The sequence below is a fragment of the Acanthochromis polyacanthus genome, chromosome 12 (genome assembly GCF_021347895.1).
Source record: "Acanthochromis polyacanthus isolate Apoly-LR-REF ecotype Palm Island chromosome 12, KAUST_Apoly_ChrSc, whole genome shotgun sequence".
NCBI lineage: Eukaryota > Metazoa > Chordata > Actinopteri > Pomacentridae > Acanthochromis > Acanthochromis polyacanthus.
Genome location: NC_067124.1, coordinates 4,147,248 through 4,219,336, shown reverse-complemented (window position 1 = coordinate 4,219,336; position 72,089 = coordinate 4,147,248). Strand labels below are relative to the sequence as shown.

Sequence of the window (72,089 nt, the reverse complement as noted above, 5' to 3'; positions counted from 1 at the left end):
AGTGCTCACACAGCTGTAAATGGAGATGTAAAAACCTATATGACTGTGTTCAGATCTGTATTTCTAACAGTGGCTGTCTACAGGAGAACAAACCACTCAAAGTTATATTAAGAGAATATACTGCTGAGAGACGTTTTATCCTAAGTACAAGCAGGAACAGCATCTGGCGCAATGTCCAATGAAAAGATGGCAAGAAAAGGTGGACAGAGCTGACATTTTGTGTAGATGCCAGTAAAGCTCTCCTCCAATGCCACTGCGGGCCCCGACTTTGTTTGCCTCTGGCTGATTCATTTTGCTGGGATCACCTCTCAATAGGATGTTTTTTTTCATCATCACAACTCTCTTGAGGAACTGCTATAATAGGAATCGTGATCAATTTCAAGGCTATAGCAGCAAAACAGACTTGCTCTTTTCCTCCCTGGTCCATTGATGACAACTATACAGCATTTACAACCATATTTCTCTTCAAAACACATCTATTAACAATCCATTTGTAGCGTCACAGGTCGCTCTGTAATACAGTTGCACAAATGCACACGGTCTCACCTTTTCAAGCTAATGACATTCAGTAATCTTCAAAGCCTGATACTAAGCAAAAGGACTAGAATTTAAGTGCCGTGGGTTTGTTTCCTACTCAATATGCACCGTGGGAGAGTAAATCATATGATCATGAGGGACATCCAACAGCGTAACACCATGTCGGACCCTGTAAACCAGCTGTTTGATCTTCAGCACATGAAATAAGACGCAAAGGAGAAACTGTGGGGTAATGAGGGAGAATAAATGCAGAAATGTGTAATAAGACGAGAGGAAAGCAGTAGATGTGCGTGGGCTGCAGGCACTAGGAAGGAGATCAGCAGAGAGAAAAGGCTGGAGAGGAAATACCATGCTTACACTGGCAGCTGATAAAGGATTGTCTGAGTGGATTTCACGTGTTTCATGTCCTGATCATGCCTGAAATTGCATGCTTGGTTACATAAAAAAGCAAGGAGACATACATTACATGGTCGAAAGTCTGTGGATATGTAAGTGGAAAGCTGAAATCAGTGCCCAACTTCACTACAGACCTCCATCTGCTTTATATTAAGTGCTTGTTGGATTATCTAATAGTGTTCGAAATGTCAGACAATCTTTATAAACTTTCAAAATAACTACTGTTACCTAACTCATAATAATAATAATAATAATAATAATCTTCATATTCTTTATTCATAGGTAAGTTTCAAAGTGCTTCACAAAGCAGCAAAATAAAATATACAGACATGAAATCATCAGGAGATATAAAAATCCAAAATGGCAAATAAAAACAGCAATGTTGAAAAGTAACTGGGTTTTAAAGCTGATCAGCAGTTTAAAATGAAAGCCTGGGATTGAGTTGATGGGAAGAGATTAATTCTGAGAAGTAGTTTAATCTTGCATCCTCAATCATTCTGGTATTTTGTATCAGCAGCTCTTTCATCATGTCATCATGTGGAAACCAGACTTTACATCTTTACAGTCCTTTTTATGGCTGCTCACATGGCTGTTTGTCCAAGGCTGTGGTTTTTCAGAGAAACTGGATTTTATTTTAAGAAGAGCAATAACATTTAATGAGGACAAGCAGGTCAAATTAAAATAATCAGGCAAATCACTGGTGTTATGATGTTCACACAGCTGTTTGTTAATCAAATAGTGGGCAGAACTTGGAGACCCGTTGCTCATTAGAAAAGCAAATGCACACAACCAGTCAAAAGTTTGGACACACCTTCTCATTCAATGCTTTTTATTTATTTGTATTATTTTCTACATTGTAGATTATTACTGAAGATTAACATTTTTTTGCTTCCAACATAATTCCAAATGTTTGCTTTTATAGTTTTGATGTCTTCAGTATTAATCTATAATGTAGAAAATAATGAAATGAAAAACACTGAATGAGAAGGTGTGTCCAAACTTTAGACTTGTAGTGAATGTGGAGCTTGCTACGTTGCTGTTGGTAAAGAGCACACAGTTAAAAAATTGTTCATTTTTAATCCGAACTTAAAAGAAGCTGTAATGTTTGAAAAATCATTAGAATGAGTTTTTATAAAGGTCATCATCATGGATACTAAAATCATCACACAGAACAATTCTGTCATACTTTAAAACCAGTGTCAAAAAACTCAGAGATTTCTGTTAAAAAGCTGCCAATTAGTTTTGAACTAATTGGCAGCTTTTTAACCACCAACTTACCAAAAGTAAGAGCTTCAGTTGAGAAAAACCTCCACACAGCAGCTGAATGATATTTAAAGCTTTACCTAAAGACTCTCACCAGGCCAACACCATGAACACTAATCCTGAGCTGGTCAAAACAGTCATACTGTGGAGGACATAGAACTGGTGAAGAGATGGGTTTAACAAATAATTTCACAACTATGTCTATCAGCTGTAGTGTGAAAAGAATGCAACACCGTAGATACCTTCAAAGATTTCCAAAGATACCGTCAAAGGTGTGCGCTGTAACCCCAATTTGAATGCTTACTACATCTCACCCCACACTTATGGAAAAAGTGCTTTGAGGTCAGGTGACATGTTTTACAAACTAGTTCATTTCTACATACTACAGGGTAGCTGTAGTGGTTATTTTCATTTCTGTAGTTCCTTCAAGTTCAGTAGTCTTGACTTTAAATTCATCTAAATTTTTCAGAGTCGTAACCACTTCATAATGGAGGGACAGGAAATTGTTTTACATGTTTATTGACTAGCATCATTACAACGGTAAAACTACCATATTGCTCCACCATCCGCTCATTTATTGCGACAGCATACACTGAAGCAACACTTATGACAACATCCTTCTTCATGTCTGCTTTGTGATTTTAAGACTCTCAGATCACTTAATAAGCTTTCCACTGATGGAATTGAAATACAACAATTTTTGTTGTAATTTTCTGAAATAGACACTTCGGTGGTTCTGCTGCCTTCATGCAAAGACCTGTCAGGAGTGATTAGTTACGACTGCAATGGTTTGATTTTCTCTCTGAAGTTCTTCACTCTTCTGCTTATGTCAGTTACACTGCCGCCTTTTTGTCCCAACCGTGGCTGTATGTCACAGCTATAATTGCCATCAGGTAGAGCACATGCTGTACGTACACAGTTGTAATTAGTGTACTCAGGGATTTAGCACCAGTAATTGGAAAGCCTGATCCTGCAGCACATAGTGATGTAGATAATAGCATACTTTTAACTTTGTGTGAGATGTTTTATGTCTCCTTACATGATGATGTCACTGTACACTGAATCAGGTCCATAAGGAAATTATTTTCCGTTTGTTGTGGAAGAACTTGACCAGCCTGGACAGAGTTCTTACCTTTACAGTACTGTACTGTACCTTCCAAAGATGTTCCTATTGCTGTCCAAACCACTGAAAAATCAGCTTATCCTAGGCCCCAAAGGGTTTTGGGAGGCTCCGTCATCACTGTTACGACATGGAATAGTTGTGAGAATGCTAGTTTGAAAAATGGCTTTTTTTTGTTGACCCATCCATCTAACCCATGCCTGAAATTGCTGAAAATGCTTGTTGCTGAAAGCGAGGAGACATGCATTACATGGTCAAAAGTCTGTGGATGGAAAGCCAAAATCAGTGCCCAACTTCACTAAAGACCTCCATCTGCTTCATATTAAGTGCTAACCCAGCCTCCTATCTACACTAATGACTTACCTTGACTCTTAATGAGTCACAAGAGTTTTATTGCTTCAGCATTTGCCGTTTTGGTGACTCACTGACAAGACTGAGGTTATATCACGTATCCCTTACTTTCAATTTGATAGGCATTTACCATGTAGTTTTCATGTCTGAATAAGTACCATGATCACTTCTCCATAGAAACCTTGTGAGCAGTTTTACTAGGACAAACCAGAATTTCCAGGGTCACTTTCAGCACACAGCTCCAAACAAGATGAATTATATTAATTGGAATGCACAAGATTTCAACGTACTGGAAATGAATGTTTTTATGCACAGTGAGTTTAAAAATCATGGCAGCCAAGGAATAAATGCTTAAAATGCAACAATGAAATCCTAGATATCATTTGGAAGCTGCAACTTTGAGTAGATTTTTTTTCCCTATAAACCATACCAGGGAGCTTGAAAGACGTCATTGGTGGTCTAGGTCTTATGTGTGCCAAATATCGCAGCAGCTCTGTCCCTCATGGCTTTACCATGTCTGAATAATGGAACCTTCATATAGAAGACACCATGTGTGAAAAACAAAGAGCTGTCACTCAGTATTTACAAAGCTGTCTCAGAAGGACATATTATGGCAGCTCTTTTCTTTTCTTTTTTTTTTTGCTCAACCTATGATTGCAGCTATTCTGAACAGCTTTAAAGGCATTAGTTTTCAATTGTGGGCAACACATTGTGCAAACTGATTCCAATACCTGTGAGAGATCAGTGAAACAATGCTGCTGCACACAATAAAACAAGACAATAATGAATCTGCAGCTTTGTGGCTACAGTTTGGGGATGATCTGTTATATTTTAGGATGGCATGGGGTCTCATTGCACAATACCAGCTCAAGAACAAAACTGATTAGTTTGTGGTTGAGCTTGACTGAACCGAACCCAGTGATGCTGAATACAGCATCATTCATCAACTTTTGGAAGAAAGTCAACTTTTATCACACAAAGCCACAATTTACAGCCCAGCATCAGTGGTGAAGTGCCGTATTGCTCTTTTGTCTGACTGGATTCAGCGATGGGCAGCACATTGATGCTCATGGTTTAAAAAAGACGATTGATTGATTGATGGATTGAGATATTTATTTCGATGTTTATCTTAGTAGGAAGGTCTGCGTATGGATCTCCAGTACTACGAAGATTTATTTGTAATGGGTTTGTTGAGAGACTTTCAAGGGAATTTTCTAAATTGTGCCGTCAAACTTTAATGATCCCTGAAGTGAAATTTTCAATCGTAGCTAAAATGGAAATGATGAGAGCATGCAGTGTGCGCTGTAATACAAAGATTCAAAGTGGTATTCTGCATGAAGAGAAATGTGAATAATAATCACCAGTGTTAAGTGTCTGGCATCACAGCAATCACAATGCCCAGCTGAATTTTTTTATGTTGTCACTTAATCAATACACTAACACAGGGGCGTCACCAGACCTAATACTGTACTGGGGCACACCTGGGGCACAAAGCATTCATGAGAGTGCGCAAAGTGTGCGAGAAAAAAAAACATATTCAGCACTTATTCACATAAAAAACCTAAATAGTTCTTTAAACCATTCAATAATATCAGACTATGTTGTTGTCTAGATCTTTGATTAACCATCTGAAATGTACTGCGGTAATGCATTTGGCCTACTTGTGCACTTTACTCTCGACTTCTAAACCATTACTGATAAATGCAAATAGGAATGTTTCTGGTGAAAAATACAGAAATTTTACTATTTTTTCTGGCAACAAAACCAGATGCTTTAGCTGAAGCCATTTTTCTGGTGACAAAACAAGATTCTTTTAGTCAAAGACAAACCAATTAACAAGACAAGTCTGTGCTGTTTTTCTGTGAAATAAACTTGAATGGTTTAAACATTTGGCTCATGACTTGATGATAGGGAAAATGTTTTTCTTCCTGAAGATAGACCATTTGAGAACCACTGCACCATCCATAGGCTGTATCTGTCAACTAACACAAGCTTACTCAAAATCATCATTGATGCAGAGGTCCTGAGCAGAACCAGCAGACCATAACCAACATTATGTTTCATGCTGATGAAACTCACTGGAAATTCCCCCGAAGCTTGTACAGCAAATTAATATGACTTGTCCTGATACAAGGATAAGATAAGTAATAAAGAAGAAAAATATGTACACACACACACACACACACACACACACACACACACACACACACACACATATATATATATATATATATATGCTTAGAAGAGTTATGCTTAGAAGAGTAAAGAGGAAAAGAAACCCAAATTAGGGGAAAAGGGGGGCATGCAGAGTTCACACGAATCAACAAAAATCTGAAAATTTCCAGTATTATTTACAGGTGATATATATATAGGAAAAGACCTTGAGCTGCTGCTGTTAAACAGTCTGACAGCAGCAGGTATGAATGACCTGTGGTAGTGCTACCTCCTTGATGGTGAGGGCAGTAGTTAGTTAGTTAGTTAAACCTCGCTAAACCGAAACGCCTGTCTTCACCACCTCACTGTTTAGCTCAGAGATGACTAATATAGTTTTTTTTTTTTAGTCAGTCTGCTACTGAAGGAGCTGCTCAAAGCTCCTTCATTGTGGTGGAGGGGTAGCCTAGCCACGCTATACCCATGTTTCTGACGGCACAAGGGTCTAGGGAAGCTCGACAGGGAGGGAGGCGGGCTAAAAGGTTGTCTATCAAATCCCTCTGCAGCAATTGGGTAGGTATACAACCAATCAGTGCAACGAATAGGCTGACGTCGTTCCGAGAGCACCGGCTGATTGTGACTAAGTCCCATTAGCTTCCCAACCAGCGGAGCCGCGGAGCCAACTGGTATATTAAGGATTTGCCGTATCCCGTCGGCATAAGTCCAAATACGTCTTTCTTCTCAATGAAACACTTCAGTGCCGTCCTTTGTTTATCTTTCAAGTTGAATTTTAGCTTCAAATCTTTAAGGGCTGTGGCCAAAGCCGAGTCCAAAGATAACTGTTTATTGTGTGCCGGTTGTTTCTGTCAGAATCGTCGCGCCTCTGTCGTCACTTCGTTACGCCCGCCTTCTGACTCTACACTTCATGGTGATTGGTCCGGCCAGTTTTAGGAGAATCCAGCCTCGAGCCTTATGGAGGGTAACTAGACCCACCCTGACAGAGAATTAAATTCGTTGCCGTGGGTTGTCTAGCGTGGCTAGGCGAGTGGAGGGGGTGAGAGGCGTTGTGAATAACGTTAGCTAACTTAGAATTAACTTAAGACAGACTTATGTTGCCTAGCTAGCTAGGACTTCACTTACCTCTCTCATTCCTCCCTGCTTTATTCCTGCTGTGGGCGAATAACTTTCTGATATCCATGGAGGAGTTACAGTTCGAGTCAAATCAAAATCAAAAAAATATATTTAACAAGTTGTCAGCTAACGTTACCTACCTCACGCAGTGATTCTCATCGCCTCTCTCTCTCTCTCTCTCTGGACTTCAGTTGATCAGCTGAAGTGGCTACATGTGAATAAATTACCATATTAATTAGCCATGTGCACATTGTTTGAGTGGAGTGAATACAGTAGCAATGAATGACCATTCTAAGTAGTATGTGCGCTGTAGTCTATGCTATGTAGACTTAAAACTCCAAAGCGATTTTTATTTTTTTTATTGGTGAAATTTTTACTGGGGCACTGCAGATCAATACTGGGGCCTGTGCCCCAGTGAAATCTGTCTGGCAACGCAGCTGCACTAACAGTTGCCTGAACACTTCCCCCAAAGGTTTATCTGACCTTTAGTTTAATGACGTCTGTATATTGACCAGGTGCTGCACACAACACACACAGATACGCCTAAATGAAATGATTTTCTAAATCATTTACACCCCTAGTGGAGATAATTTCCTGTCTGTCATTATGTTGTGATGTGTTGTCAATAAATTCCTGTGAATCTCTTCATTACACAGACGACAAAACCAACAATTTCACAGCTTAATCTAGCAGGGCTGCTAACAGGGACTGTTATTTTTCTTGTACAAATCAAAAGCAAAGCATCATGTTGGCTTCTCTCTCATGTATCACATGGCATTTTAAGCTGGAAAAATGACAGCAAAGCCACAGCTACCTGAAACAAATGCAAAACCAAGCTGTTTACACAGCAGGGAAAGCCACATTAGCACTTTGTAAAGAGGACTCTCGCTGCTTTCATGTTAGTAATCTCCTTAGAAATATGTTTCTGAAAGCTTGTTCTTGTCCAGATACCGTTCTCTTTGAAAAACCCAGGATGCACAAAAGTGCAAGCCATCGTTTCATTTAGATTTCCAGTTATTTTTACCTGTGGTTTGGTTTATAAAAGTATTTTCTAGCTTTCATCTGAAAAACACTTTCACATGTGTCCTTTGGAAGATGATATGTTCTGTTCATGGTGATGCTGTTGCTGAAGTACTTCTTGAAAGTTTGCTTTGGATATGTTTGACATGTAGTTTCCAACTAATTTGCTCGTCTATTATCACCTCAAGGAATTTATTTTCATGAACCCTTTCAATTTGCACCTCATCTATCTGTATTTGTACTTGTTCAATAACTCTGCAATTTCCAAATAACAATATTTTTGTTTTAGTTAAGTTTAATGATTTTTTTTGTCAAACCATATTTTCAATAAAATAATTATTTTAGTGACTTTCTTCAGTGTTTCTTTTAAATTCTCCCCTAATCAGAAAATGTTTGTGTCATCAGCAAACAATACGATTATCAAACTAATAATAATAATAATAATAATAATAATAATAATAATAATGTTATTCCCTGTTGCTTGGCTTTGGCATTTCTTTCATTAGGACAACCAAAAGCATTTTTTCTATAGTTTTAACTTGTCATTGAACAAACCAGTAAGCAGTATTTATGTGTTCACAGTACATGTATGGATGGAAAACATTTCCTGCTTAACATATTAGCATTGCATCTGTGCTTCAATACTTACAACAATACTACATGTTGTAGAGTTTAAAGTGTAATTCATTTGTACATTCTGTGTGTGAACTGCCAGCATTTTGGTTTCTATTGGTGACCGTATCCTTTTTACTAACAAAGAAGTGCTTCAGTGCTTAGGTTTTTGCTTCTTGTCACCTTCAAAAAGGAGACTACATTTGACTAAATATTCAAGACTTGTAAAATATAATTGGGGGACTGACAGAGTTGGAAGATGAGTGACAGCTCTAGACTCAGCTGTGTTTACTGACTAAAATGTGTTGGTGTTTGTTTTATTAGGGTGAGCATTGGTAAAATGGGACACACTGTAAACTGGGACAGTTAAGCATTGCAATGAATCTTTTTTCAAGAAACACATAAAATAACCTGAAACCAAACTTTAAGCATTGCTAAAAATAAATTTGATGAAATAAAAAATGTTTACATGGGTATGATGACACAAAAGTCTCACACAGAGAATCACAGCAGTAACTGAAATGACACAGTGTTGATAATGACATAAAAAATGTTAAATTATAAAATGAAAAATGAAACATAAATATAGTTTTGTCTTTGTCCCATTTTTATAGTTTCTTCTTGTTAAAATGGAACACAGATACAGTCATTTTGTCGATCACCAAGTCCATGCTGTTTAAGCATTTCTAAATTGGATTATCTTCTTAATATACTGTCATTAGGGGGTGAAAGTTCACAGAATTGTGACATGTTGAGAGCTGAGGCATTCCAGAATACAAATACAGGAGTGTCCCATTGTACCATGATTCACTATGTGTGGGCGCAATCATTTGTTTGCACTTGTTAATGGAGTAATACTTCAGTCGAAACATTTAATGCACTATTACAAAGAAGGTTTTACCTTTGCAAAGCAGTTTCAAAGAAGTTTCTTTAATTGGATTTAATGCAGCACTTTTGCGAGCTCTGAGGCTGATGTGGGACTGGAATGGCAAAGAGGGATGTGAAGGTTCTAGATAAAAGTGTACTATAATTATTATAATCATCTTCAGTCTCCATCCTGTCAGGAATTCTGACTCACAGTCCTGATCACAGAGCACTGATCACAAAAATGGGACTAACACATTCAGGTTGAAGCGGAGAATACTCAGGTGAGCTAATAGACTTTGAATAAAAGGTCACACTCCACAGGAAAGAGAAAATCCAGGTGGAATGGAAAGCTCTGCATGCTATATGAGTCCTTCTAGATGTGAAATAATAGATACAGAATTTATTAATTTATTAACCCTCATGTTGTCCTGCAGGTCATAATTGACCCACTTTAAAGTTTGAAAATGTGGGAAAAAATATATTTTCACAGTGAAACTTCTGATGTCCACATTTTCAACATTTTGGGAAATCTTTGAACATTTTTGGTGGAATAAAAGAAAAGTTAAAAATGTTTCTTAAGAACACTCACAAAAAAATCAACCAAAATCCAGCGAAATCCGCTGGATTTTGGTTGATTTTTTTTTTTGAATTTTTGTTTTTATTTCCTTCCAAAGCATAACAATAACCATACAAATATTACAATGATCCATGTAATACACATTTTTTCATTATGAAGATTTTTTTTTTTTTTTTTTTTTTTTGAACTCCTACCCCCCTCCCCGGCCAGTCCCCAAATTCTGTCCAAACAATAGCATAGAAAACAGTAATGTGTGCGCTTGTTTACTGTTCTGTTATGTAGGCATTACATTTGTGAAAGGAAAGGCTCCCATATTTCCTCATATGTGTCCATTTGTCCGTTTATTTTGTAGATCAGTCTTTCGTACGTAGCGGTTTCTGACAATGCAATAAACCATTCTGAGAAAGTAGGGTCCTTTTGGTCCTTCCAGTGTCTTAGTATAATTCTTTTGGCCGTGGTTAAGGCAATCTGCAGCCAACCGGAGCATTTCCCCTTCACAGCACCTTTTGGGTCCAAAACGTTTAACAAACATAATTGTGGAGTAAGAACCACTTGACTCTTCAGGATAGAACATAATTTTGCCATGACACCTCTCCAAAACACAGCTATATTAGGACAGGTTAAAAACATGTGAACCAAGTCTCCAGGGGCCAAATGGCATCTCCAGCATGTATTAGTTTGTGTGATTTTTGCTCTGTAAAGTCTTAGAGGTGTCCAATACAGTCGATTTAAAATTTTGAACTGAATAAGCTTGGAGCGTGCATCCCTCAATGGGTTTAACATGGTTTTAATCAATGCGTCCCATTCATCTATTGTAAATTCGATACCTATGTCTTTTTCCCATGTGGTTTTCAGACTTTTGTTGGTTTTATTTTCTTCCTCAGCTAAGAATTTATATATATTGCTTACTAATCGCGGGAGTTTGCTGAGTTTCTCCATTATTGCTTGCACCTGTGGTTTTGTAGATATAACTGGATGTTTCCGTTTTAATTCTAATAAACAGTTTCTCAGTTGTAGATAATGCCAGTGTTCCTTTTCAGGTAGGCCAAATGTTATTTTTGGATTTTGGTTGATTTTTATGTGAATGTTCTTAAGAGAATATTAGAAGTTTTACTGATATAAATGTGATCCCTTCAGATATTTTTTGATTATTTTTGGAAGATTATTTTTCAATTTTGAAAATCTTTACATGATTTTTTTTTTCTGCCAAATTGAGGGATTTTTTTAAAAATAAAATTTTTAAGGGAAACTTTTAAGGAATTCTATAATTTTCTTCCTGACGGTTTTGCAGATTTTCAGAAATTTGGGGATTTTTTTGCTGAATTTTTTGGATTTTTTCAGACAAGAAAACTATATTTTTTTGGTGCCCGTAAATGAGGACAACAGGAGGGTTAACAATGTCTACACTGGATTTATCATTCATTTAATGTTATCTTCATTGAAAAAAAATGCTTTTCTTTCAAAAATACTGCCATGGCCATAAGTTTGGACACAGCATGACTTACTATGTCTGTTTTGATGTCTATTACAGAACATAACTAATATTTTTTGACAGCACCAGTTTAATTGGTCAACAAATCAACAAGGGATATAATATTATCAATAAATTCCAACAATTGGAACAACTTTGTTCCCAAAACATAATATTAGAAGAAAATAACAAAAAAATGCAGTACTTTCACAACCGAATTTGGTAAGAATAACAAAATAACACCAAACTCTTTTGATGTTTTTTTAAATATGAAACTTAATATAGTTCTCAGGAGTTGTGTACTGTATTGTAAGTGACAATTTTGTGGTATTTTCTAAGATTCACAAGCGTCATGGTACTTGTGTCCAAACTTATGGCCATGGCTGTAAGGACATTTACAAGGGACCCCAAACTTTTGAGCGGTAGAGTATGTAACACCAATTACAGGTCAAATTGTCTCAAGATGTTTTCCAGAACCCATATTCCTGAATTCCCATAGTAAGCCTTTAGGTAACAGTGGCAAGAAAAAACTCTGTTTTAACAGGAAGAAACCTTGAGCAGAACATGGCTGTTATGGGTGGACCCATCTGCCACTGGTCAAAATCTATTTGAAGTAATACTTTTATTCTTTATTGCTTTCTGATTGTCGTTCTACAGGTGAAGCATCAAACAAACATTCCCACAAAGCTCAAAAAGAAAGAAGACAGAACTGGATAGACACAGCTCAAAAGACCAGCAATCTCATCTTAGCCACTTTAACGGACCGTCCGTGACTCCTTCAGCAAACACTCACAGAAAATTATTGATTCCGATGCCTCGTGTGTAAACAACAGAGATGCAGATTGCAGGCAATTCCTGTGTGTTTCCATAAGCATGACTTTTGCTCAACTGATTACCACAGCAATTAGTCACACTTTATCAGCTGAGAAAACCCAACTGCCTCCATATTAAAGCAGACTCAACTGCCTTATCACTGTGAGCCCTGTTAACTATGGCACCTCAGATTAGCTTTATGTGTTAGACTTTTATGAAACATATTTGTCAGCTTTAGTCCAGTTTCAATTTTAGTTTGATTTAATCAACAAAAACAAACAATAGTTTTTCATTGCTTTTGCCTGTAAATCAGTTTTGCGTTTGTGGGACATTTTTGTCTGTCTCACATTTTACAGCAAAAGAAATCCCAAATAATCCTTTTTAAACTCTGGCTGTCAGAAAGTGGAAACGTTTTCATATAGATGGTTGATGATCAGCATTAATCCTGAAACTTTATGTTACTCAATACTTTTAACAGCAGCACAAAACATCTGAGCGTAACATTAATGTTCCTTCCACATCCCAGCACTTAGCTGCTATGTTTCCACTTCTTTAATTTTTAGTTGCAGATGAATTTAGTTTAAAAATGTTTTCATTCTGAGAAGCAACAAACAGTGATAAAAAATTGTGCTACATGTCATTATAGTTCTTCTTTTCATTGCTTCAGAAGTCTACGAATGTCCATCTAGTTTTTTAGGTTGTCAACAAATATTATTAATCATAGTTTTACAAAATTATCACTTACTAGAAGTATGAGAATTTAGATTTGATATATTCAGCAACATAACGAAGACTGAATCTCAGGCAGTCTGAAGTTTAAGCTCAGTTTGCCATAAAGTCTGAGACTATTTTGAGAATGTATTCAGCGATAAAAATTGTTCAAAAATATTTTTCATCATAGTCTTTAACATCATTAACAGACTTGAAGATTCAAGGCAATTTTTCCATTCATATTATATTGATATTCAAACTGCACAGCTAAGGTCAAAGCTCAACACAACCTTTAAACTGAAGTGTTTGAGTTTGGTTTAACAGATAAGGCACTGATGTCCAGGTAGCCGTAGTTTCCATGTTATTTAGCATTTGATCAAAGTAGAAAGCCATCCTTACCATGAATGCTACCTCAAAGAACCAGTCAGACTGCCCTGAGGTGCACGTCCCCATCCCTGTCTTCCTTACCATTGGAGTAGTGAGCCTGATTGAGAACCTGCTGGTTGTGGTGGCCATCATACGGAATAGGAACCTCCACTCCCCCATGTACTGCTTCATCTGCAGCCTGGCGGCCTTCAACACCATCGCCAGCCTCACCAAAACCTGGGAGACACTGATGATCACCTTTGCTAATGTGGGACAGCTGGAGAAGACAGAGTTTTCTGAGAGCAACCTGAATGATGTGATTGACTCCCTGCTGTGCATGTCGTTTGTGGGCTCTTTTTTCAGTTTCCTGGCCATCGCTGTAGACCGGTATGTACACAGATTTTGGATTGCAAGAATGTGTTTTTATATGTATATAGGAATATATTTTAAACTGTTTAGCTGTGAAGGATGGATTGGCATCTATCATAGTGTGAATATACTTCACCCAGGCCTACTAATCCACACCCCAAACCATTTTTCGAAGTCACCATGATGCTTCAAGCAATTTTTTTCATCTTATATGGATGGAAAAAAATGGCTTTTTTTTTTTAACAGCACAGGGAAGCCAGAACCATAGTGGGCATATTCCAGGTTGTAGGATTCAAGTGATTTATGATTTGCTGCTGAGCTGGCTGTTTTAAACAGTTTCTTTTTTGGATTTGGGCCCCGTTAATGAATTGCCCTCAACTGCTATTTTAATTTGATGCATCTGGTCTTATTAACTAGAGCCCACTGAAAAAAATGAATAACTTGTCACTGGACTCCAACTCATAGATGCAGTGCTGAAGGCCCACTGCAGTGGTTTCTGCATATTTACCCATAAATCAAGTATATTTTACGCAACCACCAAGATACTGCTCTACCAGTTTTGATCTCCTTCCACAAAGCCACACACATTCCGTCACTACGATATGAAAACATGTGGGAACTGAAAACACAGCTGTAATTCACACAGTGGAGGTTTGACTGTTTTACCTTTGGAAAAGCTACAACATTTAAGATCTTTGAGTGGGAAGCTAGAAACCACTGTATTCACCAACAAATTGGTAAATCAAACTTCAAACTTCACACAAATTTTATTAAACAGAAAGCGGATATTTAGGAGTTCCTCAGATGAATACTTTGTTGAGTTTATTACATTTTCAGTCTTCACTTAAATTGAAACTGCTCTGTAACTTGAAACTTGTGGGGGGTTTCAAAAAAAGTCAAACATGATGTAGATGCATTATATTCCTTTCATACCTTTTCTCAAGATTACTCTGCAAGCTCTTCACTTTAAAGCTACATAAAAGGAGTTTTTGTTGGAGACAGCAGAATGAGCAGAATTGAAAACCTTTGTACATAGTTACCTGATGAATAACTGTAAGGGTAATATTTGCTCTTCTTTTAGCTCTGTTTTGTTCTCTGTCAAGAACATCTCGCTTTATCAGCTACACCACTGTTAAAGGGTTTGGGATCACCCAGGCAATTCCATGTTTTCAATGAAAACTCACACTTTTATCCATGTGCTAACATAACTGCACAAGGGTTTTCTAAACATCAATGAGCCTTTCAGCACCATTAGCTAACACAATGTAGCATTAGAACACAGGAGTGATGGTTGATGGAAATGTTCCTCTGTACCCCTATGAAGATATTCCATTAAAAATCAGCTGTTTCCATTTAGAATAGTCATTTACCACATTAACCCTCATGCTTTCCTGCAGGTCATAATTGACCCATTTTAAAGTTTGAAAATGTGGGGAAAAATATATATTTTCATAGTGAAACTTCTGATGACATTTACCACATTAATAATGTCTAGACTGGATTTCTGATTCATTTTATGTTATCTTCATTGAGAAAAAAAAACAGTTTTTCTTTCAAAAATAAGAACATTTCTAAGTGACCCCAAACTTTTGAACAGTAGTGTTTGTAACAGCAATTATAGGTGAAATTGTCTCAAGATGCTTTACAGAACCCATATGCCTGAATCCCCAGAGCAAGCCCTAAGGCAACAGTGGTAAAAAAAAAAAACAAAAAATAAAAACAGCCTTTTAACAGGAAGAATCCTGAGCAGAACACAGGGGACTCATCTGCTTTTTTTTTATGTTATCTACATTGAAAAAAAAAAAGCTTTTCTTTCAGAAATAAGGATATTTCTAAGTGACCCCAAACTTTTGAACGGTATGATCCAAACTCCTGTTGCTGAGGCCACGGGTTAGTGCTGGGCAGGTAGTATAGAGTGGATTCTTTATAGAGCTTTGCATCATTATGCATAAAGTCAGCTACTAGTCTAAATTTGGCAAGGCCTACCAAGTGCTGCCCCACAGTTGGCTCAGCTGGGAGGGGGCAAAGAATCAGTTCATTCTCTGGAGTTTGTCATGCTACCCTTAGTCACTGAATCCTTTGCTAATACTAAAAAAAGAATTTAAAAAAAGAATAAAAACAAGCCATGTGATGTTAAAATGATAAAATGATGTGGTTTGTTTTCCAGTTACATCACCATATTTTATGCACTCCGATATCACAACATCATGACCATGAGGCGCACTGGGGTCATCCTGGGGCTGATCTGGATAACATGCGGGGTGCTGGCTGTGCTGTTTGTGAAGTTCTTCTACCTCAAGGTCACCATGATCTGCTTCGTTGTCTTCTTCATCATCTCCTTGGCAATTCTTTGTTTCCTCTACACCTACATGTTCATGTTGGCCCTCATCCACGCCAGGAAGATCGCATCGCTCACTGCCAGTGAGGGGGGCAAGTGTCGGCATCATTGGAGGTGGGGCAGCAACATGAGAGGAGCCCTGACTCTCACCATCCTGTCAGGAACGTTCACGGTGTGTTGGGCGCCGTTTTTCCTCCACCTCGTCATCATGACGGTGTGCCCCATGAACCCGTACTGCGAGTGTTACCGCTCGCTGTTCGAGGTGCATGTGGTGCTGATGATGAGCCACGCCCTCATCGACCCCGCCATCTACGCCTTCCGCAATGCTGAGCTCAGACACACTTTCAAGAAGATGCTGTTTTGGTAAGACTGGAAGCTGTGTTCATAAAGAAAATCCATCTACACCTTTAATTAGATGACTCAGAGTAATGCGGATCAAGACTCCTTTACAATCACTAATTTAAATTCATGGTTTTACACATGACACCACCTGGTGTCTGAAGTTGGCTACATCAAGGCTACTGCCAGCAGTTCACTGATCGTCTTTTGTGTTTGAATGAGCAGATGTGACTCTGTAAGTTAAAGTTATTTTTCATTAGATAACTACCATCTGTTTGTTTATCTTCCTTGCTGACTATTTAACCACCCATCTCACTTCTATCCTCTTTTTTATGGGACTTGGATGCTGTCAATAACTTCAAACCAATTTAAAGTTACCTATCCCAACCACATTCCCATAGCAAATATATTTTCTAAAACACACACGTTTCCCTCATTATTTCATAATTTCACAATCATTGTCAATTACTTCGATCATAATCATTATTTTGTCTTCAAAATGGGTGACGTGACTTCCACTATTACCATGGTGTTACAAAAATGGACAATATCAGAAAAACAAATCTCTGTTTCATCATTTGCTTTTATTCAGACACTTTTAAATAAAATAATACACCTTAAGCCACGTAGCCAACACAAACATCTGTCATTTCAAGTGGAGCGCACATTTAAATTCCTTCATACCACCAACTGATTAGCTGAAACGTGTCCCCACAGCTTGTAATATCCTCTCACTGCACGTACGCAAATTACTTAGCATGCAATCAGCAGCCATGATGGGGACTTAATCTCTGTCCAGTGTAACATCACATGCAGTGTTTAGTGCTGCTGTTTCTGTGGGAACAAGAACTGAGTACTGTACAGTCAGTAACAATGAATCATTTTGCATAATTGCACAGATATGCTGTGTTGGCGGTGAATGCACAGTGAACAAATGTGACGTCTTCTCTTCATTTAATAAAGAAAAACAAATATATTCAATGTATATCAATCAGTTTGAACAAAAGTACTTTTCCTTGTTTTGTACATTTGTGAGCATATTCATATGCTCTTCTTTTGATCTCACTTATTCAAAGACTTCACAATAAACTTTAAAGGAAGCCACAATAAGGCAATTACACCACAGAACAGAGAGTAGCTTCCTTTGAACACAGTTTTCTTTATGTTTGCTGTACAGACATTTTTATGTGCAAAAAGCCTGAGAACACCAACAATACAAATGGTTTGCTCTTGCTTTTGCAATAAATATGAACTTGTTTTTTTTGTAACCATCCACCATGCAGCAGTGATGTGTCACATGTTGCATTAAAAATCTGTCAAACATCTCAGTTGGGAGGAAGGCACCACCAACACACACCTACAGAGAGCACTATAAAGCAATTTGTACATTCATTTATACATTTTATATGTGACCTCATGGCATCTTTACATAATTTAACACAGTTTAGGCAGAGAGGCAATATGACGAGAGCACATGGACAGAACAGAGAGAGCGTGACTTCACATTCAAATCATAGCAGGATCTGCTGTGCTACTGAACACCGGCAGATTTGAGGATGCTTGTTTACTGTGGCAATAATGCAGCAGCAGGGCACACAGAAAATTGGCAGAGGATGCCATCAGAAAGTTCAGCAAGCAGACAACTTTTCCCTGCTGACGATAACAAACAAGATAATGTACAGCATGTCTGAGGCCATAGACAAATGATGGTTTCTCAGGTTGTTTGAGTTATAAACACATGATCCACTGCTTCAGTCAGACAATTACATAAATCAGTTGAAAGATAACCAGCTTGGATTAGATAAAACTTGGATCACATACTATGAGGAAAAGACCTTGGAGATGCGGAGGCTGGTGTTCTTTTCTGTCTTCTTTTATTCTACACAGAATTGTATTTTTGTGCTTGTCTGTCTGTGCTCATTTACTTGCTTTTTAACAGTGGCTGTAATGTGAGAGGCAGTCCCAGGCAGTTTGTCATTTTGCCTGCTGAAAGAAAACAAACCTGAAGTTGGGCAGAAATGTTCAAAGAATTGTGTATTGGCTGCACAGATTTTTAAGTCTCTGACAGTCAGAAAGGGGCATAAACAACAATAACAACACAAATACAATATCGTGGAGGGAGGTGACCTCACATTTCCAGAAGCATTTGCAGTGTGTTCTTGTACTAAAACACCCATGAATGACTCTCACAGTCCTGTTTTGGGCAGCTGTGGAGTATTGGGGGCCAACATATTAGTGTTGTGATCATTCTTTCAGCTGCTGAAAGTGTTTGTTTATTCACAGATAGAGCCAGCTGCTTTTCAGGTGCGCTACTTTACATTCAAGGACTATATTCAGCTGGAGTAAAGCAAATGAGCTATAGTACCACCCACCATCCCTCTCTGTCATCCTGCTGTAATTCTTTAGAACAAATAGTTAACTTTCCTTCCTTTATTTTTCCAGCTTGGGGTGACACTCTCTGCATCCCATCTCCATTATCTTTTTCTCTCAAGGCTTCAATGTGATCTTGTTTCATCCCAGTTGACAATCCCCTCAAACATCTGGTCAACACCCAAATCATATTTATAACCATTTAAGAATTCACATTGTGTCTTTTCCTTCAGCGCAATTTTCTTATTCACAGAACAACATAATTTGTGTGTGTGACTCCCTAAACAACGGACAGTGTTTGACCTGCCACTGTGATGGCTGAGGTTTGTTTAGGTTTAGGCACAAAAACTCAAACAGTAGCCAAAGATCATGGCAATAGTTATGAGGAAAACAACACTGGAAAATACAGCTACAGACAAACAGCAATGTTCCATGCTAAAGGTGCATGTTATAGTCTTTTTTTAATCCACATGACGTCTTTGATGGTTGCCAGGCGTAACCTAACCATGACGTCACCTGTTGGTTTCAACGCCGAGAAAATGAAGCCCGGATTTTGCTACTTCCTGGTCGCCGTTTTGGATTTTTTTGGAGTCAGTGACATAAAAAGCGTCATCAAACAGACTGGACCGGAGAGCAACTGGGGGCAGGATTGGCTGAGGACTCTCTTATCCCGCCCACATTTTACCGCAGAGGCTTCTGTTGCTGTCTATCAAGTATAGCCACGCCCCCTGGCTCCGCCAACTTTAACGATTTATTTAAAATTCAGTATTGATTTATTTTAAGATCGGCCACCTGATCTCTCATTTTGACCATGAAAACTAACGGGAAAAAAATCCTGAGCCGTAGAAAATCAGTCTATCAAATTTTATTTTTTCCAAAAATGAATTGGGGTCTATGGAGAAAAAGCTTTTTGGAGCCAACCCTAGCGGACGGCGTGATATTGCAAGTTTTTGACACTTCCGGGTTGGCTTCAGTTTTGGAGCCAGATGCTACGTCCACTATATATACAGTCTATGATGGTTGCATGTTCCTTCACGGCTCAGTAAGCCTTTACACTACAAAGTAATCTCTGTGACCAAGCACATATTTGATTGACTTTGCTGTTTTATTTCACAGAGTGTATGCACTCTTTTTTCCCATATTGGTTTGTTTCCAGTGTTTATGTACCTGTCTGAGTTCTTTGTGTGCACTTAATTTTTTTAAAAAGTGCTTCGCTAATGTGGAGATTAGAAGTCTTTGTTTTTCTACCTCAGAAATGCTACCAAACTCTGTCCCACCCTTTCTGATAAAGAGAAACTCGTCCACGCCTTTGTTTCCTCCAGGCTGGACTGCTGCCACCCACTGCTCATCGGGATCTCTAGCAAGAGGCTGCAAAAACTCCAATACATTCAAAAACAGTGCGGCTAGGATCCTGGACCATGGGAGACCGAGCCTTCCATTCAGCCGCCCCTCACATGTGGAACTCCCCCCCTGATCACCTGAGAGCTCCACAGATAGTGGATGTTTTTAAAAAAAAAAAAAAAAGGCTAAAGACGTTTCTCTTAAACAATGCTTTTAATTAAACATGTCCCTGGAATTTTTATTTCTTGTTTTTCTTTTACCTGTTTGTTTTGGTTTTAGCCTTTTTTATCTTTAATGTACCACTTTGAGATTTTTCTGAAATGAAAGGTGTATTACAAATAAAATGTATTATTATTATTCTAAAAAGTACTTTCTATTCATTGAGATGTAGATCTGTTTTTTTTTATATTTCACATTCCTTTTCTGTGTCAAATATTAAAAACATTTCCCTCTTGCAACATGACTGGAGTTCAGGCCAGAGACTATACGGTAGAGAATCACCACTTAAAGAATCATGAATAGAAATCAATGAAAGAATGACGGTTGTTGTTTGACACACGTCCCACCCCTCGCTGCAAAAAGTTGACCTTGTCACAGTCGAACCGGTGAACATCCAGCCAATCATTTTGTTGCACAGATGCAAACACAGTGTCTTGAGACACTATATATATATATATATATATATATATATATATATATATAGACACTATCTACGTAGAAGTTTAACCTGCAGGAAAAAGTGCTTTATAAACCAGATTTTGGAGCACAAAATAACTGCCAGGATTTGTTACCAAGATGGTTGCCTGGTGATCACACTTTAATCTAAGGATGTCGGTTCAGACTGAGGTTTTTCATGCAAGAAGCAGCTAATGTAGCCGTCAGTTTCTAGCCTTGAGCAAAGATGAAGATTTGGCTACAGAAGTTGTTCGTTTTTGCCCTTGACTCAAGTGGCATCACTTGAGGAAGTTTGTCCATTGTGTTGAAGGATCCTTTAAACGTCCACCTAAATTGTCTCTCTGACTCCTGACTATGAAAGATCTTACATACTGAGATGATAATGAGTCTCAGGCAAAATCATGTGTTGAAATGAAAAAATAAGTTGGCTGTTTTTGTCCTCATTTCATGTAAGTTTTTCTACACTGTACTGGAATAATATGAATGATGCAAAGTGGAATACAGATACAGGATTCTTGATAAAAGAACCACAGTCCCATTATATAAATTATAGTCCCTCAAGGTAAGATGATTCAGGAAATAAAGAAATAATACAGATGATTTTAAACTAAGGACATATACAGGATGCTTGATATTTTAAACTATAGTTCTCTCTTAATAATTACTGTGTTTTGTGAGTTTTATGTGTCATTTTGCATCCAGTATTATAAAAGCCTCATTATTATTGTGACTCATTTTAAATATATCACCTAGCTCAAACACACATTTCTTTCTACTAGAAATGGTAATACATTTTCTCAGTTGAAGTGTTAAAAGAGTCTTTAAAAGCATTGAATTTGATATTAAAGAGTTTGCAGATACTCTGACGCTCTGCAGATACAAAAAGCTTAATAAAACCTTCTTCACATATGCAGTAGTTCTCGCCAGCATCTGAAAACAGACTTTGATGTGTAAAATCATGGAAGTCCTTATTTAAAGTTGCAATGATCAGGGGAAAAAAGCAGGAACAGCAAAATACATCATTTAAACGTTGGTAATTACAGACAAGATCTGACTTCATTTCAAAACCTTCCTTATCTCTTACTAACTTCTCTTTTTCAACGATTCATTTATGCGTTCTGTTAATTTCAAAGAATCTGCACCAGCTGTAAGGCAACACTGCGTATGTGGAGTAGCCATCATGTGTAATTAAAAGCAAGTATGTAAGCACTTTCACAAATGAAGATAGTGAAAAAAAGGTGTCCTGTTATTGATTTGGCTACCATGATATTCTGGTTGCCAATAATAATAATGTCACTGATTTAAAAGAACGCTAAAGAAAAAGGGATAAAAGAAATGTCGGTGGAAATGAAAAGCAGGCCCCAAACAGGCCTCTGTGACGTACTTTCAGATGAATCACGACTTCAGATGGTGCTGGCAAGGTGCTCAAATGCACCTAATAAAGGAGTCTCTTTGTGTATGGGGTGGATGCATTAGCAGAAAGTTTATTGTTCCAGTCCAATTTTTTTTCCAGCTCTTATTTTTCAATAGCTACTGGACAGAACACAAAAATGTGACTGCACACTTTATTGACTGAAAACTGCAGTCCTTGGGTAGTGTATCTTCAATCTCCCATATTTATGCTCCAGTGTCAGATTCACTCACTTCATGCTGCGCTGTCATCGGTCTTCTCGGTGTGTATTTCTCAGTACTTACCGGTCAGAGCACAGATGTTGGTGCAGGCGTTCCTCAAACTGTAACAACAGATGATCTCCTTAAAAGTCTTCCTCATCTCCTGACTCCTGAAGGCGTAGATGAGCGGGTCGATCACTGAGTTGCACATGATGAGGATGAGGTACATGTTGAAGTGGGACATAAAGCAAACACAGTAGAGGTTTCGAGGGCAGGAGATCATCAGGATCAGGTGGAGGAAAAAGGGAGCCCAGCAGACGATGAAGATTCCCAGGAGGATGGTGAGCGTGATGGCCCCCTTCATGCTGGTCCGCTGGTGGATGGAGTTGTAGCCGGGCAGGGCAGCGATGCGCTTGACGTGTGAGCGGGCTAGCATGAACATGTGGCTGTAGAGGGAGGCCATGATGAGTAGCATGGCGAAGAACATCGAAACCAGGCAGATAATGACAGGAGTGGTGTCTGAGTAGATGATGAAGACGATCCCACAACCGGTGCAGAAGGTCCAAATGCCTCCGATGATGCAGCCGGCTCTCCTCACTGTCATGATGTTGTGGTACCTTAGTGCGTAGAAGATGGTGACATACCTGGAATAATAACATACAATGGTTTTTTAACTCACCTTGCCTCATTAACCCCCAATTCCCTATCAGCCTTCAATACCGGCTGACAAATTACAGAAATTGCTCAAGGAATTAGTGCAGGGGAAATATATGCCTGTGAATAAAAACACTATTTTGTCATTGAGGGGAAATGTGGCTGCAGATAGGATGATGGATCTTAACAAGCTTATGTGTTACAGTTCTTTTCCTTGGTTTTATTGACACTTTACAGATTTAAGGTTTGGTGCAGCTCATCACTGGAAGAAAAGTGGGCTCATGTGATCATCCACACATCACTTGAATACACATGAAATGTACACCAAATACAGCTGACACGGTTTGCATCTTGTGCATTCGTACCTCAATGGCTCTGTGGTAATCTCCTGTAAGGAGGTGCACACAAATCTTTTTACGGCGTCTGTCCAACTGATTTTGGATTATTTGACTGAACAAAATTTTAAGCAATCATTCTAAGATCAGATTGACCATGTTTGAAACAACGACAGAATGTGGAGCTTGTTTGATGTGGACCTAAGTGACATGTACAGGACCTGGGGCTCTCTACTTCAGTGGAGTATGGAGCAGTGGCGGCTGGTGAATTTTTCTCTTGGGGGGGCGCACTTAATTTACCAAACCAAATAGCAGAGTCGGCAACACCGGAATACAAGAATTGATGTAAATTATGTTCACAGCCATTTGATGTGCTATTACTATGCGCCACTAGGAGGGTACACCTAAGCACTACTGCTCAGTCAAATAGACAATTAAATGCACGTAAATGTTACCAGCTAGTGAATCTGAATTTATCTCCCCAGTGTTTGATATGATTTGCTCCAGATAAGGTGTAATTGCTACACACAAACCCTTAAAATCTCCTTTTCTATAATTAAACAAATTAAGAATGTATAAATATGAAAATCTATTTTTTACTTCAAAAGGAAAAATAGAAACAATTCATTTTTCCAGCTTCAAAGAGTGCCAAGTGCTTCTTCTGTCAACAACATATTTATATTTACATACTCAAATAAACAAAAACAAATCCATACCTGTGAAACCAACAAACATTGGACATTTTGTTAAAAAAACTAACTGTATGGCATAAAGCAGACAGTGCTTCTGTGAGCTAACTTTTACATTAACAACCTTACATGACAATGAGAAAACAGCAAATCTGCATGTTTAAGATCAAAGCAATAAAAATCTGTCACTTTGCCTGAAAAAAAAATACTGAAACCATTAGGCATTATACTATGTATAACTGTGCATGTGACAAATAAAACCTATCTTATCTTATCTTAGGCTTTGAGCCCAAAGTGCCTCTGTCAACTAACATTAAATATTTACAATGAAAATAAAGAAAAATAGTAATTCCTCAGATTTCAGAACATATGAAAATCAACAGGCTTTCAGTCTAAAGTGCCACTTGTGTCAACTAACATTTCTATTTACATTATTAAAAAAGTAAATCCTCACATTTTAGAGATTAAAGCCAGCACCTCTACATCTGTTATTTTTTGTATGCAAGTTTTGCTCTTCTGTTAGCCTAGCCACGCTACACCCACGTTTCTGACGGCACAAGGGTCTAGGGAAGCTCGACAGGGAGGGAGGCGGGCTAAAAGGTTGTCTATCAAATCCCTCTGCAGCAATTGGGTAGGTATACAACCAATCAACGCAACGAATAGGATGACGTCGTTCCGAGAGCACCAGCGGATTGTGGCTAAGTCCCATTAGCTTCCCAACCAGCGGAGCCGCGGAGCCAACTGGTATATTAAGGATTTGCCATATCCCGTCGGCATAAGTCCAAATACGTCTTTCTTCTCAATGAAACACTTCAGTGCCGTCCTTTGTTTATCTCTCAAGTTGAATTTTAGCTTCAAATCTTTAAGGGCTGTGGCCAAAGCCGAGTCGAAAGATAACTGTTTATTGTGCGCTGGTTGTTTCTGTCAGAATCGTCGCGCCTCTGTCGTCACTTAGTTACGCCCGCCTTCTGACGCTACACTTCATGGTGATTGGTCCGGCCAGTTTTAGGAGAATCCAGCCTCGAGCCTTATGGAGGGTAACTAGACCCTCCCTGGCAGAGAATTAAATTCATTGCCGTGGGTTGTCTAGCGCGGCTAGGCTACTCTTCTGTCTTTGAGACATGCAAATTTCTCAATGACTCTATGGTTAAAATCTGGGGTCTCCATGACAAGTTTCTTTTCCATAGAGAGCATGGCCAGTGCATTGAGACGATCCTGCAACATCGTGTTCCTGAGGAAGGTCTTGATTCTTTTTAGTGTTGAGAAGCACCTCCAGGGCCCGTGCGGGGCTGAGCGTTTTATTAAAGGAAGGGCTGTGACTCCATAGATATACATAGAAAGGCTAGATGGCTGATGGGACTTTCGCCGGCGTCGTCACCGGTCGGCCATCTTACCTAGGGGGACTGTTCCGGAGCGCTCTATAGTAGTGGATGGAAGGTGAGCGACCTACACAAACAAAAATACAAGTAACTTGCTGAATTCTTGATGGATTTACAAACGGTTTGGTTTATTAAAAACCTTAATAACGTGGCTATGATTCAGGCCGCGCAGACCTGTTGAAATTGCAGTTTTTCTTTTTGAAAATCGCTGCATATTTGTGTGTTTGTTCCAGCCATTTGCAAGGCTGCAATCTGGGAGTTTCAATTATTATATAGGTTTCCGTGAGACCAACAATAATTTTGTGACAACAACATATTTTGTCTAAATGACAATTTGTGTGGATGCAGTTGGGCATTAGCTAGCAAAGAAACAAGAGGTTGTGAATGAGACAAGTGAGCCACTTGGACTATTACAAAGTAACCTGAACTTAATTCTATACAGGTGGGAAAGACATAATTACTCCTTCATTTTAACATGATTCCCAAGCTGTTTCATTAGTGAAATATATCCTAGATTTAGATTCATTGTGATACAGTAACTGGCTGGCTTTGTGTTTGCAAAAATACCCCCCTACATTGCAAGATGCCACACTTTTGTGCAGCATATGGATGCTCAAATGAACGTTCCTTCTAAACAAGAGCCCATGGAATCACCTTTCACTTGTAGAGAAATGACTTGAGGGACATATTTAGGATAATTGTTACTGACTTAGTGGATTTGTACTTGTATAATACAAGTTATTTTGACCCTGACGTTTTAGAAATGTTTCTACCATTTGTTTACATAATAATCATTGAATATTTCTTTTTCACATTTCTTTTAACATATTACTGTTATTTAGGTTTTCATAATGGCATTCAAGCATAGGCTACATGAATTACCCCAACAATATCATCATTTAGCTCAGTATTTTTGTCCTTACCATTAATGTTAAAGGTAAGATATGTGTGTTATGTGTGTTAAGGTATGTGTGTTAACTCACACATAAAGCAAGTCTGTAGGACTTCCTTTTTTCACCTGCGTAATATTGTAAAAATCAGGAACATTCTGTCTCAGAGTGATGCAGAAAAATTAGTTCATGCTTTTGTTACTTCCAGGCTTGACTATTGCAATTCCTTATTATCGGGTTGTCCAAATAGTTCTCTCAAACATCTACAGTTGATCCAAAACGCTGCTGCGAGAGTACTGACAGGAGTTAGCAAAAGAGATCATATTTCCCCTATACTTGCTTCTCTTCACTGGCTTCCTGTTAAATCCAGAATAGAATTTAAAATCCTTCTTCTGACATATAAAGCTCTTAATAACCAATCTCCATCATATCTTAAAGATCTGATAGTACCATATTATCCTAGCAGAACTCTTCGCTCTCAAGCTGCAGGCTTACTTGTTGTTCCTAGAATTTCTAAAAGTAGAATGGGAGGCAGAGCCTTCAGTTATCAGGCGCCTCTCCTGTGGAACCTGCTCCCAGTTTGGGTTCGGGAGGCAGACACCCTCTCTATTTTTAAGACCAGGCTTAAAACGTTCCTTTTTGACAAATCTTATAGTTGGGGCTGACTGGGTGACCCACAGGGGTTCGGCTTGTGTCTTCATTTGCACAGCTGACTCCTTCTTGGACGTCCCTTCGTTCTGCCTCTAGTCATGCTGCTATAGGCCTAGGCTGCTGGGGGACTTTTCTTGACGCACTGAGCCCTTCTCTATCTACCTTTACATTTAATATGTATACCGTTATTGCAGTACATTCACTCTGTTTCCCCCTGTGCTATTTCTCCGAGTGTCCCTGGTCCCAGAGCTGGATGCTTCAGATCTGCGGTTGATGTTCCACCAGCTGGTCCAGTCTCCACCATGTCCACTGTGGGATGCTGCTACTGACCTTCCTCCAGCCCTCTGCTTCCAACTCCCTTTTTCCACCAGTCAACTCTGCATTGCCTTCACTATACTGTTATGCTAACTTACATACTGTTTGAATTTTACTGCTAGCTATATATGGAGTATGTTTAATGTCAGAGCCGTACATCATAAGAGTAAACTATGAGTCAGTTTTCAATGTTAGCTTATACTTTGTCTGTGTCACATATCCTGTCATGCATGTATCCAAATGTGTGTTGTGTTTTCCGTGCTTTCCCACCCCTCCCTCTTCTCCCATCCCTCCCCCTTGCCCTCTTCTGTCCTTCTCAACCCGCCCGGCCAGCAGGCAGATGGGTCCCCCCTATATAGAGCCGGGTTCTGCTCGAGGTTTCTTCCCTGTTAAAAGGGTGTTTTTCCTTGCCACTGTCGCCTTTGGGCTTGCTCTGGGGGTCAGGCATTTGGGTTCTGTAAAGCGTCTTGAGACGAGTTGACTGTAATTGACACTATATAAATAAAATTGAATTGAATTGAAAAATTGAATTAAGAAGGGCGTAAAATGTTGTCAATAATTCATATATCTTGGGTATCTTCTCATGTTTTTAAGGTTTCCCCAAAACGCAGAGAAGAGGAGGCAATGGGAACTTGCCTCCTCTTCTTGCTCCAAGAAGGGACGGTTTTGACTGTTTATTTGGAGTGAATGTTGCATTGTTTTGTAATTGTGCGCACCTGTTAATAAAAGAAACCTTGATGTCATGTTACTGAATGTGTTTATTTAAAAATGTATAATAAAATATGTGTAGGGGAGATAGCGAGGATGAAGCGGTGTATCGAGAATGGATGGATGGATGTAGGGCAGAACAGGTAAGATGAACGAACCATCCCGTTGATCTTTAAAACTATACACGAGTTGTCACGAAACCCTAAAATAAGAACACAAACATCATTTCCAACTGGCTGTGGAATTCTTTGACTTTTGTGGTATAATTATTTTTATGCTAAAGCAAATGGACCCAGGTCTAAACTTATACATTATGCATGTTAGTGATATTCAGTGTATAGAACTATGTGAATTATTTAGCAAAAAATCATTCTGAATCATTAAATTAATTAGGTTTTATCAAAACGATGGCCATGGGGCAAGATGAACCAATAGCCTTGGGGTAAATTGAACCAATATGAATCACAATTCATATAATGTACATACATTATTTGTTCAGTTTAAGTTTAAAATATCATGTGGGTCAACTTACCCCTTTATGTTTAATATATGTATTAATTAGAAATATAAAACATCAAACTATTAAATGTTTAACATAAACACTGACGATTTAATTTCACTGTGTGTATGTGTGCAGCTATGGCAGGTAATGCTCTACTATCTACTTTTTTAATTTAATATGAAAGTCCATGGTTATAATTATCTGTAAATATGCAATAACATAACAACATCTCTGGCGTTGATAACAAATCAAACCGTTTAAAAATTGGTTGAAAATTGAGCAAGCTATGGTTAATTAAATAGTACATGCTTCATAGGCATTAATGTTATCAGTGAGTCAGCAGACCCTAGGTAAGATGGCCGCTGCGTAGCGACATCAGCCCTCATTGGCTCACAGCGTCTGTAAGCTATCTAGCCTTTCTATGTATATCTATGTGTGACTCTACATGATGTGAGACAGAGGGGGCGGCGCCCTAGCGCCCTCTATTGACCAGCCGCCCCTGGTATGGAGTAGCAAGTATCCATTTTTTTTTCGTTTTCACAAAGATGTATGTTAGTATGACTAACATGAAAAATGTTTTCACTTTCAATCTTTTGTAACAAAAAGGTTATAAATTGCCATTTAGACAACAATAATTTTAAAAGGCCAGTGCAAATAAACCTTTTGTTGTCAACTTGCTGTCATTTGCCTCTCTCAATATGTATGTATAAACATGAACCTTTTTACTACAATATGAAGAAGAAGAAATTAGGAGTAACCAAACACTAACTAAGAATTGACCCCATCATAAACATCATATGAGCATTTCCTATAGATACCATATATCTACATATTTCTCTCTATATATATATATGTACACACACACACACACACACACACACACACTGTGTTTTTCTATCATTGCGGGGACTTACCATTGACTCCCATTCATATCTAACCCCTAACCCTAACCTTAACCAACACCAAAATAATGCCTAACTCTAAAGAAAGGTTTTTGCACTTTTACTTTTTTCAATAACAACAACATGGCCAAGAAAACACTGTTTAAACTTGTGGGGACCGAAATGAGGTCCCCACAAGTGACATTGTTTTCGGTTTTCCTACAGTTGTGGAGACATTTGGTCCCCACAAGTATAGCCAGCACCTGAACACGCACACACACACACACACACACACACACACACACACACACACACACACACACACACACACACACACACACATGTTTGTTTTTCTATACCGGTGGGGACTTACCATTGACTCCCATTCATATCTAACTCCTAACCCTTACCCTAACCCTAACCTTAACCATCACCAAATCAATGCCTAACCCTAAACAAACGTTTTTGCACTTTTACATTTTTTATTAACAACAATATGGCCAAGAAAACGGTGTTGCCACCCGTGGGGACCTCATTTTAGGTCCCCACCGTAAGACAAGTCCCCACCTTTATAGCAAACAGTCAGGTCAAAGTCCCCACCAGAATAGCAGAAACAAGTACACACACACACACACACACACACACACACACACACACACACACACACACACACACACACACACTATACCCTATGTTCTCTGAAAAATAATGTACATTTTAAAAAAAATTATACAAAAAAGCCTTTTTCAGTTTTCAGGGAACAAGAAATGGGTTAACAACTTAAAGCTGTTCTGCAGCAGTGGAGGTTGATCAAGCTTTGAAAGATGGTGCTACCAAATCCTACAGGTGTCCCAACTTGTCTTGATTACTTACAACCTCCTCTGTCTGCATAAAGTAGTGTTGGAACACGCCATGGAACCCTCCAGAGCATTATTAGAACAGTATTGTACTTCAGAAAGTAGTGCGTTGCTGTACAAATGGTGAGTGAAGGTCAAGTAACAATAGAAGAGAGACAGACCACGTTACGGGCTCAGCTTGGCCCTTGTTTAGTAACGCAGCCTGTCGTGCTCCTCTGCTTTACTTTTCAATTTTGTATGCAAATATGCTGCTTGGAGACTCGTGTGTGATTGGTGACGCTGTGGACCCCGCGAAAAGTTGTGGCTCCTCCCTCCGGTCCTGGTTGGTCCCTGAGTTCCCGCCCCGGTTCAGTTCTGCGGTTGGCTTCTCCACCTGTGCCCTCAGCCAATCATCTGTGGCCACCTGGTTCTGGCGCCCCTTAAATTTGAACTGTTTCCAGCTGTTCGCTGGCTGGGCTCATTTGGCCCAGTCCCTCGTTTGTGCTGTGTCTCCTCGTTTTGGTTCTGTCACCTTGGCTAGCCTTGTTTATTTTGTGACTTGTATTTTAGTTGAGACACTTGTTTTGTTTAGTTTTCTTTAGCCTTTGTTGTTACAGTTCAAGAAGCTAAATTTGAGTTAAATCAGTTGACTTAGTTAAACCCTTAATTTTGTTATTTAATTAGTTACTGTTATTGTTTGTTAAATATCATTTGTATCATTTGTATTTACCCTTTTGGGACACCTTTTGTTGTATTACTTACTTCATTGATTATTAAATTTACAATTTTAGTCTTCCATTTTACATTTTGGTTTCTTGTATTGTTTCCTGCCCCATACCCCTTAGCGCCACCAGCAGGACGTAATAGACCATCATAACACTTAAAAATGTAGATCTTTCCTACAGAGAAATCGTGAAGAAAGTCAAGGTGTCAGTGAGTAGTTTTCTTCACCACCAAAAGGCTCAGAAACTGGAGGAAACTCTGACAGGAAGAGGTCTGGAAGACTGAAAGACACAACAGAATCAGAAGACCAGTTTGTGAGAATCAACAGCTTGGTGATTGGCGCTCACAGGACAACAGCTTCAATCAGCTTCATAGTGGTCGTAGGAAGAAGTCTCAGTTTCAACTGGAAAGAGAAGACTTGGAGTTGCAGCAAGAAAGCCATTGCTGAGACATCAGAATAAGAAAAAGAGGTTTGACTGGACCATGAAACACCACCAATGGACTACTGAAGACTGGAAGAAGAAGGTATTATGGACTGATGAATAAAAATTTGAAGTCTTTGGTTCATCACGCAGGATTCTTGTATGCCGTCGAGTAGAAGAAAGGATGTTCCTCAGTGTGTGACATCTACTGTCAAACATGGAGGAGGAAGAGTGATGGTATGGGGCTGTTTTTCTGGATCCAGACTCGATGACTTGTACAGACTGAGAGGAACCCTGAACCTAAACGTCTACCACAGCATTCTGCAGCACCATGCAGTACCTTCTGGTATGAGAATAGTTGGTCAGGGCTTCTTCCTACGGCAGATAATGACCCAAAACATAAGTTCAAGCTATGCCAGAACTACCTTAGGAAAAAAAGAACCAGATGGTGAGCTTGAAAACACTGAATGGCAGCACAGTCTCCAGACTTAAACCCCATGGAGCTGGTTTGGATGAACTGGACAGACGAGTGAAAGCAAAGCAACCTACAAAAACCACACATTTATGGGAACTTCTGCAGCAGAGTTAGGAAGAACTTTGAGAAGAACTTTTGATTTCCATTGAGGAAAGAATGCCACAAGTGTGTTCAGCTGTTATGTCTACCAAAGGTGGTACTTTGATGAGTTAAAAGTTTTGAATACACTTCATTTGTTTTTTGTTCTCTGCTTTCATTTCAGAATACAATGAGACATTAACATGCATTATTTCCAATAAAAAACTGGAAAAAATTGGAGTGTACTAAAACGTTTGACCAGTAGTGTGTGTATACGTATATATAAAACATACACACACAATCTTGGCCTACTTATTCATTCACTTAAAACAGTTATATCATTTATCTTTATGAACATTATTACACACACGTTATGAGAAGAAGCTAAAAAAACTACAACTATCTAACTGGAGTTTTACTGATGGGGTTTCTTAGTAGGGGAGTTAAAATGTGTAGTTTAGTTCCAGCAAGTTATCTGATCACATATTTAGGAGTCATTATATTTGACTCAATTTAGAAATCTTATGCCTTTTAACACGTCCCGCACTTTGTGTTGTTCAAAAACACTTTTTCCTATCAAAATGACTGAGAGCAGTAACTATCAGGGTGTTTCATTTTAATGAAAAGTAAGTGGCAAAATGGGAGGATAGAATTTATTCTTACTCATTTTGATATGTAATTACATCCCATTACAAAGTAAAAATCAAGTAGTGAATATTAGTTTTCAGATTTTTATACGCTTGACCATTTTAATAGCAGAACACTGTTATTTCATTTACCACTGTGATTCTGGGATCAGCATCATCAAGGCGAGCAGCTTCAGAGAATGACAGCAGAAATAGTCAGAGAGGAGGAGGGATTTGGCACGAGGCTACAGCAGCTAAGTCCTCCTCTCATATGGCAACACACACACAGACAGACAGCGGGGCTTTGCATCATGAAAGAGATCTAATTATATATAACACACTGCACATGTGATGGAAGGCTGTTGCATTGAGTTTGGCTCTTCAGGTTAATTAGTGGCCAGCTTACGCTCCTCTGAGTCTTAGATCTTGTGTCCTAATGAGAATGCTGCGCACCAGTGATTAAGGAAAAAGCCGCACACAAGATGCTACAGGACCAGCAAACTTTAATGAGATTCACATGAGGTCACGGATGATGTTTTCAGTCATGCTTCAACATGTCGGGCTTTTAATGGATGCTTGTTTGACATGAAGGACACAAATGCTGCCTGCTTGGCTCGAGAAGCTGCTGTGATATTCCAGATGCTTCCATTATTTCTGTTCATTGATCCACAGGTGTTCCACAGCCTCATTCTCAGCCTCTGCCTGCTCCACCCACACTACACATTTTTATCCCTTTAGCTTTCACCAAGCTGTGTAACATCAATTTGTTCAGCTTGGAGAAATTCAAGATCCCGAATCACTGTCTGTATGATGCAATCAGTCATTATTAGAAACATCGATTGAAGTGTTAGGCCGATTAATTCGCTTATCGCCTCTATTTCTGCTGCAGATCTTGTCTGTGCCCACTCACGCATTCCTCTGCCGGTTGTTCGAGTGGATCCTTCTACTGATGCAAAAAAGTGGCATGCCTCTGAACATTAATTGTTTTAGAATTTCTTATACTGTATGCTTATGTATGTATGCGCATGCACATTTGTATGACTGCATTAGAGGGTGGGGTTGAGGGAGGGCAGGGGATCAAAAAAGGCCATAAAAGCAGTAATAGCTGCAGATTGCACAGTTAAAAATGTCACTTCCTCAAACAAAAAGGCACAAAAGAGTACAGAAGAGTAAATCATGCCAATATTACCAGATGTTTTGACCTCAGAGTGATGCAGAAAAGTCACAAATTGGTTCATAAATATTCCCGAGAATGCAGGAAGAACAATGTTCTCGTTTTGGGGGAAGGACCTCCAGTCCCTGGCTTGATGTGCTTTCTCCACTATGATGAGTCAAAATATCTCTTGTGAACAATAGTGTGTTTTTGCGATGTGTCAATTTTTACGAAGGCGTAATATCATTAGAATTATTTTTTCCTGTGTGTTATAATCTGACAGAAACTTAATTGTGAAGGTATACCACAAAATGTTTCGAATGGAGGGAAAAATTCTGCGTATTCTGAGGGGATGTTTCTGCTTCGTAAATGCACTGAAGAAACTGGAGTGAAACAGGATGGAAACTAGTGATTCTGTTGCATTTACTTAGAAACTAAGCTGAACAAAGCACATTAACTTTACACATATGGTCTATCATTCAAAGTAATTGAACTGGGAATTAGTTAGATACATATTATAGAGAGGTCCAAACGGGTAGCCAGCCTTATGTTCCAAACCCAACGGGCTGTGGGTGGACACCTGATGAAGATGGGAAGCTGGCTGTCAAATGGATGCAAGGCTCCCTGCACCAGATGCTGTGCTGCAACTGCATGCGATCATGCAACCCGGCAACGTGCACATGCCTCAGCAGTGCTCAGACATGTGCAAACTACAAATGTGGAGCAACCAAGCCAGTGAAGAAGAGAACAAAGCGGACCCAGCTGACTCTGATCTGGATGACAGTGATGAAGAATAGCTAGTGACACGTATGAGAATGACTGCCTTTATTTTATATGATAGTTACATTTAAGAAATACATCTACTTGTATTTTATGTTTTAACTCATTATGACCATGTGCCGTTTTCCCAAAATGACCTTTGAATTTGGAAAAGTGCCCACACAGTGTGACAGGACAGAATTGATTAAAAATGTAATCAGAATTCAAACTGCAAAAGAATTTGAGAGTTCAGTTTAGTAATGGACATAGTCCTTGCAATAGTGTTTTTGGCATATGATCAGTTCTGGTAGCAGTCTGTTAGAATTGGGTTGAAATTTGAACTTTTTGGTGCAAAATCCCAATTTTACCTGTTTTGACACCATTTACATAGTTTTTTTGTATGCTTAACTGGAAATTATAGCATGCTGGATTTTCAGGCTAGTCTTGGTTTTTAATTTCAATAGAATTTAACTTCTGTCAGAATTTCACTATTCTATTGTTCCGTCCCTTCCCGCTTACAGAAAACCTTGTTACCATAGCAACTAAATCTTTCTCAGTCTCAGCTTGTTTTATTATCTATGCTATAAAGTTATTATACAGATGATGACGTATAGCATGTGGCATGCCTTATTATTCCGTAATGAGGAAAAATCCTATTGAATTTCGTCCCGTTGCATTGATAAGACTTTTGATTCGAACGTTGCGAGTTTCATCGTGGGGCATCTCGATTAAACGAGTGATAACATATAATAAGCTGTGAGTCTGCAAGGGCTCTCATATCCAAACGCAAACTAGAGACATACAGCAAATGAAAAATACCAAAAAGAATTGGTCACCTCAGGTGGTACTGATGCTGGAAATTTTGGGTCTGGGCCCATGGACTGTGTGTGCAAAGTAATTCTAAAACCTTAAAGAATTAAGAAAATTACAGAGATACTTTTAAATTTAAGTAATTATTAATGTTGTTGTTACATGCATCGTTGTTGGTTGCTTGCCTGAAATTATACAACCACTATTTATGATCCGGTTACGTCTGATCTGTAGTGCACCAGAACAAGAGGTACTAAAAGGACACTGTGTTACTGTATTTGTTTCATTTGAAATATGTGCAAGAGTGAAATTTAAACATCACTATTTATTGGTTATTATTAAATTTCACAATTCTTACATGCGTCTTGTCTAAATTATTGAATATATCCATCTGTTTTAGACATCATTAGGAAACGGAGAGGGGAGAACTCATTTGAATTGTTTGGGAGCAGAGCAGTCTGACCTACTTTCTATAGTTTTTGAGGAAAATGGGTTCAAAGTTTTGTGTTTTCAAGAACATTCGAAGCACCACTGTAATGCTGTATTTGGATTGTGGGTTAGACAACTTTGCGACTAAAATCTAGACCATAGAATATAACATAACTGATATAAAGCTCAGTTTGGGTGTATGGTTTATGGATTCGACCACTCTGCTTCTAAATCCCTCAACTGTGACTTGTGCATTTTATTATAACATCCATATGCTATTTGTGTGAATACTTCATCTTATCATTACCTGTCCACAGCGATAGCCAGCAGGCTACACATGGATGCAACGACAGAGATGCAGATCATGGAGTCAAACACGTTGTCCATCTGCCGGATGAAGTGGTCCTCCACCACCAGCTGTCTGTTGTTGAGGAGGTAAATGATGATGGTCTCCCAGGCGTTGGACACACTCACCAGCATGTCAGCGACTGCCAGGCTGCAACAACCAGACAAGTTAATAGAATCTTTGACCACCGACATAGATAATCACAAATCTATAGATGTGCTTCCTCCCTTCCTCCCTATTCAGGCAACAGCGGAGCCCTCCTGCTGTCTAATGACATATTTTTTCTCACAGGTTTTGTCTCGACACATATCCTTCCACCCATTATCTGTCCACCGCTTTGTCCTCTGTATGGTGCACGGATCCTGGAGCCTTGCAAGGCTGACTTAGGGTGAAGGCAGTGGACACCAATCCATAACAGCGCCACATAGACAGACAGCAAGCACACTCAAATTCACTACTATGGACATTTAAGAATGACAAATGAACCTCAGCATGTCTTTGGACTGTGGGAGGAAGCTTTAGCACCTGGTGAAAACTCACAGAGACCAACTCCACACAGAAAGACTTCTCTGGACTCACATGCCAGATGAAAATGTTTTTCACATTACATATTGACATTCTTGAGAGAAGCAGCCTGTTTGAGTCTGCAGTTGTTGAGATGAACACTGATGATATCATGGTAGCTTTAGCAGCTCATCAAGAATCTTTTATTGTCACTGTTTTCACACAGCAAAATTGCAATTGGTGCCTCCAACTACAGAAAAACACAGAAAATGGCATACTATATACAAATAAAATAACATTTTTTTTAAATCCTCAACAATATAAATATGTAAACAGAGTTAGTGCACATGAGCAGTAGGATGAGTGTAAAGTGTAGTCCAGTGCAAGACCCAGTTCTTTATTGAACATAGTGAGTCTGTTGTGTGTGCAGAAGGAAATGGACTGGACAGCTCTGGGATAAAAACAGTTTTTCAGTCTGCAAGTCATGTTTACCATGAGCTTAGCATGCTAGCACACTATTCCTGCATGTATTATCTATGTCTGCTTATGGCAAAGATCCAACACTTACCCTGTGTAAATGTGCAAACAAAAGCTGAATTACACATGATTTTAATCCTGAATTATTATTGTACGTACTATTTGAGGGCAGTCTCAACATGAGTCAACAGCTCAGCTCTTGAATGATCAGCTGGATTGTCAGCAGAGTTTAGGATATGCAACCGGTCACACCTGTTCTGTTGGAATAATCTTCAATGTTTACTGGCCAAACTCAACAGGGGTTCTGCTCTTACAATCAGTGTGAGCTCCAGCACCTTCTCCTCCATGACTCATTTACATAAAATAAAAGAGTTTGAACTTTCGGCCCCCAATTTGCAAGGCAAATTGCTCAAGTGCCACAGAAAATGAACAGGGGAACTTTGCAGGCTTACATTTGGAATTGTCTTAGCTGACTCTAAATGAGTGTCCGGGTGCACTACATCCTGAACAGCTCGGTTACTTATCAAGCTCATCTGCATGTTTTGGACTGAGAAAATAATGCTGACCACTGCACCTCAACACCACCTGCTGTAAGCAACAAAATCTACCGTAGTGCTTCAGTTTTGGCCTCGACCTCACACTTGGATTACATATCATTTCCATGTATCAGTTATTCATTCTCTGGAGAACATGAACGTACGTTTCAAAGTTCAAAACAAGCGTCCATCAGTGACCCAGAAATGGAGACTTTAAGGTGACACTACAACTGTCATTATTATTATTATTATTTTTCTGCCAACAAATGCGGTGGAGTTATGTGACAGTCAGCGTTGGTTTGTCTGTCTGTCTGTCTGTCTGTCTGTCTGTCTGTCTGTCTGTCTGTCTGTCTGTCTGTCTGTCTGTCTGTTACCAACATTACTCAAAAATGGATAAACGGATTTGGATGAAATTTCGAGGGAAGGTCAGAAATGGCACAAGGACCAAGTGATTAGATTTTGGCAGTGACACGGCTTATAGTCTGGATTCATGGATTTGTTAAATATTTCTGTATCATTGTGAGATAGTGGCTACAACATCACTGTAACCATGACAAAAAGTGAACACTACGTCAGGTGTCTGTTGACAATCACATGATTGTGATCTAACTACAAATCCATCATTGTGGACTTATCGGGACTTATCCATTGGAAATGATACAAGGAACAATTGATTTAATTGTGGGGGTGTTTCTGAGTCCCATCAATTCCCACCACCGGCTACATATTTAGGTCATGCAGTTCGGTATCCATACATAATGTACACATGCATAGCACATCCCTGTTCTCACCGTAAGGTAATTTTTTATTCAAGGTTTCATCCATCAGAAATGACACGACTGAGCAGCCTTGGTGGAGTTCTGCGCTCTCTGAGTGCCTTTCTTGTTATTCTTATTACTGATTTATTTTCTCTGGACCAAAGGAATGTACAAACTGACAAACCACACATTGCTACTGAGGCTGAAAACAACAAAACAAGTGGGAATGTATTTGCTCCCATTAGATTCAATGCATTTTAAAAATATATGCAATGCTGCCATCCTACAGTGACTATGTCTGCCTTGTTGTCACTCTTGGAGAGTCATTTGAAACCAAATCAAAACAAGCAGTACCCACCAGTGGAACAGTAATTTGAACATTGAGTTGAATGTCTTCTTGGTCTACAAATGCACTGCTGGTGTCAACTGAGGCTCTTTGGCTTTGGTCTTGGAGAAGAGATTTCATTCGTTCAAGGCCACATCCAAATTTAATCACAAGTGATTAATGTTAACATCAAAATTACATACAAGTCTTCTTTTACATTTGTCAAGTTGGGTCATCAAATTTGTGACTTGACTAAAACATGTACACTCCCTGTCAAAAGGGGGGTGTACATGTTTTGGTCAAGGACACTTCAAATAAATTAGAACCTGTCCTAAAACTTTTGACAGGGGGTGTAAATCTGTCCGTCCATGTCACATGTTGTGAGTCTATGTTTATAGAAAACAGAAAAATCTAACAGAATTATAAAAAAAGAAATGTCAGGAAGCCTTTTATAACTCTAGGTTTACGAGGCATTTTATTCACTCACTTGTAGTCATTGTAAATTATGTATCAGTCAGTATTTTGAATGCATTTGTTTTTTCAGGCAACACATGGTGAATTATGTTGGTATAAGCAAGAAAAATAGATGTCCAATCGCAATTTATTTATCCAAAATCTACTCTTGTTGCGCTCAAAATGCATAATTATTTTCATCCGTTCTTCATCTTTTATAAAGCTTTAATGTGACACCAAGCTATATTTCAATATATGATGTTTTCATTCAGGTCTTCGGCAGTGCATTAAACAGGTGGTTGGGAAATTGAAATTCATTATCATCTTGAATTCTGGCACAGGCTCTGGTTCTACATAGAAACATACTCCTGCTGCTTTCAACACCTTGAAGTCACACTTCAATAGAACACGAGAGCGGGTTTGCTAATTAAACACATGAACTCACACCAGTCTGACAGTTCTATCTTTAATTCTTTCTTTCTTGGCTTATATTTATGGAGGTATTTCAGGTATTTCTGATTTGCACCTGTAGAAAACAGAGAATGTGTGACTCGTGGGGAGGATTCGAGTGGTTGTAAGTAGCAATTTGTGTTTGTGTGTTAGAGGACACAGCTATTTTCGTGGTAAATTATTTCACATACTTATTGCACAAGTTCACATTCAGATTTGCACATATTCAAATTCTCACTTCAACTTCACTTTGTACAATACAGGTGCACAAGTATGTTTTGCACTTAGTGTGTTGCAACAATAGGTGCAAAATGTGAGCGTGTCAGTGTTGAAATATGTGACTTGTAGAGAAGGATTTGTGCACCTGTAAATGTGATTTGTGCACCTGTAAATATGATTTGTGCACCTGTAATTACGATTTTGTGAATGTGTATTTTTGTGTTGTATTTGTGGGAAGAAAAAAATCGACACACACAAGAAATTATTGTACAAGTACACAACTCATAGAGTGTGGGAAATCAGATTTGCTGATACACATACAAATTCAATGTACACAACTACAAATTCAATGTTACAGGTGCTCAAACATTTTGCACCTGAAATACCTCCATATATATTTTCTAGTGTGAAGTGTGTTCTGAAAAGTGTCCACATACACATATTCTTGATTCTTGCAAGTCTGCTGCTTTGCGTCTACAGCAGATAGAGAAACTGTACAACTCAACCTTCACAGGCTAATCCTTTGCATGTCTACACAGATAAAACAGTCTATTTTTAAACTTCCAAGGCCCCTGAGGCAACAACTGCATTATTACCTAATTAGAATGCCCAAATTAGTAATGTAATCATAAATTAATCAAATTCCAGTATTGCAGAGTAGGAGAAATAATGGGTACAGTAGCCTGTGGCCTGCATATATTACAGAAAGGCAGAGGATAATCATTAAACAACAACACTGTCATTTTAATGAACAACTCATTTTCTAATTCTGCACTCCTGGTAAACATGGAAATGCCTGGAAAACTCACCTACATACAAAGAAGTACATGGGAGAGTGAAGGTTCTTGTTCTTCACTATGGCTGTGATAACCAAGATGTTCTCCAGTAAGGAGATGATACCCAGGATCAAAAAGACCTGAGGAAACAAAGATGAGAAGAGTGAAGATGAACAGAATGGTACAGTAGCAGGATCCAACAGGAGGGTTGAGATAATCACTATATAAATGTGAAATGTTATGAGATAATTTACAAAGACACACACACACTCATACAGACCTCCACAGCGATGTGGACCTGTTCACATGCTGCAGGTTTGGAGGTGCTGGTCTTGTCTGGAAGCAGTGGAGTGGCCACAGTGTAGTTTTGATAGTAGTAGGAGTAGGCCCAGGTGGAGTTACCCAGTAGCTCCTCCTCCTGGTGGGAGGACCCATCAGACACATTCATCCCTGCTGTGACTCTGGTCCAAATCATTGCACTGCTAATCTGGGTGCCATTTTTAAAGCAGGCTGTGAGAGAAGGCAGATGTCAGAGTGAGACAGTGTCGTGCTGCACATAGTGATTATTAAAGTGAGATTAGGTTAAGTTCATGGCATTAAAACAATTCTGAATAAATACTGCAAACAAACTTGATTCTTTCACATAAGCTGACAAACGATGTGGTTGAAACTGCAAACACTAATCTTTTGACTATTTGCAGCAGCAGAAACACTTTGTGAACATTACACTGATGTAGCATTACCTAATTAATCTTATGTGTTAATCTTATGTATGCACATCCAGAGAACACATTATTGTTAAGTAAATAGTATTTTTGATGTGCTGGCAAATGTTAGTTTTGCATTTGTTCTCTTTTTGCTCTTAGTTTGGTCTCCACCACCACCCAAGAGAAATATTTGGCCCTAAATGTTAGCAACGTATTTTGACTACAGCAGTCTGCTTTAGATAAATTCAATGCTATAAGCACAGAGAGCCTGAAACTGAAGCAGTAGGTTAGACAGTTTAACAGTGAGCTGAAACTCAATAGAAAAATCATAAAACCAAGAGGACCTAAAGATAGCTCAAGATTCAAGACACTGGGAACAACTGGCTCTAACAGCACTAATAAGGATCAATTATTTGCATAACACTTTAGATCTCATTTATTTATCTTTACAAAAACGGGTAATGTAAAATTAACTTTAGGTTTGAACTACTGTATGTGGCGAAATGTTTCTTAGTAGGGTACAGCGAAGACTGCTGTGAGACTGTTGGTCGCCTGGTAACCTTACAACGATGACAAAAATATAAGGTGATGTAATATGCAGTGAGTGATCTTAATGTGCTGGTTAGCAGGTTTTGTGCTAGAGTTAGGTTAGCTTGCTGTGTCCCTTAGACCCAAGTCTTGATGCTAAGCTAGGCTAACCGAGTGCTGTCTGCATCTTCATATTTACTGTACTATTTACTTTTACATGTCTTTAAGAAAAGAACTGTAGTATTGAATAAAGCACCCCTTTTAAAAATTATTTACCTTAATTCAATGGTACATAAGGTACAGATCAACCTAAAATTTATTCAGACATTTGCCCTGAGTTGGAATAAATGAGTTTTAGAACCTATAGTTATGCTATCGCCAAGAAACGCGATAGAGTTATGTGACGATCGGCGTTGGTTTGTCTGTCTGTTAGTCTTTTAGTCTGTCCATTCGCAACATTTCTCAAAAGACCGGAATTTTTCTTTTAAAAAAGGTTGAAGTATTGGTGTGTGGGACATCGTGTGAGCCCAGACTTTGCACAGCGTGAGTTTTTTAAGGATGAGTTTAAAAATGTGCTATGATTGCTCTGCCAAGGAACGAGGCGGAGTTATGTGACATTCTGTTAGTCTGTCTGTCTGTTCGCAACATTACTCAAAAACAGACAAATGGATTTGGATGAAATTTTCAGGGAAGGTCAGAAATGTCACAAGGACCAAGTGATTAGATTTTGACAGTGATGCAGCTTATAGTCTGGAGCCATGGATTTGTTGAATATTTCTGTATCATTGTGAATGATCACATGATTATGATCCTACTACAAATCAACCGCTGCAAACCACGAGTTCATACAGTTGTGGAAATCATACAGCGACTGAACGGGCTTGGCGGAGTACTGCGCTCTGTGAGGATTTGTCTTGTTTGTTGTTGTGGTGACTGGGAAAATCAGACATTTTGTACAGCGATGACTTGATGAAATGATGTAAATCAGCCACAATCGTCAAAGGATAGCAATAATTTACACCCCATTAAAAATCAGTAGGTTAAAGTTTTGTCTGAAATGTTGCAGCAAAGCGACAGGGATATGTATATTGAGCGTTCCTCTCATCAATCGCACAACAAAACCTCAATGTTAAGATCCTGACCTCAGCTGATGAGATGTGATGAGATCGTATTTAAAAAACTGAACTTAACTCTTCACTGCAATAAAATGCTTCCCCTGTTTCCTAACTCATGACTTGACAAGCCCTCCGGTGATGTCAAATGACACTACATGAGTTGCTTATAGATTTGCACAACTGTCATATTCATTGAGGTCTAAGAACTGAAAAATTCCCCAGAGTCATGCTGTACATAATCCATTTCCAGCCAGTCGAGACACGAAATGGGAAAAAAAGAGGAGACCGCTGATGACAAAAAAGACCATTGAAGCAGAATTAAGCCCTAAACTTAATTTTGTGTGTCCTCTGTAGTCCCTGTTTGGACTGCAGACTGTCTAAATTCAGCAGAATGCGTTTTTCCACATTCGTACAAAGTGACACAATTAGCTCAGCAGGTACAGCATTTACCTCTGTCGTGGGGTTAAAGGAAAAAGCCATGCCAGTAATGTTTGAAGAGCTACAACATTTTGCTGTTGTCATAAATGTACTTTTAACAGCAGGAAGTGTGTCAGCGCAAATGGAATTCAATTTTTCCAGTAGTACTTAACACAGCAGTTGTCTATAGCGGTACGAAGACGAGAAGCAATCACTGTTCCAACCTTTTACGACGTTCTTTCACATCCTAGGTGCAGGGGCAATTATATTTCAATTATTTGCTTTATATTAGGTGTTCTACATCGCTCATGCTTCAGCCCTTTAGAACACATAAGCAACTAAAATTATCCTTTAATATCATATTGTTAGCAGACACACGGAAACTAGTAATAAGAGCTCTCTGACCTGCCGTAATGAAAATGTACTGAAAACCTGCTTATTTTTAGTGTCCAACTTACAGATGTTTTTCCCTATTTAATCAGTATGGCAGCAGGCACACACACTGAGGGGGCTATATGCAAGATAGATTTCTTATTCCAAGCAGCAAATAGAAGACATTACTATCATTTGACACTTTCTGTATAAAAATGGAGACGGTTGCTTCTAAAAATTTACATCAAATGGTTCTACACGGTTTCAGGGAAAAACCAAATCGCTTTAAGAAATAAAAGTATGATTTGCTCAAACTTTTTCTGAGCCAGACAAACTCACCAGCAAGAAGATCATCAAAAATAGTCTGTCTCGCCCTGCTGGGTCTTACAAAACAAGCAAGACAGAGTTTTTCAAGTCTTTGAAAATATTCTTCTGAAAGACTGTGCGCATCCGTTTGAGACATAGCTATAAATGAACACGCTGCACCACAGAGGATTTAATTAAATTCTACATACGTGGATTACCAAACAGTACACGGGAGCCCTTTCCCAGAGGCCCTGAGGTCTAAATAGTGAGGGGGCCGCTTAGCCAGAGCCAGTTCTCGAAGAGACTAACAGTTTTTGTCAGAAAGTGACCGGGGCTGAGTCAGTCCTTTTATACTGACTACCTAACCATAAATCTGTCTATGTAGCTGCAATACTGGCAACAGTGAAAATATCAGTCCTGTAAAAACTTAATTTGTACATCAAAAGGTTGATACATAGCATATCTAAATGTAAATCTGACAATTATCAATCAAATATCAGCTACAAAGGCACAGCAGTAACATCTGTATACCACAGAGCTCCCATTAAGTTTGTATGAACGCAGACTAGACCTAATGAATCCAACCCTAAACAAGGGAGCATATCCACTTGATTTAATCACCAATAATACACAGCATCCAGTTCAAATAATCTGTTTGGTTGAAATAAATAATCTTGATGAATTGAGTTTCCCAAGCATTTCCATGTTTACCAGGAATGCATGGTTAGAAATTAGTTCATTAAAATGACAGTTCTATCCTTTAATACTCCTCCTCAATTTGACATTTGACACTTATCAGGCACCTTTTTAGGAACAGCACACAAACAGTAGGAATAGCGCTTCTCTTTGTTTTATCTCCACCATTTGCCACTTCATGCTGTGAATCTCCAGTTCTATCACATCCCAAAGGTGCTTCGTTAGCTTCAGATCTGGTGTCAGATCTAACGGACGTCCACTCAACTCACTGTCATGGTCCAGATTTCAGTTTGAGATGACTTTGATGTGTGGCGTGTCGTGCATTTTTATCAGGCTGTCTCTCTATATATACAGATCAGACCTTACTGCCATGTGGTGTTTTCTTTATGTCTAGATCTAGTCTAGGAGATATTTCACTTTTATATGACTTAATAAAGCACACAGGCAGATTGTCAAAGCAATCTTTCTGAGTCTAAAAATGGTCTCCTGCACCCCTCTGTGAGAAAGCATTGTTGACAAAACCAGTGTCACTTTTTCTGCCTGAAATACATAAAGTCTGCATAGGAGGGGCTCTCTGTATTTATTGAAGACCACAAACTACTTGAAAATCTATCAGCAGGACTTTTTGTCAGTAGCAGAGCCCAGCGTGACTCATTAATACAATAAGAGAAAAAAAAGCCCTGAGGAGCCTTCATCTGATGCAAACACAAAGACGCATTATGAAAATGTTTTTGCATTCGATTAATGTGCAGGTTGCCGCCACCTGTTCTCTGATGTGACTTCTGTTGCAGCGGATGTTGTGACGGTGGAGGGGGTGAGACGCATGTGATGTGTAGATGTACACCAGGTATCAATGATGCACAAGTGCATACTTGTCGAATTCACAATTCATGGTGTTTTTCTTGAAATGAAGCCGTGCTCTGTGTCTGCGCTTGTGAACACTTCACACACCTCCACAAATCAGTTGAGCTGATCATCCGCTTTCTGTCTGTCTCTCTTGGTTTCTGTGTTGTTCCTCAGGCTCACTTTTTCCTCTACTCTATACTCCACATGTGGCCGTTAATGTAGATAGGAACGTGTACATCACTGTGCATTCAGGGAGCAGGACATCAGTTTTGTCAGAGGCATAAGTGTAATTAAATATGATCCTACTGATATGTTAATCACAGCAAAACAAGAACCTGTGAGCTTGCATTCTTTGCACATATTCCAGTCCTATAAACAAACAAGCTTGTTGCACAGTGCAGTCAAACAGAGCTAAGATTAAACATTCCACAAACAGGCCAATGATATAATGTTTTTTAATGTATCCTATTTTAACTATTCATGATGTAAATATTAATGCACTCTGGGTAAATGTCTAGGTGCAGTGATCAGGGTGTTGTGTGTTGAATTATACTTCTATTTTATTATTTTATTCTTGTAAATATTGTACATACTATTGTTATTATAATTATTTTCATTACTGAACATATGCTTAGTGCTGCTTTAAAGATGCTGCTGCTGTAACTGGAAATTTCCCCTGATGTGGGAGTAATAAAGGATTATCTAATTTTATCTTATTCTTCCAAGGTGCTCTGTGATGCAGTTATAACCTCAAACAACTGTGTTCTACTATGAGTGACTGAAGGTGATAGAGGAGAATAATTAAAGATGAAAAAAATTACAAAATACCCAAAGTTTTATTAATGCTGTCAGTTGAATTATTCTAATAAACATTATTCCTATAACCACCATTCGGGTAGAAAAAAGTTTAAAATATTTGTCATTTACCACTATTTACATCAGTTGACAAATGAAATAATTGCTATTTATTTAGGTAGTTCAATTAAATTTGTACTTTTTTTTACTCGTTTTATATATTCTAGTATTATTTCCTACACATTTCTTCATCACATTTTTAATATCGTAAAAGCTAAAAGTGAAAAAAATTGGCATGTTCATGTTTGTTAGTGTTAGGTTGCAAGCAACTCACAAAGTTGGAGAATTGTAAAGAAGTCGACATCAAAGTGATGCCATGGCATAGAATAACGTGCACTGGTCATTGTAGTTTTATATGTTTCTCAAATACTAGCAATTACACAGCTGGCTAAAAAGACTTACTGGTTACTATGCAGGTGTGCCATTTGAACAAAATGTAATAATGTTGAATGATGGTTATTTTCCAGCAGAACTGGATATGTCATGGGTAAAAAATATTACATTTGTTTAATGTAACACAGTATCTGGTAAATAGCAGCATTTATTTACCCTTCATGTAGGACTTTGGCTTGCATAAGATCTCCCTGTTGGCGTTCTTATGCCTGCACTTTCTTACTTTTTAGTCATATTTATGTGTCAAAAGCTCAAAAAAAGATCTACTTTCTCAGTCATAATTATAGCTTACATGTCAACATGAATGTCATTTAAAGTGGAAAACCGATTATTATCAAACTGCAGTCTGGTTTGAAAGCAACATTTTTGCCATACAAGGACCCAGCATCTTTGTATCAGCATCACGCCGCATTAATGTCATCTATATGTAAATGTAACTAAAAGCAAAGTTTGGAAAAATCGGTCGATCACCCAGATGTAATTCCCATTTAAGGCTATCAGGGATTCCTGACAACCAAGTTTAAAAAAAAAAAAAGAGTGTCAACCAACCTGTGGAAGCATGACTTTGAAGCCCCTCCACTGGCAGTCACATCTCAATAAAATTCCATTTTGACAATAATGAAACGAACGTGGTTTGTCTAAAAAGAGCTAAACTAACCTTGTCAAACATATAGCACAGCAAGGTAGCTGATGAAATTTTACTTAAATGATGGAACTAGTGAGCTGGGAGCTAGAATACGGTGCTGACATTGCATGAGCACCAACAGGAACGCTGGTGGAACAGGAAATGTTGCACAGGGGACATAGAGAAAACAGAGAAGATTAAATGTGTCCCTAAACCCCACAAATGTGAAACAGAAGAACATCAAATTCGAATAAGCCAGTGAAAGATGAAGTTTTGTTTATTTCTTTAGCAACTGATCGAGAAGTATAAAGCTTTGTGTTTATTTTACCATTCTGTTTATTATTATTTTTTATCTGTACATCTATCTAACCAACAGTAGCATTCAGATGTATGTAATGAGGAAAACATTTTGAGAAAAGAGTCTTTCATACATTCTGTCAGTTTTAGGGCTTCACATGTTACATCTGCAGTACAGAAGCCTGTTTCATTTTGGATTCATGTAACTGTTACACTCAGCTCCCCAGTCATGCTGAATGTTGGGATGCGACAGCTCACAGTGAGGCAGAGAGCTGCAGCTTCCAGAGCACAACGCTGACGTCTCACTCTGAACCTGATCTCATGATAAAGACTGAGTCCAGTGACAGTGGGACGGATAACACAACAGCACAGCCAGGAACACTTCTTCAAAGGTTGCCATGGCTACTCTATCATAACCATACTGTTAGATAGCATTTTGCTTTTCTCTCAGACATCCACTCAAAAATAACAGCATCATCACCAGTCAAGTCATGAAGGAGCCCTGCTTGGCTTGTAGCCACGTGAAGTCGAATGCTAATTAACAAGTGCTGGCTGCCACTAGCAGAGTCACTGGGAGGATTATTGAAATTAGGTGGAGAATTATACCATCCATCCATTATCTATACATTGCTCAATCCTAATTAGAGTCACAGTGGGGGAGCTGGATCTATCCCAGCTGACTGAGGGTGAAGGCAGGGGACACCTGGACAGGTCACCAGTCTGTCACAGGACTACACAGAGACAAACAATCACACTCACATTCACACCTGCGGACAATTTAGAATCATCAATTAACCTCAGCATGTTATTGAACTGTGGGAGGAAGCTGAAGAACCCGGAGAAAACCCACACATGCACAGGGAGAACATGGAAACTACATGCAGAAAGATCCCAGGAAGGTCAGGACCTTCTAGCTGTGAGATGACAATGCTAATCACTGAGTCACTGTGCAGCTCGAGAATTATTCCATCTCGTGATATTATTCCATTTCATGATATTGTTCTCACTTTTTTGTGTCTCTGTGATACTACACTGTAGATGTAAACATTTCAAAAATAAACATAAATGTTCAAAATGTATGTGTTTTATGACTAATATATCTATTAATGCAAATGTATATGACCAGGATGACTTTTTTCTATGGGTTGAACACCCACTTTCTGTTGTCAATGTTTTGGACCAGTTTCTTCCTGATTTTACATTCTCCTATTAGAAAACTCTGCTTCTGTTGCAAGTTTAAGACGACACAAGGAAACTGGTTCTTATCTGTGTCAGCGTACATATAATATCATGCAGCTGTTTGTCCACTCGTGGTCTATTAGAGCCAGCAGAGCATGTTACATCGCTATTTACATGAGCTTTCATAAGGTGAAATGCCATACATACGTCTCTTGTTCTGTAGCTGTGTAAGAAAAGCTTGGGTATGGATGAGCCGGTCAAAATGCAAAGCAAATAAAAGAAGTGAAATAAGCATAGATATGGAGGCGTGCTTTTGTTCCCTCAGCAGGAGATGTGTTTATCATTAGCAGACAGGTCAGTCAGTGAAAAGGCAGCTCCTCGTCTCACACTGAGTGATGCTCACTGCTGCTGCTTTGCCACCGTGGTGACTAATGTTTGTAAAAAAAGGATATTTTCTCCAGACAGTCATTAAAATGACAATTACGCTGCAAAAGAAAGGCATTTCCTACACAATGGGCATGGCATCTGGTAATGCTAATGAATCAGCTTTTACTCTTTCGGCTTTTACTGAGTGTTGCTTTCTTTGTGGCACATAATGCTGACATACATATGCTGTGACTGCTACTAGCTGCTGAAACACAGATAACTTACTGCATTTGACGGCTGCACATTGGCCGCTGAATCATGTGTTATTCTGATGAATTCAGGGCTGTAGCAACTTCAGCTAAAGCAAATGCACATCTGGCAGCATGCCATGAGACTGAGCAGCATCTGGACCTCACTGTGTTTGTGTTTCCAAAGGAAGTAACAGAGCACCTCAAAAGGAGGCTCCATCCACACTGTAACATCAGTCCTGCACATTTCATGGCAATTCAAAGCCTCAGCAAAAATGACCTAATGCATATTACCATGGCTACCTTATTTCTTAACAGACAGAAGCCGACTGTGATGTTGGCAAAATTGCTCGTAGGAGGAAATTCCGACTCGTTTTTTATTTTTGAATACATTACTGCATAGCTATGAGTCCACTGACTACTAAAACTCAGTATGTATGAACTTTCTTGGACAGCGTGTTGATACTGTTTATTACATGCAGGGTTTAAGGGGTAGCTCTGTTGTAGCCTCTGTTGGATGATTTGAGGATTTGCATACAAATTTTTAACAGCAATATGATTTATATCATTTTAGATGAAGTACTTGATAATTGACCAGACAACCTATTACAAAAAGTAGAAATTATGTTCAAACACAAGTGTGAAAATATCGTGTAGCTGCATGTTCATTCATGCAACACTGTAAATTCACTGTACTCCACATACACACACAGTTTACTGACAAATACACTGATAAATAATCCACTGCGCTAATGTAACAATACAACCCCAGGTTTCCGTCTGTCTGTGTAATACCAGCTATTTATTTTACTGACAGTGTTGACAAAATTAATGTAATAACACAAAGATGTCTTCTGAGGCAGTGGTAAAAAATCCATCATGAGTAGGGATACAGAGATAAAAAATGACTCACCTCTCGCAGGAGCTGTGACTCAAATCCTTCCTACAAGTTGCTCAGATGGATTGGATGATGTCTCTGTGGAGCATCAGAACGGTGGATTTATGCATCGGGAAAGAGGAGATGCTGAGCTGTGAGAGAGAGTGAGAGAAACCGAGGGAGGGAAAGAGAGAGAGAGGGAGAGAGAGGGAGAGAGAGAGAGAGAGAGAGAGAGAGAGAGAGAGCGGTAGGGGAGAGAGAGCGGGAGAGGAACTTCCTTTTTAGTTCAGACAGTGTGGACACGACAAGCAGCCACTGCCAGCAGTGTTTAACCGCCTCTTCCACGCTGATAGATTCTGTGTGTGACAAGATCCATCTTAAAGAATTAGGCTCTCTGCTGCAACTTGATTCAGAAGTCTGTCTTGCAGTGTAGCAAAACTCAAATGAAGGTGATATTTTAAAAGAACTTGTACTTTTTTGTGCCTTTGTTGGGTAATATGTCAAGTTACACAAACAAACACACCAATCAACCAGAACAGTAAACCCCTTAAAGGTGATATGAGTGGTGCTGATTCCCTCGTTAAAATGGATATATTAGGCAGCAAGAGAACAATAAGTTGTGTTGGACGCAGGAAAAATGCCCAAGGATCTTTGTGATTTTCACAGTATTATATTGTTTATATATGACAGTACCACTCAATATGCTCTGATTTTTTTTTATTTTTAAGCTACTTTTATTTTATCTTATTTTATTTTACTCTATTTCATTTTATTGTATTTGTTATTTCAGTTGTGTGAAGGGAACTCACAAAATAAGAATTTCATTACTAACTGCTGCGTTTCTGTTGTGTACATGACAATAAAGTTCTTGAATCCTGACATTGTGATGCCTGCATGGCTGGATCAGAGCATCTCCAAAACAGCAGAGCAACAATAGCTAATGGCCACCAAAAGTGGTCCAAGGAAGGACAACTGGTTGTTGGCACTCAAGATTTCACTGATGTGGGTGCAATTGCTGTCCCAAGTGGTCGGATCTCACAGAAGAGCGACTGAAAACGTCAAGCTTAGAGCTGTGTAGCTGCACTCAATCTGAAGTGCCAGAACCGGACCACACAGTGAAGGGGACTTGTTCTGATTACTCATGTCTTATTACTCCACCAAGGAACGCGACGGCGTTATCTGACAATCAGCTTATGTTTGTCTGTCTGTCTGTTACTCTGTCTGTCTGTTCACAACATTACTCAAAAATGGAAAAACAGATTAGGATGAAATTTTCAAGGAAGATCAGAAATAACACAAAGACCAAGTGATCAGATTTTGGCAGTGATGCGGCTTATAGTCTGGATCCACGGATTTGTTAAAGATTTCTGCATCATTGCGAGATAGCATCACTATAACCATGACAACAAGTGAACACTGTGTCAGCTGCCTGATAACGATCACATGATTGTGATCCTACTACAAAGCAACTGTTGTGGACTTTTTGGGACTTATCCATCAGAAAAGATACTGAGCAGCCTTGGTGGAGTACTGTGCTCTCTGAGTACTTTTCTTGAGTTACATCATGTGGTTGCATGCATGTGTGTCCTTCACCTGAGGAAGAGACGGTAGCGTGAAGCCCTATAGCTGGGGTGTCACATTCAACTTTACCCAGTTTACAGTCCAATTTGATTTCAAGTGGGCCCGACCAGTAAATTCAGAGCATGATAAACTACAAAAATTAACAACTCCAAATACTTTGTTTTATTGCAAAAAAGTACAAGTACATTCTGAACATGTTGCCTCTTAACCCTGTAAAGCCTGACCCATCAAAAAATAGCCAGAAAATTCTATTTTTTTGGAACTGACAAGTTTATCACGCCTTTCAACAAAATAAAAAAATAATTGCCATATCATTTTGTTTATGATATATTGTTTGCATCATATATGATACATTAGGCGTTTTGGGCAATTTTTTGCTCACAACATTCTCCAGTGAAACTCCACTTGCTCCAGTCTACTAAGAGCATTGAGTGATCTGACACACTTCATAACAAAAAAGTAATATAACAATAGATAAAATAAAAAGAAAGAAAAAAACCCTCAAACTTCAGGAAGCTTTTTCTCCATCTCCCAGTACATTCTCACATTGAACATAATCCCACATGTGTTTACATGCCTAGAACCTGCTCTATCTCCTCCTCATCCTCATTTTCCACTAACTGCTCCATGTCACTTGTGTTTCCATCCAGTATCTCCTTGATGACAGTTTCAGTGTTCTTTATTTTTCTCTATTCTTTGTCTAGTCATTTTGACATCTAAAAATTGATCAATATAGTATAACGATTATGATTTCAGAGGAATTGTTATGTACAAATACTCAAAATGCATTTGAATATGGCATTTTATTAATTAATTAAATGAATTAAGTAACCAAAGTAGTGTGTTGATGACATTTTCACTGTAATTTCTTATTCTCTCTTCTTCCTCTAGTCTTTTTGACATATAAAAATAAGTCAATAAAATACAGTGGTTATGATTTCAAAAGAACTGTTATTGTACAAATACTCAAAATGCATTTGAAGATGGCATTTCATTCCTTCATTAAATTAATTAAATAATTAAAATAGCATGTGCTTGTATTTTCATAGGTATAATGTAGATCCCATTACAAAAATGGTATATGACAATTCAGGGGAAAAAAAGTACATTATAATCCTGTTGTATCATATATGATACAGACATTTTGACATGGTTTAACTGAAATATAAACAATGGATTACTCAGTAAATATGGGTTCTTTCAATGCAGAAAATACTTATTTTTAAAAAATAAGTCACAATTTGGATGTTACTTTTCCCTTTACCTCTTGAAATTAGCAATGATTTTCCTGAAAAACATGCATGGACGATTTTATGAAAGTAGCCATTTTGAAAAAGGGTAAAGTATGTTTCAGGTTACATACAAAATGTTTTTAGGGAAACTACTTATCATTTTGATGAGATAGAGGTCTCAGCAACTCATGTATCATACAGTATATGACACAAACGGCTTTACAGGGTTAATGAGCTATCTTTTTTTACAAAACATTAACAACATGAAATTTCTCAAGAAAAACAAGTGCAATTTCAAAACATTCAGTCACTGGTATCACTGAACAATATACTATTTTGTTTTATAATTGAAACAAGTTGTCAATATCTAAAAATTATTTAAATTTTACATTCATTTCCACATCTGTGTAGTAATCCTGACCACTGCACCAAACAAACTAAAGTGGGAACTATTGAGGAAGAAGGTTAAGTTATGCCTATGACTTGTAAATGTATAAAATATATACATAAAAAATATATTAAAGTAGTAGCTGTGGCAGTGCATGAACAGTTAGAAAAGTACTCAGAGATCGCAGTACTCCACCAAGGCTGTTCATTCCCCCAAACTGCATTATCAGAAATGCAGCATTTTTTTGTAGAAATGCAGCATTTATTTATCAGTTATTGATGATCAGAAATCACAGCAATGTAGAATGTGGCCATTTAATATAGATGTACCCATAAACACAATGACCTTGCACTGAGCACAGGTGTGTGTTATGCATGTGTACGTTATGTACAGATACCAAATCAAGTGACCTAAATATGTAGCTTTCGGCGGGAATTGATGGGACACAGAAACACCCCCCAATTTAATCAGTCGTTCCTTGTATGATTCCCGATGGATAAGTCCTAATAATATAAGTCCTCAGCGATGGATTTGTAGTAGGATCACAATCCTGTGATCGTCAGCAGGCAGCTGATGTAGTGTTCACTTGTTGTCATGGTTACAGTGATCCAGTGCTGCTATCTGACAATGATACAGAAATCTTTAACAAATCCATGGATCCAGACTATAAGCCGCATCACTGCCAAAATCTAATCACTTGGTCCTTGTGTCATTTCTGACCTTGTCTGAAAATTTCATACAAATCCGTTTTTGACGGATGTTGCTAACAGACAGACAAACAAACAGATAGACAAACCAACACTGATTGTTACATAACTCCGCCGCGATCCTTGGCAGATTAATAAAGTTCCACCAAAGCAAATTCTTTTGTGCTGAAGCTGCTGACTCATTAAATTGCACAATGTTCAGTGTCTTTAAATATTTTCCCAGTAAGTGAGTCATCCCACCATATGTTTGACATCCCTGCCTTATAGGAAGAGGACAAGCCAGTAGATACAGTTTAATACTCTGGGCTTCAATCACCTGGGAAACCTTGGCTCCCAAACATTCTTCCAGAACAAACATACTGATGCAGTATGTGGCAACAGTTTTCTCAGATGGCAACTGCCTCATTTTGCAGGATAATGCTCCTTACTACATTGCAAAAACTGAGAGTTCAAGGTGTTAACTTGGCCACTAAATTCTCCAGATTCAATTCGTTCGAACATTGAATAAACACAATCCGACCTTGCAACCTTCAGAACTGAAACGATCTGCTGCTCACGTCTTGGTGGCTGATTTTACCCAGACGTCTTGGTGTGTCCATGCCTCGATGGGTCAGAGCTGTTTTAGCAGTACACAGGAGACCAACATAACATTAGGCAGCTGCTTTTAGCTTTGTGGTTAATGGGTGTTGTAGTGGGAATTTGAACTGACACAATGTGAAGAAGCTTTTTCTCGGTCCCAGCGTGTGCACACACAACTCCTTTTTCACGAGATCCTGCAGCAACAGAAGAACACGACAGCTACATGGCTGAAGGTAATACTGAGGAACATCAACAGTGGGATCGCCACTAACTGCATCAATAAAGCTTATAACTAAACTTTTTATATAAATGTGCTCAGAGTGTCATTTTTAATTAGATTTAATTAAGTTAGAGGACAAATATTCTGATTTTCTTAGTTGTGACAGAAGTTAATATATTCCAGCACTTTCCTTAACTACAGATGTGAAGCACTTATGTTGTTTTTTCAGCCCAATACATTTGTAAAACAGAGAAAGTTACCTCTGTTCTTACAAAAATTTCCCAAGACATATTATAATCACAAAAATATGATGCCTTGTTTTGAGCTGCCCACAACACACAAAATAGGTCATATTAGCAGAGTGGCAGTGATCACCCACTTCATCAGTTCGTCAAACTCTAATGTTTTTATATTTTGATATAACTGGGCAGAGCAAAGTAATTTTTCTGAATAAAAAGGCTAAACATTTGATTGTCCTCATTTCTTAAATTTGAGAATATGACATTTTTATTTTCTTAACATTGCAATAAGCTAAAACTATTTAAAGAAAACATCTTCTTCTTTATGGAAATGATGGTTTGAAATGGGACTTAAATCTTGGCTTTGACTGATCTGTTCAATAATCCTCCATTTCTTCTTTATGAGCAGGTACTTAGCGGATATGTTGGTGTACTTATCAATATCATTTTGACAGGTCCACCTCAGGACTAACCTAAACTTTCTGATGGATGACCTCACATAATCTTCAAGCACGCTTTAGTATGACACACAGTTGTATCAATGATTGCAAGATGCACAGTTCCTGAGACAGCAACGCAGCCTCTAACCATAACATTCCCACCACCGTGTTCACCTTTGGTTTGACGTTCTCTTCCTAAGAAGCAGTCTTTGATCTGATTGAAACATGTCTACTGCCGCTGTGGGCAGACAACCCTATCTTTGATTTATCTGTCCAGAGCACATTATTCCAAGAGGCCTGGTAGCTGAAAGTATGTCACCAGCAAACTGTAGCTTTGTTAAAATGTTCTGTTTGACCAGCAAAGGCTTTTTTTTCTTGGCATTCAGCGATTGCAGGTCACATTTGCACCACCTCTTTCTGATTGTGGACACTATGGATAATATTTGACACCAACAGTTGCTTAGTTACCTGCAGATTCTGTTAAAAAATGCTGGGGTTGTTCTTTTTTTTTTTTTTGTTGAATTGATCATCTTATCTTCAGCTAAATTGACAGTTGTTGCTGTAGATGATTTTCTTTACAGGAGAGTGATTTACTTCAAATCATTTGAAAATCTTTTGAATCCTTTTGCATTCACTCCGTTTTTTTTCCTGATGTTTGCAGAGACTTTGGTATGATCGTACCACACACTAAAATAGCAAAGAGAACAGCAGGTCCTAGATGCCGGCATTTAAACAAGACATGCTCCATCTAATGTCTGGCACCTAATCTGAATACACTGACTCTAATTCTGTTTGATCTGAAGGTTGTGACTGTGACTGATCTGACTCTATTTGTGTCAGATATACTTAGATACTGTGAGTGATGTAATGTGAGTATTAAATAGATTTATTTTTGATTAAGTCAAGAAGTTTAGAATATTTAATTCACAACTGCCTTTTTGAGTCAAGACCAACTGAATATTTTGCAATCATGCTGTGTGCACAATTGCTGAAGAGTGAACCGGCAATTCATTAACTGCAGCCTCAATGGCAGCAACACTGGCTATTCCAATTATCCACAATTCAATTGTTCGCAATGAGCAGGCCACAGCAAACCAAGCATGGAGATGTGAAAACATAACACAGTGCATTCATTATTTTTTTATAAGCTACTTGTTGCTAATAATAAATAGTTTGTTAGAGGTTTCTTGCTCAGCCACCAAATATTTTAGAGCGAGGTGTGATTTCTGAAATGACAAGAAAATTTAAAGGACCAGCGTGTAGGATTTCGTCTCACCCATCCCTTGCTTCACCCTGCACTTTATGTTACATTCTTATAGCACCAGCTTTAGTTTGTCCAGTTAAGTTACTGTTGAAACATAGCAGTGGAACATGGCAGACGCTGTGGAAGAGAACCTGCCCCCTATGTTAATGCACAGTACTGACTTTAAGAGAACAAAATGAAAATACTCCCTTTTTTAGGTAAATGCACAATGATGAAATCAGAATTCTGGATATTATATTGTATATCTGATAAAAGATGCTACAGTACAAGACATTTAGAAATCAAGAAGACTGGAAATATTGTGACATTTAGTCACTACAATCCCACTGTACAATTTCAATTCTGCAGTTTAATTACATGTTTTCATTCAGACCCTCACTGAGATTTGACCATCCATCCATCATCTATACACCACTTCATCCTCATTAGGGTCACGGGGGCTGGAGTCCATCCCAGCTGATTTAGGGTGAAGGCAGAGGACACCTGGACAGGTCACCAGTCTATCACAGGACTACATATAGTGACAAACAATCACACTTACATTCACACCTACAGACAATTTAGAATCACAAATCTCCTCTTTCATTATCTTGTCTTAAAAAACTAGAAAACTATCAATCAACTCTTCTCGTGTCGAACGCTCTGATTGGCTGTTCAAATTTCTACTTTACATCCTGTACCCTTTACATATCAATGAAAGTCTGACAACAAAAATGGAATCAAATGTTTTTAAAAGTGTGATTTTGCAGTTGAGCCTTTGGCCATTTGAAATGATTGGGGTTCTTCATCGAGTCCTTTGGCTTCAATCAGGAAGAGCAGGAAGGCGTCGCAGAATCACCAAATAACCTCAGCATGTTTTTGGACTGTGAGTGGAGCTGGAGAACCTGGAGAAAACCCACACATGCACAGGGAGAACATGGAAACTCCATGCAGAAAGATCTCAGGAAGGCCGGGACGCAAATCGGGGACCTTCTAGCTACAAGGTGACAGTGCTAACCACCGATCCACTGTGCAGCCTGAGTGCAGACCATGTCTTTAAGAATCAATCCCTAAAGGGTGGTGCAGGTTTTTCCTTAATGTGGGGTCTCCAAGTCAAAGCAGAGGTATTCACGATGACAGGATGATATCATGTAGATCATTTTTTTCTCGTTTGTTCCTTGAGTACTACAGGTTTATTCAGTCCTGCCAAGCCACAGTGTTTTGTTCTCTCTTGCCAGGAGTCTTTACAGAATCGTTTTCTCATGTTTTGGCTGTTTTGTTTTTCTGTGGCTTCTTAATCAGCGTGTGCTGGAACAACAGGAAGAGGAAAGATCCCAGTCTCAGCAATACCAGGGTGGTAAAACAACAATACCCAATAAGCCAATAGAGTTGTTTACTGTTAACATGATGGAGCAACGAGAACCACGTCCATACATGTTGTAATTGATGATAATGGCAGCATTGAAATTAAAAGGAATGCTGTACAGAATTACTTTTCTCAGTGTTCGACGGTGAACTAATTAACCGACAAACTGGCACTTTAAATGTCTCCCAGGCAATTGGCTAGATTATGTTCTGCTTTTCTCCCCACTGCACATCCACTGAATAGCCGACTTATTTTTTATCTTCTACATGCAGCATAGGAGACCTTACATCCGAGCACAAAAAGGCAAGGATGTTAATTATACGTCTGCATAAACACAAGTCAGTTCCAAGCACAATTTCTCCCTGCTTTATCAAATAGGCCCTGTGTTTATTTCTGCTCTTCCTCGAAGACACATAAGTGTCACAATGTGACAGAGAATACCAAGAAAGGAATGTTCTGTTCTACTGCCTGATGCGAAAACTTAGGATGACAAAGAATAACATTCACTGCTCACAAGCATGTGCTATCATTTTCCTTTTATTGACTATTGGGGGTTTTTTGACAACTACTTTGCTGAATTTGACTGTAGAAGCACCAGATACGTTCCATCGTGTTTACTGACAAAAGACTGGCCTTTCGGATGTTATTATTAGTTGAACTTAACTTAAATTTTACCTAATTGTGGATAAAAAGCACAAACTATACTTTTATTTGTGCTCATAATAATAATGGACATCTCTTCCTCTTCTTCCTCCACTGAATCTGTAAACACTGTACTCTTTTAAAGAAAGTTCTACTGAGTATATACTAGCAGGAGATGACCATTATGGTGCAGTCCACAGTGGGTTAAGCTTTAGACGTGTTCGTACATATTTCTGCTTCAAATTCCAACAAATTCATTCCATCAAATGCAATACAAAGATGCATTTCCAGAGATTCTCCCAGGCAGCTTCATTAACCACGGTTAAGGCTCTCGAGTGGTAATTAGATGTGGGAGAAATGCTTGCAAGACCTCCCACTGATCTGTTTATTTTTTAAGCTATTAAGCTCCTCTTGAGCAATTTAATTATCTTACAGAGGAGGACACCCTTTTTTTATTTTCCAACTCTGCCTTTTAATTTAGTAAGAAACCAAACCTATCTTCTCTTTCCATGTCATACTGAGGCTCTAAGATGCAGAAAATTCACTACTTTTAATCACATTAAAATGACATTTGACAAGTCTCATGGACTTTGACTATTTCAAACTTGAAGCCTGACAGCTTGACTAGTGTGTACTTGGTTTGTTTTGTGACTGCATCCTGCTTTAATCACATTGGAGTAAAATGATGATAAGCTTTTGTGAGGAAGTTAAAAAATGAATCCAAATGTCAAAATAGAAATGTCTGGAATCAGTCTTGTATTATAATCCACTTTGCCACAGTGTCAGTATGCTTTCTGACATTAATTACTGAGCTTCTTTGTTGAACTGTTGCACTTCCTGTGCTCCAGTGCACAGATGGAAGCCGTGCATTGGTTGAAACAGTGACTGTTCGGAAAATGCCGAGCACTAAATTAATCCAGAGAAAAGAATCATGCGTCTAATATTAATTTCGTGTGTCTATTTTCAGACATTTTTCTGTTGTAAAAATGTATCATTTGACAGCCTTCTGAGAAGTCAGTTTTTTAAATTAGAATCTGTGAATCCTTTTTGAACCATGGGCTCAAATTGAATATTCCAATTAATGTAATAATCGTTATCAATAATTCAGCTTATTTAAAAGAACAACCTATTATTCTTCCTCCAAGTTACACGAGGGATTGTGTGAGAGTTTTGTGTGTAAACTGTAAAGTTAGAGCTATAAAATGTTTAATTTAGCTTAGCACAAAGACTGGAAACTAGCTTGGCTTCAACTACTAAGCTAACCAGCAGACATCAGAGTGGTATCAGTGTTTTTAGCTCATTTTCTCCAAGAAATAAGAAATAAAATGTAAACTGTGGCTTTGAATACAAAGCAGTGGTGATGTTGCTTACCTTAGCTTATAGACAAACTGCTAAAAGAAGGTGGGTAGGAAAAATCAGAAACATTGCACAGAAAACACACACACACACACACACACACACACACACACACACACACACACACACACACACACACACACACACACACACACACACACACACGCGCACACACACACACATACAGTGCCTTGCGAAAGTATTCGGCCCTTGAACTTTTCAACCTTTCACCACATTTCAGGCTTCAAACATAAAGATATAAAATTTGAAGTTTTTGTCAAGAATCAACAACAATTGGGACACAATCGTGAAGTGGAACAAAATTTATTGGATATTTTATACTTTTTTAACAAATAAAAAAGTGAAAAGTGGGGTGTGCAATATTATTCGGCCCCTTTACTTTCAGTGCAGCAAACTCACTCCAGAAGTTCAGTGAGGATCTCTGAATGATCCAATGTTGTCCTAAATGACTGATGATGATAAATAGAATCCACCTGTGTGTAATCAAGTCTCCGTATAAATGCACCTGCTCTGTGATAGTCTCAGGGTTCTGTTTAAAGTGCAGAGAGCATCATGAAGACCAAGGAACACACCAGGCAGGTCCAAGATACTGTTGTGGAGAAGTTTAAAGCCGGATTTGGGTACAAAAAGATTTCCCAAGCTTTAAACATCTCAAGGAGCACTGTGCAAGCAATCATATTGAAATGGAAGGAGAATCAGACCACTGCAAATCTACCAAGACCCGGCCGTCCCTCTAAACTTTCACCTCCAACAAGGAGAAGACAGATCAGAGATGCAGCCAAGAGGCCCATGATCACTCTGGATGAACTGCAGAGATCTACAGCTGAGGTGGGAGAGTCTGTCCATAGGACAACAATCAGTCGTACACTGCACAAATCTGGCCTTTATGGAAGAGTGGCAAGAAGAAAGCCATTTCTCAAAGATATCCATAAAAAGTCTGGTTTGAAGTTTGCCACAAGCCACCTGGGAGACACACCAAACATGTGGAAGAAGGTGCTCTGGTCAGATGAAACCAAAATCCAACTTTTTGGCCACAATGCAAAACAATATGTTTGGCGTAAAAGCAACACAGCTCATCACCCTGAACACACCATCCCCACTGTCAAACATGGTGGTGGCAGCCTCATGGTTTGGGCCTGCTTTTCTTCAGCAGGGACAGGGAAGATGGTTAAAATTGATGGGAAGATGAATGGAGCCAAATACAGGAGCATTCTGGAAGAAAACCTGTTGGAGTCTGCAAAAGACCTGAGACTGGGACGGAGATTTATCTTCCAACAGGACAATGATCCAAAACATAAAGCCAAATCTACAATGGAATGGTTCACAAATAAACGTATCCAGGTGTTAGAATGGCCAAGTCAAAGTCCAGACCTGAATCCAATGGAGAATCTGTGGGCAGAGCTGAAGACTGCTGTTCACAAACGCTCTCCATCCAACCTCACTGAGCTCGAGCTGTTTTGCAAGGAAGAATGGGCAAGAATTTCAGTCTCTCCATGTGCAAAACTGATAGAGACATACCCCAAGCGACTTGCAGCTGTAATTGCAGCAAAAGGTGGCGCTACAAAGTATTAATGCAAGGGGGCCGAGTAATATTGGACGCCCCATTTGTTGTTGATTCTTGACAAAAAATTAAAATTTTATATCTTTATGTTTGAAGCCTGAAATGTGGCGAAAGGTTGAAAAGTTCAAGGGGGCCGAATACTTTCACAAGGCACTGTATGTATGCATAGAATAAAGACTGTAGAGTGAACAGACCACAGCAAAGGATTTGGATACAGAGGCTGAAGGTGGAGGAATAATAAATGAACTAAAGATCTAATTACTATTCTCTGCAGTGTTTTATCAGAGAGATAACTCAGTGGCGCAACCAACCAAAGTGATCAGCTCCATTTATCAATCTTTAGCGGAAGGAGATCAAAAGAAAACTGATTCCAACAATGGTCTGACAAGCTGAAAAGGTTTCTGAAACGCCAGACCTTTGCACAAACTGAGATAGATTGCTGTGCATTTAAAGAAGTGTGCTCATGTTGAATTCATGGCTACGTCTCTGCAGGATGTTGCTTTAAGTCTAATTTAAGCTCAGAGTCATTTGTCAGAGTAAATCAAAGGTGAGCCACATGCACCACACAAATGCCACAGCCTCAAGCAACTCAGAGATCATAGTGCCCTTCAAATGAAGTGAATGTGGTGTGGAATTTTATCCTGGACATGGCTTTAAGGTAAGACAGTTATTGTAGCCAAGTCAGCACCTCAACCACATCATCAGGTGATATTATTCAGTGTAGGGTGGTAAGCTGCACTGCATAGAGTAAATAAATGTCCTTCACATGTGGTTTGAACATAGCCGACAAAGTAAAGAATGTGAATGTGTTCATCTTGTATCTATACTGTAAAAAAACGAAAAGGAAAAAAAATTAAGAGCACTGAAAATCTGGCAGCAAAGGGGCTAAAAAATACCCGTAAAAACATTCCAAAGCTGTAAAAACTGTGAAATTAAAGTGAAAAAGAATATATTTTTAGCTGATTCAAACACAATAAAAGTGTGAAATTTAATGGCGCTCATTGCCAGTGAACAATTTAGTATTTGTAAAAATGCAGGTTGTTGATCTAGACCAGGGGTCGGCAACCCGCGGCTCCGGAGCCGCATGCGGCTCTTTCAGCCCTCTGTTGTGGCTCCCTGTAACTTTGGAAAATGAAGTGTTCTGCCTTTCAGGCGCGTTTCAATGCATTTTAATATAGAGAGTTTTATTGTGAAATTACCGCTCTTATTTTGACGTGTCACTTCACCGGATGTGCTGCTGGGGTTTTCCCCTGGCTGGGACATGAGAGCGCAAGGTTGATGCAGAGGAGATGGAGAAGCAACGCCTGTCGTTTCACATCGTTTTGTACTCAAGAATGGCAAGCCTGTATATTAAAGCTCCACTCCAAGAAAGACACGTCTGTCTTTGAGTCAAAAGTACTCATGATAGGGTAATACACGTTACTCGCAAGAACACGGCAGCAGGTCAGAGAGTCAGAGGAGTGTCGTCTTGGAAAACAGGGCAGCGACTTACCGGAGAAAAGTTATTAGCTTCAGATAATAGATAAATAGATTTTACAAATCAAATAGACATTCGCAAAATATTGATTTCCAGCTAACATTACGTAACATATGAGGTCCAGGAGCAAAAATGACATTAACCAAGTAAGATAAATATTAGTGGAAGGACACAATTTAAAAAATGAATCTAATTAGAGGCTTTGTAATTAATTAATCACGACTGATTAACAAGGGCATAGAAGTAAAAAAAAAAAAAAAAAGCGATATATGCAGTGTTGTCTTCATTTTAAATGCCAAAAGGATTTTGCGGCTCCCGGTGTTTTCTTTTCTGTGGGAAACGGGTCGAAATGGCTCTTTGAGTGTTAAAGGTTGCCGACCCCTGATCTAGACGTTATTTACAGCTTTGACCTGTTTTTTTAGGGTTAATAGGTGAATGAATGCTCTTTTTGAGATTTTACTAGTTATTATTATGTTATTTAAATGCGATAAGAGTTTCCTTGGCATTTTCTTGACCATCATGTGATTGTGCATGTGATTGTCATGAATTCATCTCTCATAAGACCATGAAGCTCATTTTTGCTGTAGTATCCTGAGGCACCTAAGGGAGAATATTCAGCATAAATGACATGAACTCTGGCACATTAGCATTTGTGTGCTTCTATATCAAACATTCCCATTCACAGCAGGCTGAAAGCACACATTTTTTGGTCAGGCTGAGGGGTTGTCGTTTTCACTGCATGAGAGGAGAGATTTTTTTCAGTAAATGGCACTGTAAATTGCTGTTTAATTTCAAGTTAACAGCAGTAAACGACAATTTGCAGGCAGCACAGAAAACTACTTGCTTTGTTTTTTAAAGAGAATAAGGGCACACAAACAAAACTGTACAGTTTACACTTTATTTTAATGTGGGTTCATACAGGCGGGCTAAAAGGTTGTCTTTCAAATCACTCTGCAGCAATTGGGTAGGTATACAACCAATCAGCGCAACGAATAGGCTGACGGAGTTCCTAGAGCACCGGAAATCATATCCCGTCGGCATAAGTCCAAATACGTCTTTCTTCTCAATGAAACACTTCAGTGCCGACCTTTGTTTATCTTTCAAGTTAAATTTTAGCTTCAAATCTTTAAGGGCTGTGGCCAAAGTCGAGTCGAAAGATAACTGTTTATTGTGCGCAGCCATCTTCTTGTCTATCCTCGTTTCTATGGTTGTTTCCGGTTGTTTCTGTCAGAATCGTCTCGCCTCTGTCATCACTTACGCCCGCCTTCTGACTCTACACTTCATGGTGATTCGTCGGCCAGTTTTAGGAGCATCCAACCTCGAGGCTTACCAAGGGTAACTAGACCCACCCTGGCAGAGAATTAAATTCGTTGCCGTGGGTTGTCTAGCACGGCTAGGCTAAGCAATGCCCTCAACAGGGAGAAATGATGATAGACATGAGATGTCTGTTTCCTTCAAGTTCCAAACTTCTACTGACTTTCCATAAAAATGCCTGTCTGGATGGGGATGAAGCAGGAAACTCCTACAAATACATGTCTAAATGAAGAGTTCATTTGCAAAAACAGGTAACTCCGTTTTCAGAAAACTCATTTTTTATTGTTTACTTGAGATAATAATAATAATGATACTAATAATTTATTTTTTCTCTATTTTGTCATGTATTTTTCTACTGAGTCAAATCCACTCAACTTCAGTTTGATTGATATTATCTCAAGTAAACAATAAAAAAAAGTTGTCTGAAAATTGATCAAAACGGAGTTATCTGATTTTTGCAAATGAACTCTTCAAATGTAGTAGTCTTTGGCCTGACATTAATAGCTATGAACTGCTTCATAATGGCTGGTCGTGGTTCTGTCAGAGGTTCAAGGATGGATTCCTTAAAACACATCACCCAGCATATACATATGCTGACCTTTCTGCTCTAGATCCATCATTTAAATATGTTACAAGTTTGCATGAAATGGCAAAATGATCAGCTGTAGTTACAGTGTTCAGGTTACATCTGATGATAAATTGTCGACACTGCATGCACAATACCAGACTAAAGTATGGACACACCTTCTCATTCAATGGCTTTTACTTTATTTGTATTTTTTCTACACTGGAGATTAATACTGGAGATAAACACTTTTTTGTTTACACATAATTCCATATGTATTCATTTATAGTTTTGATGCTTTCAGTATGAATCTACAATGTAGAAAATAGTTGAATAAAAACCATTGAATGAGAAGGTGTGTCCAGTGTACATCAAGCTCATCCAAGACAATATGCTGGAATGGAGACAGCGGCATCACTGTAAGGGGCGAGGTCTTTTCTTCTTTTGATCAAAGAAGTTCCTCTGACAGGCGTAGAGAAAATCTGTTGACCTGGAAAAGTCGGCATGTTACTCTCAGAAATGCTGCGTCACTGACGTCGTTGTGTTAGAGGACTCATCCAATCACATGCGTAGTCTCGTGAGAACTGGCAGAACTTGGCAGAGTCCTGCACTCTCTTAAGTGCTTTTCTTGTTTCTTACTGTAACTTTTCTATTAGTGTTGGGGCATTCATTGGAAGATGTGTCTCACGTGTTGTTAATCACTGGCAGAGTTGAATAAGGATCACACTCACAAATATTAAAACTGCTGAAGAAAGCCTTTGGCTTGAACATGTCCGCATCTTTCTGCTGCATTAAAAGTGTCACATTCTTAACCATAAATGCTTCATTTGCCATTCTCTGCTACAGTGTGGGCCTGATGGGTTAAAGGCGTGGGATCTGGATGTGTGAGGTAGGTTAGGACCTGACATTTGCAGTGGTGCTTCGGGATGGGAAACTATCACTGAGCATCTCAAGCCTGAATAAATTAAGTAACGATAGTGTTCATGTGGCTTGTTGAGTGTTACCAAGCTACTGTAGCATTCTGTGCAGAGGAAGCCTGACATACTGCTACTATATGTAATACAGGTGTTATTACTCCACCAAGTTATGTGATGATCGGCGTACGTTTGTCCTTCCGTCTGTTAATCTGTCCGTTTGCAACATTACTCAAAAACTGAGAAACAGATTTGGATGAAAATTTCAGAGAAGATCAGAAAAGACACAAGGACCAAGTACTTAGATTTTGGCAGTGATGCAGCTTACAGTCTGGATGCACAGATTTGTTTAAGATTTCTATGTCATTGAGATAGCGGCACAGCGTCACTGTAACCATGACAACAAGTGAACACTACATCAGCTGCCTGCTGATGATCACATGATTGTGATCCTACTACAAATCCACCGCTGTGGACTTACTGTGACTTGTCCATCGGAAATCATACAACGACTGTGCAGCGTTAGCTACTGTGCTCTCTGAGTGCTTTCCCTGTTGTTCTTGGTTTCTGAAATTTCAGCCAAACTACACTAAAGGTCAGGCTGATGCAATTTACTATGGACACTAAGGATGTATTTTGAATTATTTATCCAAACAATGACAGACAGTTTAGCTTAGCAATGTGGATCTTCTGGAAAAAAATCTAAACAAGGTAGACATGGGCAGTAATGAGCTCACAACCTCGCCAGTCAGCACTTCTTTGAATGAATTATATTTTATGAACTGCACAGGAACGGTCAGGATTTGGTTGGATGGGGGTGGAATAGTGGATGGTGGGTTTACAAAGTGCACAACTCCCCACATCAAAGACAAGTATTTCTGCAGAGTGTCATCTATGATTGGGTTTAGATAACAAAAGCACTTTGAGCAATGTTGGCAAAAGTTAAACATGTTTCAATCCCTGTGAACCCTCCCTGTATTAACCCAGACCACAATCTTTCTCTAAACTTAATCAAGTGCGCCCAGGGTTGGAATGATGCTATAAAGAACTATGATAATTCTGTTCTCACTACATGTGGGTGTTCTCATGCAGAATCGAATATTTAACAGAATTCCACTTGATAAGGTAAGGTGGTGGCTGAGGTGGAGCCACTTAGCAGCGGTACATCTGGTGGAGGAGCTCAGTGTTTTTTTTCTGAAGGACTTCAACCTCCATTCAGAGCTTCTACAATGTACTGTGGCCAGTCATACTTGTGCTATTTCAGCTCTGGAGCTCTTATGGATAAACTTGAGTCTATTTCTGGGGCAGAATAAGGAAGAAATGCTCACTGTTTGTTCTTTCATGATGATTTATTTTATTTTATTTTTGTGTTCATTATTTTTTGACTCAGTTAAAAGGATTGCTTCACATTCATCATCAACATATTTGTAACTTGTCACGTACATAAATATACACGATTTCCTCATTATGATAACTGAAAACAAAACCTCCTGGTAGCTAAATGATTAGGGTGCATATCAGATATTTTCTGTCTCTATTTCTACAACTGCAGGCAAAAATTAACACAAAAAAGAGGAAGAAAAAGCAATCACATTCTCTTTCAAATGTATTTGCCACACACAAATAGTTGAATATAGTTAGAACTTGTATAAAAACACGGTTTCCCTAGCAACAAGATACACAGGGAAAGGCACAACCAAAATTCATTTGAATCTAAATGGCCAAATGGCAGCTTTGCAGTGTTCAGTATGTTTACAGACAGAATGAGTGACAGAAGATTATTTTAACCAAATAATGTCAGAGTTGAGTCAATGTGATTGAACAACGTGGAGCATTTGACAGCAAAGTAACTTCTAAGGCTTTTGAATTACTGTAAACTCTAAGTTTTATGTAACTGTACTTGTTTATTAGTCAACATGTACCTGTACACATGTGTGTTGCTGTCAGTCAGATTAGTTGTGTGTCCTGTAGTAAACAGTCTAAATTGACATATTCTTAAGGTTGCCACGATGATTTCACACTGCTGGATCTGGGCAATGAATTTTTATGTTTACATAACCGTAAACTGAACTGAATGGAGGTGATATCATTGAAGACATCATGGAGGGTTGGCAAACATAAACGCCTCTCTGTTTGGTATTGATTGCTGCGATGCGACAAGGCAGTCAGCTGGAACTTATTGACATTTTCACACATCCTCCAGTGAAGTGACTAACTGCCATGTGGCCATGTGATTATCTTTTAGACATCATTTCTAAAAACAATCTTTTCACATGTGGTAGCAATGTACCCTGTCAGCTGCTTGGTCTTCGATAAATTATCTCAAAAACTGGTTTGATTGCTATAAAAAGTTTGAATGAAAGGGATGTGACATTTCTGGCTTTATGAACTGTGGGAATGGATTGCCAAAAAAAACCTGCAGTTTGATCAGTATTGGAACTGTTCAGGGCTTACAAATTCATAGAATGGTTATGATGGCTGATAGAAGCCTGAAAGAGTCGATAAACTGGGTTGTGAAATGTCAGCTCAACAGACATTCCTTTGTAATCACTGCATGGTTTCACAGATTCTCCATGAAGGTTAAATATAGGATGCTCTAAAGCAGCGTGTCTCTCCTGAGCACGCTCTGTTCACTCTGAGATCATTGATCTGGACCAACAAGTGGTGCTTGAAATCAGGCCTCTGCAGCACAGCAGATGAACAAACACAGATGTTCTTGATATTCCATTAAAGCCTGCCTCACATGAAGGCTGGTCAGCTTACCTTTCAGACAGATAAAACTCTGCGATTTTAATCACCTAAGCCAGAGAAATACATCCCTTTAGTCTTGATATGGAGCCTGAGGCTGCTCAGAATGTTTTCAACCCTCAACCTTTCAACCTTAGTTGGTATTCCAGTGGGTTCTTGTCTCGCCCACTCATTTTTCTGTTGATTCAGCGTGACTCCTGCAGCTCTTACTGCCTCTCGAATGTAGCTTAGCAGAGCACTTAATGCTCCAGTGTTTAGCTGTAAATGACTGCACTGACCAGAAGTTTCTCTGGTGCAATAACAAGGCAAAAGTGAAAGGATCAGTCAGAAAACTTTCAGAAACACATTCCAAAATCACAAACAGCTCAGAAGTCGTCTGTTCCTTACTGCACTCTGACTGAATATGGCTGGAATTTCTTCTATTCACTGAAGCTTCCTGACACTAAAGGAACTTTCAATTTATCCTTTAGTTTGTCATTATCAGGAAAATCAGGGGAAGCAGGACTCCCAGCATGGCTCTCATAATGCTGCTGTAAACATGAGGACCCAAAGGACAACAGCAGCACTGCAGAGGAGAGGAGAGGCCATTAACTTTTATCTCCAGCATTTTATGTTGATTGAAACAATACATGTGTTCAAGGTAGATTCCTGTGAAATCCAATAAAATGACTGCTTCAAGGTGGAATGATTGTGACAATATAATGACTTTTCTGTGATTGTTGCTGTGCAAATGCTCTCTCTCCAAATGACTATATAGGATGTGTGCCAGCCTGTAAAGGCTAGTTGTTAAACTGTATTGTTTGCAAGCTGCAAGTCTCTGCCATTGTCTTCTGGGAGCAACCACAAAATAGGACTAATAGTTATCCCTGGACTTCTGATTCAGAGCCCAGCTGGAGATACACCACAATCAAAACCACTCATGACATTAAACTGGATGTGATTAGGCTGATGTATGACCTCTGTTTGCAGGATTGATAATTACTACAATTATTTCCTATTTTCTTTCTATTTTGTTTTTATTTATTTAGAATTTATACAGAATTGATTAAGTCCCTCTTTGGTCGCTCATTTAAAAACTCATCTCTGTTTATAAAAGTTGCATATTCAGAATTTTCATCCTGAAAATAATCACTTCCTTCTTCAAAATGGGATTTAATTTGTTTCATAAGTTTAAAAGCTTGTGCTTATGGGTATCGGTAGCTAGGCTATAGCCCTCGTTGCAGTGGTCATGGGTTCAAGTCTTTTGCTACATGTCATTCCCCCACTCTTCTCCCCATGTTTCCTGTCTCTCTCTCCTCTGTCCTATATAACAAAGGCCAAAAAAAACTTAAAAAACAAAACAAAAATGATAGTGCTTATGCATCCAAATATAGGAGCAAGTAGATCAAAAAACTTTTGAATGTAAAAGACTGCCATGAAATGATATGCTTATTTACTCCATTCTTTAAAGGATGATGCTTAAAAGTTGACTCAGTAGAGATGAGTTCATTGTAACCCAACACTGTGGCTTATTTTTTTCACAGCAGCAAGAGTTGTACAGTGTGCTAAAGTCATATACTCTCTCCTTACTATTAAACTTTACAGTTCCTACACAAACAGCCAGTGGCCTTTTAGTGCAAAACAAAGACACTAATACCTAAAAACCATTACAGTTGTGTCAGCATCATAGCCAGCACTGCACAATAAAGAAAAGACTACAACAGCATGCAGCTCTCTCACATATCTATTACTCAATACTGACAAACATACACCGAAAAAAATCCAACATTTTTCACCACCTTGTTGGGGATACAAGAATATCAAAAGCGATACAACTGTGATTGTAGCCTCCTTACTTCATTAAGAGGAGGCTCACAAGAACAGAACAAGACAACTATCCAGGAGAAGCTGTTTAGTTTACTAACCCTGAGGTTAACTGCCTTCTGCCCTTACGTAGCTGCTGGTGGCAAAAACAGTGATCCAGGCCCCAGTAGTGGATCCGGTGGAGGATAAGGGAGAGCACAAGGAACAAGACATGCCCCGATAGCTGCAACGTTAGGAGCTGCATTTGCTTGCCTGGTGATGATGTTAATGTCACTATAACTGGAATCTACAAAACTGCTGGCATTGAGAGAAAGACAACTGATTTAAATGATTTATTTTAAATTATTTAAACCAATCCTGTCATGTGGCGGCTAAAGCAAATCACCAAAGAAAAAAAACACAAAAGCACTAAGGTTAACATCAGTCATGTTGTAAGACACAACTCACATCAGTGTAATGATCCATAGAGAGTGTTGATAGATCATATTATTTCATCCCACAATAAAAATATGAACTTGGACACAGTAGTGTTGTAAGATATGTGAATACGAAAGAAACACTTGAATAAAGCACAAATACAACCAATAGCAACAAATAATAACAGTAATAAAACACAACCATATAAACATATCTGAAAATAGTAAGAGTAATGTTGATTTCTCCTAGGGCTGCATGTGGTTAGCAGTGTCACCTTGCAGCTAGAAGACCCTGCCTTGATGGGATGGAGTTTGCATGTTCTCCCTGTCATGTGTGGGTTTTCTCAGGTTCTCCTGCTTCTTCCCACAGTCCAAAAAGATGCTGAGGTTAACTGGTGATTCTAAATTGTCCATAGGTGTGAATGTGAGTGTGATTGTTTGTCTTTATGTGTAGCCCTGTGATAGACTGGTGACCTGTCCAGGTGTCCCCTGTCTTCACTCTAAGTCAGCTGGGATAGACTCCAACCCCTCACGACCGTAATGAGAATTACAGATGATGGACGGATGGATGATTTCTCCTCGAATTAGGAGCATCAAGTTGCATTGCTCTTCAGAGACGATGGGATTTGAGGTGTTTATATCATTATTTTGCCCATTAAATTAATAATGTTGCTTTAAGAGCTACATTTGTTGAGCTGTGTTTGTTTGAGTTTTTGCGTTAAAGTATACAATATCCAAGTTTCATGTAGCATGTAAAGTGTATAATGTTAAGTTTATTATTTCCAAAGAATAAAAGTCTTCAAGACTTCTGTCTGTTTTCATTGAACTTCCATATTGTGTAGCAGCTCCAGACAGATGACCT

General features: G+C 38.8%; 2 protein-coding genes across 2 annotated transcripts; one reads left to right on the top strand and one right to left on the bottom strand.

The window, feature by feature from the left end:
- The first annotated feature begins 13,420 nt into the window (after positions 1-13,420).
- mc2r (melanocortin 2 receptor) lies at positions 13,421-16,907 on the top strand. The gene is made up of 2 exons (XM_022199450.2): positions 13,421-13,773; positions 15,923-16,907. The coding sequence occupies exons 1-2, from the start codon at positions 13,421-13,423 to the stop codon at positions 16,458-16,460; spliced, it is 891 nt and encodes a 296-aa protein (XP_022055142.1). The 3' UTR covers positions 16,461-16,907.
- Positions 16,908-16,997: 90 nt separating this feature from the next.
- Positions 16,998-50,605, bottom strand: mc5ra (melanocortin 5a receptor). Its single transcript, XM_022199464.2, has 5 exons — positions 50,452-50,605; positions 40,869-41,098; positions 40,622-40,728; positions 36,052-36,240; positions 16,998-23,073 (listed from the first exon to the last, which is right to left on the bottom strand). The coding sequence occupies exons 2-5, from the start codon at positions 41,061-41,063 to the stop codon at positions 22,503-22,505; spliced, it is 1,062 nt and encodes a 353-aa protein (XP_022055156.1). The 5' UTR covers positions 41,064-41,098; positions 50,452-50,605; the 3' UTR covers positions 16,998-22,502.
- Between the last annotated feature and the right edge of the window lie 21,484 nt (positions 50,606-72,089).

Coding starts and splice junctions, on each gene's coding strand:
- mc2r (XM_022199450.2), top strand. CDS start 13,421: ATGAATGCTACCTCAAAGAACCAGTCAGACTGCCCTGAGGTGCACGTC. Junction 13,774..15,922: donor CTGGCCATCGCTGTAGACCG/GTATGTACACAG, acceptor TTTGTTTTCCAG/TTACATCACCATATTTTATG.
- mc5ra (XM_022199464.2), bottom strand. CDS start 41,063: ATGATTTGGACCAGAGTCACAGCAGGGATGAATGTGTCTGATGGGTCC. Junction 40,729..40,868: donor AGGTCCACATCGCTGTGGAG/GTCTGTATGAGT, acceptor TTGTTTCCTCAG/GTCTTTTTGATCCTGGGTAT. Junction 36,241..40,621: donor ATGTACTTCTTTGTATGTAG/GTGAGTTTTCCA, acceptor TGGTTGTTGCAG/CCTGGCAGTCGCTGACATGC.